Source organism: Mobula birostris, chromosome 13, assembly GCF_030028105.1.
Source record: "Mobula birostris isolate sMobBir1 chromosome 13, sMobBir1.hap1, whole genome shotgun sequence".
Classification (NCBI taxonomy): Eukaryota; Metazoa; Chordata; class Chondrichthyes; order Myliobatiformes; family Myliobatidae; genus Mobula; species Mobula birostris.
In genome coordinates, this window is record NC_092382.1 from 80,544,681 (window position 1) to 80,616,769 (window position 72,089).

Consider the following 72,089-nt stretch of genomic DNA (forward strand, 5'->3'; position numbering starts at 1 on the left):
GAGGCACTACTGCATGAGACCGAAAGTAGCTGCTGAGGATTATAAATCTTGTCAGCTCCATCTTGGGCACCAGCCTACAAATGCCCCAGGACATCATTAGGGAGCGGTGTCTCAGAAAGGCAGCGTCCATTATAAAGGACCTCTAGCACTCAGGGTATGTCCTTTTCTCACTGTTGTTGTCAAGTAGGAGATACAGAAGCCTGAAGGCACACAGTCAGCGAATCAGCAACAGCTTCTTCCCCTCTGCCATTCGATTCCTAAATGGACATTGAAAGCTTGAATACTACTTCATTTTTTTGACATAGAGTGTTTCTGTTTTTGCAATTAAAAAAAATCTATTCAATACACGTAAATAATTTACTTGTTTATTTATAATTATGTTTTATTTTATGTGTTATTATTTTTCTCTGTCTGTTGGATTATGTATTACATTGAACTGCTGCTAGTAAGTTAACAAATTTCGCGTCACATGCCAATGATAATAAACTTGATTCTGAATGCGAATATTCGGCATGACGTCAACAACTTTGACGAAATTCTATAAATGTGTAGTGGAGAGTATATTGTCTGTCTGCATCACGACCTGGTACGGAAACAGCAAGGCCTTTGAAGAAACATCTTCAAGAAACGTTAATGGATTCGGCTCTGTCCATCACGGGTCAAGCCCTGTCAAACATTTATCTAATCTACGTAAACCGGTGTCATCGGAAAGCAGCATCCATCATCAGAGATCCTCACCACCCCGGCCCTGCTCTATTGTCGCTGCTGCCGTCAGGTAGAAGGTAGAAAGTACAAGAGCCTCAGGTCTCAGTTCCGCCACCACGTTCAAGGACAGTCACTACTTATCAACTATCAGGCTTTTGATCAAACGGTGATAACTTACAATCACGTGCCTATCCATTGAATAATCCGACAACCAATGATTTCTATTTAAACACTTCTGTATATATTATTAGCTGAGTCTGTCTGGAGGAACTCAAAAGGCCAGGCAGCATCTGTGGAGAAGAGCAAAACAGTCGACATTTCGGACCGAGATACTTCACCAGGGAATTGTTTCTGAGGAAATCCGGCACCCAGAATTCGACGTACGATTGTCTGTTGTGCTGCGATATGCCGGGACAAACACACAATCTTTTCTTTCTACCATTTTTCTAATCCACACAAACAACCCACCTTTTCTTCGCAGTAATAACATCCCTCGATTGAACGTTTAAGGACAAAAGATGTCAGGAGTGGGATTCGAACCCACGCCCCCAGATGGAGACCAGAACACTCGTGCTTGTAAGAAGGACTTTCATTCCCTGAGTCTGGCGCCTTAGACCGCTCGGCCATCCTGACAACTTTCCATCACCCGCTTCACGTCCAAAACAAATGGTTGTGTTTGAGAACAGATTAAATGCCTAATTTGAGAACTGAGTTATATACACACAAACACATCCTGGGAATGAGAAATGAAAACGAGCTTGTTACAGTTTTCTCAGGTTAGGCAGTATCTGTGGAAAGAGAAGCAGTGTTAAAATTACAGATCAGAACTTGTTAGACGCGTATCAGCAGAGATTTGGGAGGGAGGTTGTAATGGTGAATGACAACGCTGGGAAGAATCGCTGTGTTCACATGGAGGGAGGTGAGGATTTGGACGTTTATAGATGGACTGAATGTGACATCCCTGGCTGGAACACAGGAGGTTCAGTTGTAACGGGGAACGCAGCTTTACTGTTGTTGTTTAAGGTTGCGGAGAGAAAGGGATTCCACGGGTAAAGAAAGAAAAATAAGATGGGAAAAAAGGGGGCTATGACGGGCACTGGTGGGTCTGATACAGACGAAAACGGTTCTGCCGTTTTCTGAGAAGCGGGGGCAAGGGCCACAGGTTTGACCCAAGCTTCAATTTGAACAGAGCGGTAGATGAGAAGTAAAGGGGATGCTGAGGCCAGCAACGCCGTCGGGATAAGCTGTAAACAGCTGTTTTGTAACTCGAAAGTAACTCACAAAATGCTGGAGGAACACAGCAGACCAGTTAGCGACAGTAGGAAAGAGTAAACTTTCGACATTTCGGGCCGACATTCTACATTAAGGCACTGATTGTGTGTGTGCTCTCTCGTATTTCGCGCAGCCGCAGATTGTTTCGTGGGCAGAGACTTTAAAGACAGGTCGCTATCGTTTCTGCGGAGTGAGGAGAAGAAGCTGTCTAATGTGAACGGTCTAATGATTCATTCAGCATTTGATTTAAATTCTGAGCTCGGATTGGCTATTGCATCACTGGCTGATAAATGCAGATATATCTGCGGAGAGACAAAGTTGTTGAAGGCTGGGAGTGTTCTCTAGGGTGAGGCCCACAGCCGCTGGGGAGGAGGAATATCAGGATCTGGCTGAGCAGACATCTGAATTTCTGGATGAATGGCACTGCTCAGATAACATGAAAATACTGAGACTGGTAGAGAGTTTAAAGGGTGCGGCGGCTGATATAGTGAGTTTCCGCAAGGCAGAAAATCCATTAGCCACATCAGCTAACTGTCTGCAAGCTCGGGAAGATGCCTTTTGCGCTGCTGAAAGTGCAGCCGATCTTTGGCGCACGTTTTAGGAAGAGGGAGCGAAGTTGCCTGCCGACATTTTCAGGCTGGCGAAGCTGCCGCATGTTTGAACGACGAAGGATGCACTCAACTGTCTTAGAGAAATTGAGGATGGAGTAAATTATTAAGGTCGGGGGGAGGGTTACAACATGATGTGATTGCTGTAGGTATACGAATGACACGAATATTCCGAGAAGTTCGCGAGGAGGAAAACACGATGGAGGAACGGGAAGCCTTCATGATCAGGGCAAAGTCCTCGGTAGTAGCCACTGTTGCTAAAGCGCCCCGAATCTCACACAACCGCGGGTGTTGCAGGCTATCGTGAAAAACCTGTGGGCCGCGGTAATTCGGATGATATCGTTTGCTGCTACACAAAGGGCCGATAGGAAGCCCGACACACGGGTGCGATGTTACTGAGCAGGACCCCTATACCAGGGAAGTGACCGATATGTTCTGTCCAAATGTGGGGAAGCGGGGGTGTGAAGGACAGGAAAACCTTCAGAAAACAATTCAGCGGTTAATCAAACAGCGACGAAAAGAGATCAAGCTGCGGAGGGACCCAGTAAAGGAACAGGCTGACGTCATGGAGAGGATTAGTGTATCAAAGGAAACAGTACTAAAGTACAAAACACTATTGCTGAAGGGCTAGTGAGACTATACTCTGGTGTATCTCTACGGACTGAAGGTGCTTATGTTAGATCCATAGTAGACACAGTTTTTCAAATTACTTTGCTTTGCAGGTCCTTTTCCGACCGGCATCGGGCGCACTTACCATTGTCGTCACTGAGTGCCCTGAGATTCCGGGGTTTAGTACTGATGAGTAGCCATACAATGGTTACGTGTTGTTGAAGCTGGTGTTTACGGAGCAGATGTTGGAGTAACTGAGATTATTGACACACTAGTCTTCCTGTACCCGGATCCGATTGAGAAGGATGGAGCTTCTATTCTTGTGGGAACAAATACTGCCGATGGGAGCACGCGAGGAGAGAAATGGGAAGAAGTTTTTGTACTCCTTGTCCATTCATCCTGCGTATAGAGCTGCTTTTGAGAAGGTGCCAGTTCCTGCTAAGTCGGATGATGAACGGAAAGGAGAAACTGTGAGGTACACCCAGTCTAAACCTATCATCTTCTGTACTGGGTGTAGGTCGAGCAACAGGAATCCCTGCATTTGCCGGAATGCTTGAGGAATAGAAAAGGCGATTAACTGAGAACATTTTGGAATGCGAAGAAACATTTTCTACCGACAGGTTTGATTTTGATTTCTCCAATAGTACCTGCCACACTATTAGAGCAACTGAGAACACGCCTTTCTGAGAGAAATCTCGCCAGCTGCTTCTAGTAAAGTTCCAAGATGCTTTTCAGCACCTGCTGAAATTGCAGGAAACCAGGTTCAGTCCTGGAGCAGGTGGACCCAAGCCGCCGGAAGACACAAGTGATAGACATGGGGAGGCAACGTCTAGTAGTCAGGAAGGGTCAAATGGGGACGTTAGTAGGGTAAACACTTAATTTTCCCGATTACCGTGAGTACAGAAACACTCCATCTTCTGAATAGCCGGGCGTAGAGGCCCAAAGCCATCATATGCTCGAGCTATCAGTCTTTCAATCCTGAATTATTTTTTTAAACCACTTTTGAAACGTGTCGATTGATAGCACATCCTTTCTAAGACAAGGGGCTCCAAACTGCTCACAATACTCACAGTAAGGCCACATCATGTACATTTTAAAGCCTCAAGATTATATTCCGGCAACTATATTCCATTCTTCCATCAATATTTGCTACCATCTCATTTGCCTTCCTGACCACTTTCGCAACCTAAAACATTCCCTCAGGGAACTCTGCACGAACAAGCTTAACTGCGTTTGCACCTCCGATTTTCCAATTTTCTCTAGGTTTAGAAAATAGCCTTTGATTTTATTTATTTTGCCGAAGTGCGGAAGCACTGTTAATCCCTGACAGTGTGTTCTATGTGCCACTTCTTTGCCTAGTATCCTGATCTGTCCAAGTTCTTTTGTAGCTTCTCTACGTCCTGCAGATTTTCTTCATCTTCACCTATTTTCATCTGGTCCTCAAACCTGCCCGTAAGATCATCAACTCCAACATCCAAATCATAAAGATATAAAGTAAAAGTATCCATCCATCAGTTATATTTCATCCTGCTGTACTAGTTTATCTTGTGCTACCTCAATTGAAATTTCCTTTTTGTTTAATCTAATATGCTTATCTTGTCCAGATTTTAATTTTTTAACTTCCGAAATTATTTTTACTAGCTGTATTAAACGTTTCAGATTTATGTGAATAATTTCAAATGGTTCATATTCGATCCTTCGTCAATGTGTTATTCATCTGGTTGTTTTGAGAAGGAGTTTATATCTAAAGAAATTCCAGTGGGCTTCGTAGTCGCCCTGGATTATTGCGTAAAATAACGATCAATATTGTTATTATCATTATTATTTCGCTTGACTTTGCACAGTTTGTTGTGTTACACACATTGAGTGTTTGACCGTCTTGTTACTACGGTCCTTCAATGATTTTATTGTGCTTCTTGGACACCCGCGGGAAAGTGAATCTCATTTTTGTATATGGTGATATATGTATACAGACTTGCTGTGATGCAAAATTTACTTTCTGTTTTTAACTTTGAACCAGTTGGGCCGAAGGCTACTTTCCGCGCTGTACGTCTTAAAACATTTACTTTGCAAAACTAAGAGTGGCCTATTAAGCCAAAGATAGGGAATATAATCCAGTCCAGAATGATCAATCCGATATTCCCAAGTGCAGAGTGGTGTTAAACGTACGATACTGAACTCGGCGGCGGATGCACAGGTATGCTTAAGAACGACGATGTAAAATGTCGTTTCAAAATAGCAACGGTCAACGTGTCTGAATGGCACCGATGTCATTCTGTCCAACAAATAGCCATGGCTGATAAGGTGACACAGACACTCTTCACCGATTCCTCTTTCTCTTCAAACTCCGCACCCTAAATCCGATGTGATGTGACCCGTTGTACTGCTCTCTGTTGTGACTAAAACAAAATCTTTATCTTTCTGGCGTCTTTCTCATCCTTCCAAGCAGACCATGTTTTAATCGCTGCAATAAAATTAGTGATTGAATTATCAAAACACCAAGTTTAAAAGACAACAGCTGTCAGGAGTGGGATTCGAACCCACGTCTCCAGGTGGAGACCATAACACTCGCGTCTATTATGAAACGACTTTCTCGGCTTAAGTCTGGCGCCTTAGACCACTCGGCCACCCTGACAACTCTCTTCAAACCCACATGAACAGCTGTGTTTTACATAATAGAGTGAATGACTACTTTGGTAAGAGAGTATACATACACAACACACACTATATCGTGGGATTTGAAATGAAAATGGGCGTGATGCCTTTTCTCAGGTTTTCCAGCATGTGAGAATTTAAAGCTCACAGCAGCACAGCACTGAAACTGGTAATGCACACAGTTTAGGCCATCTGTCACCAAAAGGATGACGAGGCTTTGGAGAGTGTGCAGAAGAGATTTAACAAGATGATACCTGATTTAGACGTTTTTTTGCGATGACCAGAGTTTCTACAAACGTTGGTTGTTTTTTTTTTCTCTGGAGCAGCAAGGCTGAGTGTGAATCTGATAGACATCTCTTAGATTTTGGGAGGCATAGATGAAGGTAGAGCACACAGAAGCTCTCTCCATCGCAGAGGTGACATGTCTTATATCATAGGGCATACATTTCAACTAAGAGGGGATTGTTTTGAAGAAGATGTGACAACACCCTATCACTCAATGTCGGCAAGACCAAGGACAGATTGTGGTCTTGAGGAGAGGGAAAACCACAGGCCCTTGAGCCAGTTTTCGTTGGAGGAAGTAATTTTAAATTGGTAGGTATTACTATATCCTCTATGTTCTTAGGGAACTGCGGGGATTCACCATGGCCTCAAAAACCTTGATGAACTTCTGCAGATGTGTAGTAGAGAATAGATTGCCTGCCTGCATCACGACTTCGTACGGAAATAGCAATACATTTGAAGGAAAATCTTCAAAAGTTTAGCGGATTGGCCCAGTCCGTCACGGGTAAAGCACTACAAAACATTCAGCACATCTGCATAACGCTGTCATCGGAAAACTGCATCCACCGCCAGAGGTTCTCACCAACCAGGAAATTTTCTTTTTACGCTGCTGCCATTAGGTAGAAGGTAAAAGAGCCTCCGGACTCGCACCGAGAGGTGCAAGAACAGTTTACACTCACGTCCCCATCCATTGAATATTCCGACAGCCAATGATTTCACTTTAAACACTATTCTATATTGATTAGATGAGTAGAAAAGAGTACACAGTCGACGTTACGGGCCGAGATCCTTCTCCATGGAATTGTTTCTGAATAAATCGCTCACACAGAAATCGGTGTGCGATTATCTGTTGTACCGTGATGAGCAGGGTCAAAAGCCACAATCTATTCTACCGTTTTCCTAATCCACACTAAGAACCTACGTTTTGTTGCAGAAATAACATCACCTGGATTGAATGTTTAACAACAAAAGATGTCAGGAGTGGGATTCGAACCCACGACCCCAGCTGGAGACCAGAACACTCGAGTTTGTCGGAAGGATTTTCATACCTTGAGTCTGGCGCCTTAGACCACTCGGCCACCCTGACTGCTGTTGTGTTTGGGAACGGAATGAATGCCTGATTTGAAGGCAAAGTTATTTACGCACAAACACACATATCATCCCGCTAATCGGAAATGAACGCGAGCTTGTTACAGTTTCGCAGGTTAGGCAGCTTCTTTGGGAAGTGAAGCAAAATAATTACAGATCGAAGACTCGTGAGACGCGTCTCAGCAAGAATTTGGGAAGGAGGTTTGCTGAGATGAATGAGAACGCTTGGAAGACTCATTATTTTTACATGTAGTGAAGCGGGGAAGAAACGTTAATTGACCGTATTGAATCTGAAAACATTGAGTGCGAGTTGATCATGACAACGTCAACAGAAACTGAACACAGTTCAATTATATCTCGCAACGCTGCTTTACAGATGGATGTTAGTAACTGAACTATAAAGCTCAATAGTCTGATGACTGTGGAAGAAAGCGAAGCTGCGATTAAGTTCACAAGAACATAAGACATCGTGCAGAAAGGCCATTCGGTCCGCTGTGTCTGTTCATCATTCTATCATGGATGAGTTATTACAGTCAGAATATTGTTCAGGCTTGTAGGTCAATGTTTACTCTGATGGAGAGGAGACAGAAGCAGGGCGTTTTGGACTGTAGAGCAGCGGCCTTTCTGACAGATGAGACGCTTAAGAGAACGTATTTCGCTCGGGTTTGCTAATCCTGAGATAAATGCACAGAAGACATTAAAGTAAGGCAGGGACAAGGGGGCGGCCATCGCCGGAGTGGAATGCTCCTCGCGGGATGTGGAAAGGCGGGGAGATTTCCATGGTTCCTGATGACAACAGCTGCGAGAAGTACACAGAGCTGCAGCTGGTAACAGTCTGCAAGGTGCAGATTCTATGAGGTGTTTGAGTTGAATCTGGATGAACCCCGGTTCATTGGGGGCCGCAGGCGGGATGGACTAGGACATATAAAGTGGTAGATACAGTCAGGGTGCAGGACACAGGAAATTGGGTGACAGTCAGGAAGGGGAAAGGGTTTAGAGAGCCAGTGCAGACTATCCCTATGGCCATCACCCTCACCAACACCTGGTTGCCGTTTGTGGTTGGATGATCTAGCAGGGGAAAGCCACAGAGGTCGGATGTCTGGCACTGTGTCTGGTTCTATGCCTCAGAAGGGAAGGGGAAGAACAGATTCCTGGATGTTATGTTGCCTCCCGGGTACCAAGGTCCGAAACAACTTGGATCAAGTCCTGAATATTCTTCAGTAGGACCGTGAGCAGCCAGCAGCTGTGGTCAATTAAGGACCAATGACATCGGTAAGAAGAGTGACGAATTTCTGCAATGGAAATTCAGAGAGTTAGGTGCTGAGATGGAGGGCAGGATCTTCGGTGTTGTGACAGCGACACGTGACGCGTCCTAATCAGGAGATAAATGGAAACATGATACATATTAACACGTGGCTAAGGGTTTGGTGTAGGAGGGAGGCCATACGAGTTATCGATCACTGATCTCTCTTCCATGGAAGTTAAGACCTTTGGATAAAGACTTTTCGTGCGTGAACTGAAAGTGTATTAATATCCTGCCGGAAGGTTAGCGAGTGCTGCATGATTAGATTTAAACTACATTTGCACGGGGGATGGGAACCAGGGTGCCAGAACAGCTGGTGAGGAGATTGCGCAGACACGTTGATAAGGTCTCAGACAACGTCAGGAATGCAATCGCTGAGTAAGGTACGACTAGTGTTCTGAGCTGCGCATACTTCAGTGGTAGAAATATCGGAGAAAAGGCCGATGACTCAGGGCTTGGATCAAAACCCGGAATCATGGTACTCTGCCGTTAAAGAGACTTGGTTGCAGTGGAGTTTAGTGTGACAGTTCAGTATTTCGGAGTTCCTTTGTTTCAGAAGCGATAGAGCGGGATGGACTAAAAGAGAAGGAGTAGCGTTAATAGATAGGGAAAATGTCACGGCTGTCTTCCGTCACGACAGATGCAGAATTCGATTATTGAGGCTCTATTGATGAAACTGAAAAAGAGGAAAGGTATGATCACGTTAATGGGGATAGATTACTGACCGCCCAATAGTCAGTGGTATTTAGACGGTCAAATTTGAGGATATATCGCTGTCTGTCGCTAGGGCATTACGGTTGTTAGAGTTGGTGCTTCTGACATTCCGCACGTTGACTGTTATTTCCACAGTTTTAAAGGACTAAATAGGTTAGAGTTAGTCCAATGTGTTCAAAAATTCTCTTCCCCTTCATCAGTGTGCAGACGTCCCAAGGAGAACGCGTGCAATACTTGATCTGCCATTATGAAATAAAAGAGACTGTGCAAGAGAAATAAATTTGATTTATCGAACACCTTGTAACTCGTGATCACAATGCCATTGATTTCAAAGTAAATATGGAAAAAAAAAGATCGTTCTAGTCCATGCATTGAGATTTTTCATTGCGGAAAGTTCAATTTTGACGGTATCAAAAACCGTTTAGCAAGTGTCTATTGGAGCCGGGATGTTTTCTGGTCAGTGGGACGCGTTCAGAAATGAATTTCGGAGCGTACAAAGCTCATATGGGCTGTCAGCATAAAAGGTAAAGATAACAAGAGGAAATAACCTTAGTTTTCAAGAGATATTGATTTCTTGCATCTCACTCCCGATGCGGGCGGAGACGGACGAGGAAACCGACTGTGATTTGGCTTCTCTTTCTACTAAAGACACGTAGGCACCTGAGGGAGAGCTTTGGGTCCATCCTGCTTTGTCACTTCTGAAACAAAGAAACTCGAAACACTCTCGCTACAAATGGAGTTTCAGAGGTCATCCTCGGAACAAGATTCCGGGGCAATAGCAGCACCCAATTTGTTAGAAATCAAATACGTTTACAAGTATTTCGAAGAGGTTTCAGTAAGAGAAAGTTCTAGACTCTTCCACCACATAGAACCTACGCCTGGGCAGTAGATCACTGTCAGGTCCATGTCCTCCGCGGGGTTGACTGTACGCGTGGAAGATGACATTCTATACACCGACAGAGCACCCCGAGTTCCTTATCACGAAAAATAATCCGTGTTGTTCACTATGCCAGAACACAATACTACATACATGCATTAAATATCAAAGTACATAATTTCAAAGGAGAGCTGTGAGAGTGGTTTTCGCAACGAATGGTGGGTATTTGGATCGACGTGGCAAACTGGCGTGAGACCATTGCTTCGGGAAAGCAGATTCGAAGATTCCGTAAGTGGGAGAGACGAAATTGATTTGGAACATGCGCGTTAAACGTTATTTTTGCAGAAATCTCTAAAATACGCGACTAAACATCTCCGGTAAGTCGAACAGGTATTCATGTACAGCCCCCTAAGTTAATAAAGTTCCAATACTAAATATTCAGTACCGCACCAGCATCCCAGTGCCCCGGAAAGGTGTAACATCTTTGCATTTGATCTCCCCTTCCGGCACTTCCTAAATCTTATCCACCAATTGTCGAATATAATCCTCCAGGTGAATTTTGCTCCTCGACTCGTCGGCAATGTAGGTCGGTGCAGCATTATTGATCGATAACAGCAAACGTGACACTTATCTGTGTGAGCACGTACTGGAAGGCCGTCGGATTCTGCGTGACACACATTCCAATTTCCACTTTTTTTTCCCCCGCCAGTACTCCAGACAACCCATTCTGCGTGGACTTCCAGTTCAAGAGTCTGTTAGTGAAGTGTAAAGCCGACTTCCTCACGGATAAAAATAAAAAAAAAAAAAAAACAACCATAAATCACACCTGTTCTTGAGAAATTTTTATTTCAATCAATAGTCCGTATCATCTCTTTTGGATTAGTTGATAGCAACGAAGGCGGTGTGGGAGAAAGCAGAGAGGCTGAGAATGCGAAACAGTCTTGCTGGTTTGGAATCCAGACCATCACCTCGGTATTTCTTCCCCCCTCCCCCAGTGCTCATTCGGTTGGAAACAAATGTGATTCGGTTCGTCTGCTATTGCACGAGCGGATGATGCTGGGACTGCTCAGCACTGTTCCTGCGGACATAAATTTGCAGGGATGAACGGACTTGGGCTACATTATGTTTAATTTTTTACCTGTGACTGTATTGCCAGCTATTTTACAGGTGCTGTAAATGTCTTCTGCTGTGTCTGTCTGTTGGCACGCTGATTTGTACCTTCGCCCTGAAGGAACGCAAAGCAGGTGGATAATAAAGAGCAAGGGTACAAAGAGATAGACTGCGCGGTCAGGAGTGCAGAATGAAAAGGTCTAAACAGACTCCGGGATTCAACTTAAAACAATATACAAGCTGATGTTCATAGAGGAGTCCTGTGTTCTCTAGCGAATGTACCGTGATCATAATTTTACATTATTCTTCTATTATTTCTTACGATTTTCACACCCTGCCCCGCATGTGTTGTGTATAGACAGACTGCAGTAAGCCCTTTGCAGTTTCAATATGCAGTATCCCTGCTTCATGCGAACCGTGCGTAGTTCTGCATTTACATTTCATGTACAATGGCGAGTTTCTGTTCTGGAGTTCCATGAAGCTCTTGGCACTTTAGTGAGTTGACCAGAGTGAACATTCGCCTATATTCTGTGGCGTGGATCGCTTGTTATAGATTTCCTCTGCCTGGTATTCTTACAGTTATATGCCCCATATTTCTCTGCTATGGTACAAGTCAATTTCCACGACTATAATTTTGCTATTGCTTACTACTGGAAAGCATCTGCTCGTTCCGGGCGACCGTCAGCGGCTGAAAACACAGAATCTGAAGCTGTTCTGTGAACCTGGTGGTTTCTGCTATCAGGCGCATGTTCATTCTGCCCAGGGGAATCGGAGGAAGACTACAGGTCTGGGGTAAGTTTGTCGATTATATTGCTGCTTCAACAAGGCAGCGGGAAGTCTAGACTGAGACTATGGAGTGGTTGTAGGTTGCCATGATGCGCTGAGCAACCGCCAAAACTATAAACAATAGAGCAATGAAGTACACGAACAGGCCCTTCAGCTCATGTAATAACCTGCCCTGAGAACATAACCTGTTTCACCTATACTGTACCATATCCTTCTGTAACACTCGCTTTGCCAAGTAGCATGATCTCGGAGTGATAACCCCCTGCCCGGCCAAACCTTAGCACTCTTGTTTGGGTGGATGCTGCATGTTGTGTCCCCTGTGTAACATCGGTAGCCCGAAATACCATTCAGTCCACAATGTGCGGTTAAACGATGAAAATTTTATACTTAAGTATGGGGTTAGTAGAGAACCAAAGAAAAGGAGAGCAAATAAAAGGCGCCAATAATCTCATAAACATGTCCAGTGCACAAAGGTTGGAGCTCACGGATTCCCTTTCGCTGATCCTCCTTCACTCATCGTCGACCCCTGTGCTCCCGCCCCGAGCCCAGGCCCAACGGGTCCGGCAACCGTCTCCCAAAGCCACGTCTTCTCTCTCCATCCTCCTCGCGCCTTCTCCCCCAGAGCCCGCGCAAACTAGCAGCTTTCACACGGTCAGAAAGAATAACATCTATCCCAATTGTTTAGCAAACGAATACAAGTCCCGTTATCACTAATTATAATCCAAACATACTGCTATAGAGAACCACTGTCTCAGCAGTTAACAGTACAGAGAAGCCATTTGATTCACCTTAGTCGTAACGTAAAAGAAACCCATACACTTCCCCCCCCCACCAAATTTAGTAATGTCCTCATGACTTCTAAATAATTCGCCAACCCTTCCTGCAGACACAAAAGCCCAATTATGTAGAAACAGTGACATTGCTCCCCAAACAAAAGACCTTACGCTCTGTTCCTCAGGCGCTACCAAGGCCTCTGGGAGTTTCCTAATCCTTCGATACTTCCGTACCCCATCACCTAAACCCTTTAGGTTCGGACACCACTGGAGATACCGCGGGTCTGCTTGCGAAATCCTCTCTCAGTCTCTTACTCATGCCCACACTGCAACTCGGAGCCCCTTGTCCCGAGTCCATGGCCCCGCTGCTTTTCCTTCAGGGTCCTGCTGTAACCCAGGCTGCCCACAGATAACCCTCCTCACTACCCCTGACTCAGTGGGAGAAGGGCCTAAAGTCTCTTCATCCAACAAGGGGAAGTTTGCGAAAGGCAGCATGTACCACACATTCAGCACATCATCCTTCGAATCCGTATTCTTCCCCATTTCCTCGATTGGTAGCTGCTGTTTGATTTTCTCCAAACAGAAGCACTTAGCCTGGGCTGCCTCTGCAGCCTCTTCAGCCTCCTGGAATCGAGACGTCAGCTTCTTCTTTGACTCGTCTGCCTCCAGCCGTAGTCGCAGCAGTTCGGACTCACGCTTCCTGTTCATCTCCACCTGGAATGCAATTACACCACCAGCTTCTTCCAATCTGTTCTGGATCGATTTCTTCAATTTCTGCTGTTCCTTGTGAAGGTTGGTCATTGCTTCGTCTCTCTGGATTAATTCATCAGTAAATGACTGCATTTTCGGTTCGGAATACTGTTTCCCCATCTCCACTTTGATGAGCGTGGACTCCCATTCTTCAATGGTTGTCCCAAAATTACAGCACTCAGTCTCCAGCCTGCATTTCTGAGCGTTCAGTTCAGCGGTGTAAATTTCCTCACTCAGAAGCTGCGTTCTTCTCCAGACCAAAGAAAGTTTTACTTCGTTCATCCTTAGTCGCCCGAGGTCCCTCACTGGCCTCGCTTCATAGTTTTCCAAGGCGAATCCCAATGGTAGGAGATCATCCAAATACACTAAAACTCCAAACACCTCCTCATCTCCCATGGTCTTCCCCATGCCCCGCTGAAAGGTTTCAGGGGCTCCGGATACGCCATGTGGCATCTTTTCGGATCGGAATAATTCTAGGGAACCAATAACAGCCATCTTCTCCTTATCGGCCTCACTCATCGGGATCTAGCAACATCTGCTGCTCAGATCCAGCACATTAAACCACGTCGCCCCACTCAGACAAACCATCGCGTCTTCGGCCCTCAGGACCGTATACTGGTCAATGACAGTGCGTCTGTTCAGAGTCCTATAATCCACACATGCTGCCTACGTCTTTGACCGCTGCAGGGGCCAGTCGCCGCGACATCTCGCTCACCGAGGTGTCTTCAGCGGTCAACTACCCTCCCTTGTGGCATTTCGAGCGTCTACTAAGAGGGTCTTACCCTCAGATACTTCCCCCGGCCGTACCACAATAGGCTTTCGTTTCAATTCGGTACCGGCCGAAAGCTGCTACACACGTCCTCACAAGCAGCTCGAAACACAGGGTGCACAGACAATGCCCCCATGAACTCCATTTTCACTGAATAATAATAGTCCTCCGGATAGCCACTGGCACTGGTACCCCAAATCTCCAGTGCCCTTAATGTTGTCAAGGGTAAATGCTTCAAAACCGGTTGTAAAACGAACTGTACAACAACTTGACCTGCGCCCCGGTGTCGAGAATGGCTTTAGCATAGCTTCCATCTATCCGTAACGACACCCGATGGCGTGGTCCCTCTGAGCCTTCAGGAATAGGGTCTATTCCTTTCGGGAGTTCCTTGGTACATTGCTGAGAACGTACTCCCCCAGACACGCCAGGCCGTTCCCCCACTGGGCCTCCACTAAGTTTCTCGACACCTCTCTGATCAGCTGAACATCTAAGGGAGGGGTTGGTTAGCCTAAATTATCCCCCTGGTACTGCAAGCAATTTAGCTGCCCCCCCCCAGCTTGAGAAGATGCACTGAAAGCTTCCCCCCCCCCGCCTTTCAGATAACTGGCAGCTGTCACTACGGTGTAATTGAACCTGACAGTTCTAACACCGTCACCAGCCCGCCTACTCAAACTTTCAACCAATCCCTGTCGCTCTCCCTCAACCGAGCACTGACACTCATCTAACAACTGAGAGATCCGCTCCGCCCACGTCTCGCACACCTCCGCCCCTTTAGACATAGACATTATCCCAAAAACTAGGCGGAGCCTGGCATAGCTGGAACATTTATTCGCAGACACTACCTCCGAATCAGACCTCTCGTTCCTCTGTCTCCTAACAGTATGGACAGACGATGGCCTCACCTCACTCCGGGCACCAATAGACACTGGCAGTCCCACCACCAACTCGTCAGCGCTAGTCTGAACTCGAACAAAGACGTCCGGGGTACCAACAGCCACCCCACTCAACACGACTGCAATAATAACCAGCAATCCCACAGAGGCAGACCAGCCCTCCGCCCCCGCAGCATGCATAACTTAAAGAGGGAGATCACACAGCTTCCCAAAGACGTCATCTTTTAGGAATGTTGAAGAATAATTTGCGGACCATACATAACTTTCAGCGGCACTTTGCTTTTGTTGTATGATTCTAATCATAGATCATTAAAATTTCTGCCATAGATTAAAGTGTGTATCCATTGAGAATGTAAAATATTGCACGAGGACTGGACATTAGAGATCAGTTGAAAGAGAAACAGAGGTAATGCGTGCGAGAATGAAGGGAAGGCATTCCTGTGATTTTTAGCAAGATGTTTGAATTAATCTTTTCATTCACAAGAGGATCTCACTGTCTGCAAATGTCTGCTTTATTGGTTGAAATAAATTTGCAGGAACATGTAAATATCAGAGACTGCTTCTTTTTCCGAAATTGTATAAAGTCTTAGTGTATGGGGACCGCAATCACCCACATCTGGTTTCACTTTGTTATTTGGAATATTTGATAAGGATTTTCACTCTAAGAATTAACTGTTTATTCTATATACGCCAGTTACTAGTGACAGTTTTAAAGGAAGAAACGTTTGAGTTTAGATTTCTGTTCTGCCTTCCTACGTATTTCGATTGCATTCTTGTGATTGTTTGCTTTGGCATTGATTTCAGAGGTAGACACGGATTCCACACTGGCCATATGAAATCAAGGTTAAATAGACAGAGATATGAGTGTTTTTATTCCGGGTACGATAAACCCGCTGTTCAAAGGTAAATTGACATGAGACAAACTCATGTGTTTGAATTGGGAATTTGAAATTCGCTTTCTGGGAGGCTGGTTCATTTGGAAAGCAACAAAGGATGCTGTGGAATATTTTGAAATGCTGATCTTGAGTTGCAGGATTCCACTGGAAGAAAAATGTTTTGATGCAATCGTAGCATCTGCCCTGTAATAAGTAAACGTGATTTCAGTTTAGATAGGGTGCAGTTTCAGTCCGAATTCAGTAGTCTGATTTCAAACTCAGCCATAACTCAATAAATGACCCAAGTCCTGCAGGATGGTCAAATTAAAGTTTGTCTCTCAGGACACTATAATAGCAGAGTCGAGATATAGTTGTCAGGCTACTAAAGATTATACCTTCCATGAGGAACATCACTGGCCACTGTCCACCAGGCAGAATACACTCGATCCACTACCTCATCGGCTTTCCCTTGTTTAGCCAGTTCTGAATCTACGCAGCCGGGTTTCACCAGATCCCAGGCCACCTGACTTTCTGAAGGTGTGCACCATAGGGAACGTTCAAGAGCTTGCAGAGTTAATATACCCCACATTGAGTCTACTGCTTCATCTGCCCTATTTTTCACTTATTCATGGAATTTATTTTGGCGCATAAGGGACACATTCCATGCTGACTATCCCCAAACAGAATACGTTTCTTCGTAAATTCCGTCTCTAAGAAGTCTCTCCAATACCTTTCCCACGAATGACCGAGGACTCACTGGCCTGTAATTCTCAAGACTATCCATATTACATTTCTTGAACAAAAAAAAAAATAGCGTTTCCTATTCTCCAATCCTCCCTTACTACTTCCGTGGCCAGTGATGACGCAAATGTCATGTCCAAATGAGCGGCAATATCTTCGCTCACTTTCTCTAATTACCCGGATTGCATCCCTTCTAGCGCCGCGGAATGGTTGATTTTCATGTTTTCCCACTTTCCAGCTCGTAATTCTGAGCATCTGCATGCCTCAGCACACTTGCCTTTTTCTTCGCTGTATCTACATTTATCAAGGTCTCACTCACTGGGAAATACCGAAGCAATGTATCATAAAGGGATTTCACTGCCTGATTGCATTCCAGACACATATTTCCTCTTTTACCTCTTATCTCTCCTACTCTCTCTCTCGACGTCATCCTGTTTTTCACCTATTTTAATGCAGCTCTCCCATGCTTTTTCATGTCCCCTTTTAATCTTTCTAAGTCCATTATTAAATTCCTCCTGGCAACATTATGCCTTTACATAGCCCTGCCTAATCCTTTCTTACAACACCGTAAGCATATTTCTTTCTTCCTCTTGATGAGGTGTTCCGTATCTCTTATCAACCAGGATTACTTTACGGGGCCATCCGATCCCCGCCTCAATGAAACAAGCCAACGTTGAACCCTAATCAAGTGCTCCATTAACAATCTCCATATTTCTCTTGTGCATTTGAAGGAACAAATCGTTTCCCTAATTCGGCTCCCACGTTCCTACCCAATAGTATCAATTGAGTACATTCCATATAGTCTGCTGCTATCCCGGTGTAAGGTATGTCGAATAGCTGTGCTCTATCGTTCTGAAATGCTGACACGCGGAGAGATCAGTTACCTGACCCATTTCACTTTCTAGTTTTAGCACAAGATCGACTGTTCACAAATCCGCCTGCCCGCTACTTGTACCAGGTCTCCTTTCTGTACACAACTGAGAAATTCTGTCACATCTAAACCTTTTAAACAGAGGAATTGCCGATGAATATCAGTGAAGTTTAAGTTGCCTGTGGCAACAGCCGTGTTAATATGGCACCTGTGCAAAATCTATCTCCTGATCTGTCACTGTCTCTGTGTGTTGTTTTCGTTTTGGTAATGGGAGCTCTGTACAGAATACTCTCAAACGAGTGTTTGTTCCCTTCCTACTTCTGAGTTCCACTCACAGTCTATGAACATACAATCCCACCGCAGTGTCCTCCCTTTCCGCAGCTATGATACTATCACACTCTCCCTGTGTTTAAAAGGCTTTCTCTTTACTCTCTTTTACCCGACTATGAGCATTTTGAAACATCTGAACCCCGAAAAGTCCGGAAGTCATTCCTCCCCTTGTGATTGAATTGACTATATTTCCTACATCCTTCACATACATGAGGAATAAAACTCTTTACGTTACTTCTCCATCTGAATGTGAAATGTGCAATCATAGTACTTTATAATAATTTATAATAAATAGAACAGTCAATGTAACATAGAAAAACACTCAAATCAACGTGAGTTAATCAGTTTGATGGTCTGGTGGATGAAGCTGGCCCGGAGGCTGCTGGTCCTGCCTTTTATGCTGCGGTAACGTTTCCCGGAGGATTGCAAGTCTCTGCAATAGTATGGAATTAATTCATTTCAGGATGACCGGGCAGATGATTGTTTGAGTTTATCACAGATTTGTCAAACCTAATGATTTATTCGAACTATTTTATTCTAAAACTCCGCTGAATTGCTGTTGGAGTTGACGTTATCTGCACAGATGGCCACTTAACGTAAACACATACTTCATTCCATCCTTCAGCTCTTGTCTGAATTTCCTCTGGATCAGTGTACAGATATAAGTATTGGTGCACACGCTGAGAGATTGCAACATCAACCCAAATTGCTGCAGTATATATACCGGGGAACTCAAATATCTGTCCTGATAACAGTAATTTTCCGCTTGCTATTTCAGGGAAGGAACTACACAGGGAATCCAAAGTAATATGAAATTAGCAGAAATTGCAAACAATAATATCATCGATTTTCTGTGGTTTTCCACTTCGGTATCTTTCTGTTTATAGCTGCTCTTCCGAAGCCCTCTGCGGACTCTATTTGCCGCTATTATATGTCTTACTGTTAACCCATTGAAGAGAAGAATTATGCAGATTGGTAGCAACGGTGTTAAAATACTGTCCAGCAATTCGTATCCTTTCCACACAGGTAAAGTAGCGTATTCATATGAGAAGGCGCAATGCCATGGCACGTTGTCAATAATGACGTAAGGTTCAATGGTAAAATAAAACGGGACACTTCTCCCGCAACTCACTATAACCACCGTCACCATAACCACCGTTGCTGTTCTCTCAGTGCAGTATCGTTCCCCGAGTTTTCGACAACATATTGCGATGAAACGATCGTAGGTAAAATTGACCGTAAACCAAACAGAATAGTCCCTCGTCACAACAAATAATACAAGTGTCAGAGCGCACACAGGAGTAATGAGCAGGGATTTAGAATAAATGTAGATATTGTTAGCCTGTTCCACTAAAGCATGAACGATAACCACCATCAGATCCGCTGTTGCCATTCCAACCAGGTAACGGGTGATGCATTTAGAGAGACCACATTTCCCCCGAGATAGGATCACAATCGCCGTTAAATTAACTACAAGAAATTTGGAGAATGAAAAATAAACAACACAGAATTATCGTTAGCTGCAAATGTCTGAATGCCCAGCATTTTTCCAATGGTATGTTTTTTTTTGAAGTGAAAAACAGAAATTCAATTTGTGCAGACTCTGACCATGCACACCGGCTAGACAGTAATGGAGAGAATTAGAAGTGGCTTGCCGACTTTCCGACAGATTAGAACCGGGCATCTGATTTCCACGTCTTGTACCGCTGATGGTCGATAGCTCCATAAACAACAATATTTGCATTGTTTGAGGTGAGATAGCTGAAGGGTTTATTTGAAGTGAAATCATGAGATTTAATGCATAAGTTATGTTTTAGCGTTTTATGGAAGAACAGACATCAGTGTCGAAATTCGACTGGCCAGTCAGTTGAAAAAGGTTCTGATCTGGACATGCGACCACTGTCGGTTCAGAAAGCCGAGCAAGATGAAACTATGGAATTATGGAAATATCGGCACCAGGTAATTGACAAAAGAAATCAGATGCATCACATAGAAACAATATGGCAGCTGAATAACAAAACTATCAGATGCTTGTATCCTCAATTCTGGAAACATATATCAGACGAAGTCAGCACCTGTGCTCAGTAAAAGTCCAAACAGTGCAGCGGAACAAAATCAAGATGACGACGGCACCGTACGTAGAGTGACCAGCTCCAGTATCTTACCAGGGATACCGATCGCTACAATTGCAGGATAGAAAATGCCCGCGGTGTAGTAAATCGCTGGATATCCCATATTCCGTCAGCGGCAGCGTTCAGTTGTACGGAACGTTCGAACCGCTTATATGGCCTGGTGGAAGGTGTTACAGAGTTATATGCAATTCAGAGTAATTCCACTGAGGCAGTTAGTGTGGTTACGCCATCAGTCGCATGAGGGACAATTAGCTGCACAGTTACATTAAAATGTTTTCCTCACTCTGTAACCGTGCCATGAATTCGTATCCCCAAGGGATGTTACAACTTGTTAACTTTTGAACAAAACGTAGTACGAACGTTCCTAATGTACTTTCCCAGACATCTGAAGTCAGCTGCTGAAACGGGACATTTTTTGAACACTGTTGTTTCTGAGATAGACAATCATCCCGATCAATCAACATGGACAATCAACTTTAAACAGATTTATTTTGTCACATTCAGCAGAGCACATTCGCTTCTGGCATTGCGGGTGGGGCATTAGCTCGACAGGTGAAATAGGGCACAATTTATTGAGGGGGAAGACAGGATCATTTTTTTCTGTCGTTTCTTTTAGTCATTTCGAGTCATTTGAATGACGAAAGTCACAGTAACAGCTGATGGCATGTATCACAATAAAACGTGTTGTACGTATGTTCTCCTGAGTATATAAAAGAGATGGAGAGAAATATTCCAGGGAACTTTGATAATAATAAAATAAGCTCGGCTCCCACACGAATTTAGCTGCGGCTTGTGGACGGATTGATGAGCGGTCTTTTCTCGATTAGCAGAGAGTGGATGGTTGATTCTTTCACTCTGACAAGTGTAGTGCAGGTGTTAGGCCCGCTGTTCTTTTTTTTTATCATGAATGTTAATGACTCAGATGTTGATGTAGAAAACCGGATGAGAAGAATTGCGGATGACTCCTAGGTTGGAGACGTTGTTCCTGCCAGGAACTCGATCCAGGCTTGTAGCTTGATGTTGACTGGCCAGGAAATGACTGAAAAATGGCAGATGGCATTTAGTACAGACAAAAGCGAGATGATCTGCGTTGTGAGGAAAGATAGAACAGTTTTCGACGCACATATTGAATATGTGAACTTTAGTATACAGTATTTAAAAAGAGACCTGTCGATACAGATCGATAATTCCAGGAAATCGGCGTCACGGGCAGACCGGCTAGTACTGAACTCTGATCACACTGGCCTTTACAATCAGATCACGGAGTACACGACTTGGGACGTTATGTTGAAGCTATACAACATGTTGGTGAGGCCGTAGATAGAATATCGTGGGCTGTTATGGTCACCGACTTAGAGTTTTAAAATATCAATAAGCTTCAGAATGTCCAGTGATAATTTGAAAGGAAGAGTTGGGGAAATGAACAGGGTGAATGCAGGCATATTTTCCCCATCCAGGATCTATACTATAGACACTATAGAGAGGGCGCGTGGATACTAGAGAAGGAGTGCAGAGGAAATTTACAAGGGTGTTGCCTGGAATGGATGTCGTACGTTAGGAGGACAGGGCCTTTTCTCCTTGCAGTGACGGAGGATGAGAGGTGATAGAGGTGTATAAGATGAAGGGAGTCATTGAACGCTTGTATTGACAGAGGTTTCTTCCCCCAGGGCCAAAATGGCTAACACTAGAGGGGATAGTTTTAAAGCGCTTGGAAACTGGGACAGAGGGGATACCGGGGTAGTTGTTGTTGTTTTTTTTTTCACACAGAGAGGGGTCTGTGCCGGCGGCTGCGGTGGAAGAGATGCAATAGGGTCTTTTAAGAGTCTTTCAGACAGGTAGATGGAACTTAGAAAAATAAAGCGTTATGCGCTCGGGGAAGTCCAGGGAGTTTGTAGAGTTGGTTACATATTTGGCACAACATTGTGGACCGAAGAGCCCACAATATACTGTAGATTTCTATCTTCTATGTTCTATCTTTTGAAAGTATCTACAACCAGTGTGCATTGGCTTGGGGAGAAAGTTGAAATATACAATCAGTGTATGTAGTAGAAGTTATTCACTCAGAAGTTCGTGCGATTGTGGAAGGAATTGCAACGTAACTGGTAGATGCGGACTCAATTGTATAATTTCTGTGAAGGTTGTGTTGGTACGTGGATGAGAGTGGGGCAGAGGGTGCGGATATATGGGGCGGATGATCACAGAGCGATGACCGAGATGAACGGAAGAGCCTATTTCTCTTTCGTAATAATCTGTGACGTCACGACTGTGTCCCGTATCCCCATGCAGTGTCTTCTCATTTTCGTCACCAATCTAAGTATGTCAAGCACAGAGGTGTGTTCAAGCTCAGTTCCTTCTGCTTTTGTAGTACAAACTACTCCGTGCCGATTGTAGAATTCGTACCGATGAGTGGCGCTCGGCTTACTGGGGGAAAAACGAAGTCTTACCATCCTCCATCCAGTGTAGAACTTGTACCAATGTGCAGCGCTCAGTTGACTAGAGAGAGTCTGATGTCTGTATCTATCTTGCAACTGGTATTGATGTGCGAATCAGGTGTCACTGGAGGGCGACTCGCCTCTCTGCATCCATTGTGGAGCTGGCATCAATTTGAGATATGCGGGACTGGTATCAATTGCTCCTCCGAAGGCAATGATTAACTTCTCTTTTATAGGATTTCAGCCTTTCCAGTAGCGAATGGGAAGAGATAAAGAATAACTGTGATGGACGGCGATATATTTCTCGGCAAAGCAGGCTTCTGACTCACACGGGGACTCTGAGACGGCGAGTTCCTCTGCAGCTGTGGTCATTGCTCCAGACGCTGGAGGTGCTGCCTGGACGAGCGCTGAACACGGTACACACTGCAGAATGAAATGTGAACAAGCGGGGTCCTTTGCTGGGTGGCAACTTGCTGAAGATTTAAGTGTGGAATGTTCCATCATACTCCTGTTCCGTGTCATCTGTGGACAAAAGGTAGGATATTTTAAAAGGCGAGTTACAGAGCAAGTCTCCAACGTGATTCTATGCATCCTGCTGCAAGACAGTTTGAAATTCATTTTGCCAAACTACCTGGGAATCACTGGGCTCCGTTCGTATAGACCGGCCGTATATCCATCTAGGTAGGAACACCGGGGAATGTTCACACGTTAATTCGCTAACGCAAAACACATGAACTTTAGTGGGTGACTGCAAAGCGATAGTATTCCACAATGCGGTACCGGAATCTATATTGGGTCTCACATTGCAATGAGGGAGGACGTGTAGATGTAGGCAGGGCACTTGTAACGATTGCAGTGATAAGTGCCAGGAAGGAGATTAGTAAGCAGGGATATTGGACAAAAGAGTTAGTGATACCTGCAGAAACCGCAAAGGTGCTCAGAAAGTTTATCTTCGTAAGATCGCGTTGAAGACGGAGGACGTTACGAGGAGGAATGCTGGAGGTGTGTTAGGTAGCAACATGAAGATCTGTTCCTACCCCCACCTATGACGCTGGAGGAAGGTATAAGAGTAAATACTGCAGAAGTTGAGACGTTCAATATCGAGAAATACTCACCCGTTTCAGGGTATAATATCGTTCCGTCAATCGAAGGCCAGGTGAATGCCATTAAACTCAAACAATGAACCCCGCAAATAATGACGATTACTATCTGAAGTAAATAAGAATGTAGGGAGCTGCACCAAATTTCAAGCGTGTGAGGATGGCTGTTCAGCATCTTCAATGGGAGGTTTCTAAGTACACAGCCCGACGACATATTTCCGTGCCAGAAAGTGTTCTGCCAAATCTGCTACAAAATTTCAGATGCTGTCTCTCCGGTGAATACAAATACTGTCATTGTCATCCTGACAATGCCGATTTTGTACTGGTCAAATAAATATCGTAAACATTTTTTTATGCTAAACAGCATCAAATACAACCAGCATTGAATATCTAACGGCACAGTGAAACGTGGGTCTTCCACCTTCAAGATCACATATACATTTACTTCATTTTACCCACTTAGAAACTCCCTGTCGTTAACAGAGAGCCATTGTGCTCTGCCAAAGATAAGATTTGATGCTTGCTTAGCGCACATTGTATATGCTTTGATAGTTACTAATAATTAATATTTCTCAAATTAGCAGCTCAAGTATCGTGCAAAAAAAATCTCCCAGACCCTTCATTTTAACATGTTATAAACAGTAAATTATTTGCACCTCTGGCTGCGGGCTTGTCGTACTCTACCCACTTTTAGTCCCCTCCTGACAGCCAGCTCTTACCGGTGGCTCCGAGGAGCTGTTTACATCCGACAGTGGCAAACCCTGGTACGGCGCTTCGACATGAGGGTTAAACCAGATGAGAGTAACAGATGAGGGTAGTCGGGAAACTTGAAACCTCGTGAGTTAGGGATTTGCCTACCCCAGCATGTGAAGCCAGTTCCCGGACTCGGCGGATGAGATCAACGACGAGATCCAACACCCAAGAAGGCGGTGCAGCAAAGCTTCATGGAGAGCGAAGGTCAAAACAAGACTCAGACGTCGTCACAGTGAACTGCTACAGCAGAGGAAGTCTCTGTTCTTCACGTTCTTTCCTGCCATTGGACCAAGACTTTTGAATTCATTTGAATTGAATGATCTTCGTTGTCCTCATACATAGGTACAATGAAACTCTGTTTGGCTGCCTCTCAAGCGGTAGATAAAAACAAAGCAGTAATAGAAAAACAGTATTAAATAGATAAGGAACAGAAAATAAGTAGCAGCAGCACCAGAATATCACAGTGATGTCGAGAGAGTGGAGCTGCCCCAGTGCAACGTCTTTTTCACCATGAAATTCTTCCTTCAAAAGTTACGCCATCGTTGAAAACAACGATAAACAATAATGAAAACGGAATTAGAAATAAAACAACAAACTAAATCAGCTCGGGCAGAACACCTTGATATTTTTTCAGGACTTTGCCTTGCGCGATTTGCACAATCGTTTCAAGTAGAACATCTGTATTTCAGTTACAATTCTTCATATTCCATAGAAATTGTCACCACAGCTATTTCATAGAAAAACATTTTCAGTTTATCGCCAATGGGCGCATATAAATACATAGACAGGTGCATAAATATTTAGGTAGATAGATTGGGAAGAATTACATTTACGAGACAGATAATTTGATTCCCTTTCTGGGTTGTGAGGAGAAACTGGGATTATTTCCCTCCTTCCAAGTGATCCATTACTGCAAAGAATTGCACTGTCACAGGTCGAGAGGCACATCACTGACAATATGGGTGCTATCAGTGATTATTCTGACATGTCGCCTAGCACATGGATATTGTCACTGCTTGTCTAGATCCTTCAGTTCTGCAATGCTATTATCACATCTCATTCATTCCCACGATCTCTCTCACAGAGAATATTGTTCGAGCCTGATGGGTTAGATGAAGTGGTGCGGAGGTCTCAGAGGATTAGGAAACTCCCGGATGAGTAGCGCCTGGGGAACAGGGCGTAAGGTCTACTGTTTGGGGAGCGATGTCACTGTTTTATTTTTGCCTGGATTAGGTTTTTGTGTCTACAGGAGGGGTTCCTAAGCTACTTAGACGTCATAAGGACATGACTAAATTTGGTGGGGGGAGAGTATAAGGGTTCCTTCTTTTATGTTACTTGCTAAGGCTAATAAAATGGCTTCGCTGTAGTGTTATAATAAAATGCCATCTCTGTAATGTTAACTGCTGAGGTTGAGGGTTTTCTGTGGAAGCATGCTTGGGTTATAATTAGTGATAATGGGACTTGTATTTATTTGCTAACCAATTTGGGATAGATGTTATTCTTTCTTGTGTATCTGAAAGCTGTTGTTTGCACGGGAATTGAGGCAGAACGCGCCATGGGGATGAAGAGAGAAGACGCACACGAAAAGATGCTGTGATCTGGTTAGCAGAGCGGCTCCGAGCGGGGGCTCGGGACCCGGCGGAGTTCGGAGGAGATCGAAAGTTGGAAAGGGGATATTGCGTGAGCTCCACCGAATTGTTTGTGCACATACTGAATAAAGATACAATGGCGCCGTTTTTTTTTACATTTTTTGTTCGTTACTAACCCCATAGTTCAAGTAAGAATTACAAAATTTTAATTATTCAATCGCATCCTGTGTACGGCTTGTCATTACAGGGTACGGAATTGAAACAAGGGACACATGCATCATCCATCCACACGAGATTGTTAAAGGTTGGCCGGATAGGGGAGTCGTCATCCCCGAGATCAATCCGCTAGACGAGTTACGGAGCAGCAGTGAAACGTAAAGACATTGAACCCAGGATATCGGTATCATTTTCGTACTGATTTTCGGAGTGACCTGGTGATTAAGGAGATTATTCACTCAGTGTTTTTTCGTCATGACATTGGGCCGTGTTTATATTTCGAGGCACATGCACATTTCTATTTTCGAATGTCTAAATAAAATTCGGTGTTATTTACTTGTAAGTCTTATTACACGCTTTTGTTTAGTCAGTCCGCACGGAGAAATCTGATCAAGTTCAATGGGTTCGTGGAAAAAGAACCTGAATGAGGAAAATAGGCGCAGCTTGTATTCAACAGATTCAGATAATGGAAACCACCGGGGAACATAAGATTGGCAAACCATCATCACTCACAGCTTTACACAGCCGAGTTGTTTTCCTCTGATGCCTCGTACTAGGAATAAAATAGTAAATATGATTGTCAAAATACCCCGTATGCATGTAAATATGCATTAAGTATGCTTAACTTTTGAATAAAAATGTATTTCAAATAAATGTGCATGTCTTTATTGTTTCAGGCAGACGTTGTAGAATAACATTTAAAAAAATTATTACACATCACTAGTCAGATTAATTACCGTCAAAGTGAGATGTAGTTAATCAGTTATATTTCGGCACTTGCAGAATTACGGAATATGCTCAGTGATATGTTTGTGTACAATAAGAATGAGACAGTTTTTTTAATGATTCTTAATAATTTGTAAATAATGCTTGAATGAGACAAAACATGACAAGCAGCAGAATAAAGCGGTCAGGTCTCTGCAGACGGGCAGTAATGTGAAACACAACCGGATGAATATGCCCAAACTCTGGAAGCTGAACGTTGAAACCAGGAGGAGGAGGATTTATCTTCTTGTCCGGCTCTCTCTCAATTCCCAGCTTCCGGACGCAAATTTTCATTTTTAAGACTAAACGGAATTTAGTACATTTACATTGAAGTCCTCTCACATTTATTTTTGTGACCTATTGGTCTAAATTTAAATCTGGACTCGTGCACAGATCAGTGGAAACATGATCTGAAGTTGCAAAACATGTGTCACTTGTATTCAGTGAATGGAGGTCATAGTCCCCATCTGGGAATCGAAAAGCATTTTCACTGAATCACTCACTGTGCAACACTGTGTACAGCGTTATACTGTAGAACTGAACTTTACTGCGCTTTCGAGTTATAAGAAAATTTTAAATAAGCTTTAATATATTCTGTATCCTACGAAACAGACATTTAACAGATTAAAACACCTTTTCTGAATATATTGTGAAGTATGTGTCTGCTTCGTTATTTCGACGTGGCTATGTAGAGAGACAAGAAAAGCTCGCTGTGCATCAAAGATGTGACTAATAATTCTGTAGTCGAGAAGAGATTTAGTCAACGCGCTGACCAGGTTTCGAAAGATTTTGAAATCGTATGTGAATGAGGGTTTTGCACTTTCACCAGTTCTCCACTGAGCACACGGGCCCCTATCTCTGCCACAGCTGGAAAAACGAAGCCAAGCAGGCACGAAGGACGCAAACAAATTGCAGTACGAAAACGAACACAGGAGAAACGGCGTCGCTGAAAGAGACAACTCAGTTTAACACAGAGAATAGTTTGTTTTATTTCATCAGAACGCCAGTGACAATACTAATGTCACCACTGCTTTTCCAGGATAATTGATGCATACATTGACAATGTCACTGCTGACCATGATGATAACGGCTTTGGTAATCTGGGACCATCATTGACCACACTAAAAATACAGTTGTCTCTGCAGACTTACCAGTGACAGTTTAGACAATCATGAACTAATGTACAGTGATTTCGGGTGACGAGAGAGAATTTTTAGGAAGTTGAGGGACCACTTTTGACCAATGTAGTGAGTGAGTGTATGGAAAGAGCTGCCCGTGGATCTGTTCGAAGTGTACGCTGCCACAACATTCAAACTGTAACTGAGCAGTCCATCAACAGGAATGCTCCAATGGAATAAGGGCCACAAGTGAGCTAATGAGGACAGCTTCGGCGGCACGGACCGGTTGGGCCGCCGTTCCTGCTTCCGTTCACTAAGGTTGTTTACTTTAAGAACTGGAACATTGATACCTTCTGCGATTCTGTGCCTGACTTGTGCTTCATTTCCGATTTTGTGCAGTAACGCCAGTTGGAGTTCTGTGATCTTTCATGAAGGGCAAATTGTGCAAAGTCACAGCGTTTACAGCTCAGGTTATTTTGTTTGTCAATATATACAAGGTCAGTACGAAGAACGGGACTGTACATCTAACTAAATTGTGTTCTCTCACCCGCTTTATATCCAACGGAGCAGCATCAGCTGCCGTATCTGGTGCAGTCTGTACAACTGTGGTCTGTGAACGGTTTCGGTTGTAATCAAATATTTTAAATCAGTTCCTTGTTCCTTTCTATTTCAACAGCTGAACGTATTCACAATGAAATAACCCACCGTGGAAGTGTTGATGTCCATAAAGATACCATTCTGTCAGTGGGATGTCATGAAATCTATCCAGCAGCCACTTGAGGTAGATCACAGAATGATGGTGTGTAAAGATAGTGTCCAGGAGAACGCGTGGCCTCGCTACCTGCACCACACAATATCTGGTGGACATGACATCGGTGGATTTACTGACCGGTGTCATCGAGGTCATTTTGTATAAAAAAAAATCATTCGTATTTCTTCCCGAGGAGTTTTCAGCCTGTGTGCAGTGTTATCAATGTGATGACCTTCACAGCCACAGACTGTTCTGTCTGGTTCACCGTGGCTTTAATCTTTGATCGGTTTGTCGCCATTTGCTGCCAAAAGCTGAAAACAGAATTTGCACCAGGAAAATTGTGGAGGCAATTCTAATAGCAATCGGCGTACTGTGCGGTCTGAAATAAAAAAAACATTCCCCGCTACTTCACGTGGAAGCCGGGCTGGTCACTGACAATGTGGCTCTGTACGACGATAAGGAATTTTGTCACTGACGCCGGGTGAGTAGGATATGATTGGCTCGATACGTTGTTAACTCATTCCTACCATTTGCTGTGATCTTGCTGCTCAACCCTCTGGCAGTCAGGCACATTCCAGTGTCCAGTCAGCTCCGAAAGGGGTTAAACGGTTAGAACAAGCGGGAAATCGGCAGTGACTCAGAGAAGGAGAGCAGGAGGAGGTCTGCGGTTTTACTCTTAACGCTCTCCGGCAGATCATCCTCCTGCGGATGACGTACATTATAACTTTCATATATTATCAGGTGTCAGGAAAAGGATTCGATTTAAATGATTCTGAATTGATCTTTTTCTACGTCTGGTGTTTGCTTGGAGATTTGAAATGCTACATGAATACATATATTTACGCGGTGACAGTCGAAAATCAGGGAGCAGGTGATGAGTACGATGAAATATCTTGTTACATCGCTGCCTCCGATAACGAATAAAGTCGCGTTCTGAGCTCAAGTTCAAGGAATGCACGCTGTCTTCCGTCCAGGCTCCAGCTCTACATATTCACCGCCTCATCTCACAAGTGTTACTCCTGCGCCGATTGACTGACAGCTCCGGGACACTAGAATTCAGTGTGCATGTGCGCGCGCAGCGCGCCCGCTCGTGAGCGGAGGTAAGGGAGGCAATGCACATAAACACATCATTTCCCCGACAAATGTTAGTCAATTATCATTGATCATTGAAAATATGTTTTATTTCTCACTCATTGGTCATTGGAAATATATTTTATTTCCCCGCCCCCCCAACTGACGCCCTCCAATTTCAGAGTCTAACATTCCCTGAGAACGGCGGAGATCTCGTCTGATGCTGGTTGGCTAATCAAATGTCAGTCAAACTTTTATTAGACTTCCTATTGAATGATCGGCTAACATGATGAAATAGGGCGGATTTTGAAGACGGCGGTTGACACTCTACCTTAAAGGAGTATCCCCTCCATCAAATGGATTGGAGCACTTGTGATGCATTAGGAAATACACCGTTCAGCACTTCCATTTCTAAATGAAAGCTACATTACCCCCAAAAAACACTACAGATAGCAAGCAATGGAACACAAAACTGTGAATATATTTAAGGTCACCCCATAACTGAAAAGAATGTGCTCTATTGCATCCTAACGACAGAACACACACGACACAGAGTGATGATTTCCACTGGGATATGAGGAATAATTCAGCAGAATGTACCCAAATTTCAGTCATGTCCACACATCATTCTTTGTCTCCTTGTTTTACCCCTTCTGCTACAGGACCTAGAGTTCATGTACTCTGTAAATATGTCTCCCGACATCAGACCATTACACCAAAAGACATAGAAGCAGAATAGGTTCACTCAACCAATTGAATCTACTCCGCCATTCCAACATGTCTGATCCCGGATTCCCCTGAACCCCATACACCTGCCTGCTCGCAATATCCTTTGATGCCAGGATCAGGAAACGATAAACTTCCGCGTTAAGTATACCCATCGACCTGGGTATGCTCTACGACCGCTGGACTAAGTCTGTAAAAGTAGGAGGCGACTATGTTGAAAAAATAAATGTGCCAAGTTTTCTCAAATAGATTCCTTCGACCGTAGGCCACGGACTTATCAATTACCCCTCATACATTAGGTTTGACTGCCGTTATCAGCCACGTGGAATACCCGTGGAATAGCTGTGGAATACGCCACCCACACGTCCTAGAAACTCACGCCATTGCTGTCCTGCTGTCATTCCTACAGGCACCTCCTTCCAATTTACTTTGGCCTGCTCCAGCCTCATAGCACTATAATTTCCTTTACTTCAGTGTCAGACTCTTCGTCAGACTTTACTTTCTCCCAATTAAATTTCAAGTTGAACTGAACGATCACTGCCACTCAAGGATTCTGTTGTCTTATGCTCCCTAAACACCTCCGGCTCATTACATAACACTCAATCCAGAATTGCTGATCCCTTCGTATGGGCGACGACAAACTGCCCTTTAAAGCTAACTCGCGGGCATTCAACAAGCTCTCTCTATTGGTATCCATTCAAATATGACTTCCCCAATAGACCTGCTTGCTGGAATCTGCCATGCCTGTCATTTGTACCAATATGTACCAGTACATATGGCTGCTCTCCCTCCCTCTCCAAAATATTGTTGTCGTGATCCAAAAGTCATCAAGTTAAAGAGGAAATCTTCCTTTCAACTTTTAAAGAAAGATTAGTGTATTATTTTTGTTTTGTATAATTTTAGCGTTAAATAAAGGAGCACCTTGCATATGTTTGGCTACCCCAAGAGATTTGTGCCTTCAGATAACTTTTACCAAGATCTCAGATCTTAATTAGCTAGTTCGGGCTATGGCGTGTTCACAGTCATCGTTAGGAAAGGCCAGGTGATGCAAATTTCAATGCTTTATAAATACCTGAAATCCTCAAACCTTGTCCCAACAATCAGCAGCCATGGGTCCCTCTAAGCAGCTGCCGAGCACTCTGAAAATTGAAATAAATGATGCCACCAAAGCAGGAGAAGGCAATAAGAAGATAGCAAAGCGTTTTCAGGTATCCGTTTCCTCACTTCGTAACGTAATTAAGAAATGGCAGTTAACAGGATTGGTGGAGGTCAAGTTGAGGTCTGGAAGACCAAGAACACTTTCCGAGAGAACTGCTTGTAGGATTTCTAGAAAGGCAAATCGAAACCCTCGTTCGGCTGCAAAAGACCTTCAGGAAGATTTAGCGGACTCTGGAGTGGTGGTGCACTGTTCTACTGTGCAGTGACACCTGCAAAAATATGACCTTCAGGGAAGAGTAATCAGAAGAGAATCTTTCCTGCATCCTCACCACAAAATTCAGCGTCGTAAGTTTGCAAATACTATGGGCGACATTCTGTCCTTCCAGTTCAGACAGTGATATTCATTTTCATGGTGTTGCAGCCTCTGCGTTGGTCAGGCCCACCGTAGATTGAGAAACAGAATTGTGGAACACCATCGCTTCCCATGCACCCTCTAAAATCCATGCATTCAGCATTAGTGAATAAATGTGGAAAGAATTCCCAGTATTCCTATCCTAATAGATCTGTGGACGGAATGGCTCCAGTGAATCCCAGTTTGATCGGCAAATTGAGTTTCAAACTGTCTTGTAATGGGAGGCAAAGATTCACGGTGGAGACTTGCTCTGTGACTCGCCTCTTAAAATGTCATACTTTCCGTCCACACATGACAGGGAACAAGTCTATGAAGGAATATTCCCCACTTAGCGAGGCAATAAATCTTTAGCGAGTCACAGGAATATTAACACCATCCGGAAAATGAACTCTGCCTCAACGTATTTCACTCTGCAGTGTGCACCGTGCTCAGTGCAGGTCCAGGCAGGAACTCCAGCGACTGGAGCAATGACCACAGTTGCAGTGAAACTCACCACCTCAGAGTTCCGGGGCGAAGCAGAAACCTTTTTGCCGAGAAGTAAATCTCCGTCCGTCACTGTTCTTCTCTACCTCTTTTCATTCTCCTCTTGAAAGACTGCAGTCTTACAGAAGAGAAGTTAATCATTGCCGTCTGAGGAGCAATTGGAGACGGATAATAAATGGTGCGTTGGTAACAACGCTGATATCGCAGAAATGAAAATCATTCCGAGTGTGGATTTATTAATCAATTAACCCAATGTATTGATTAATGGCGCCGTTGACAATAAAATGGCGGAGTATGAATTGAAGTGAACTGCTGTCGCAACAAATGACAACTGTTCACGACTTAGGGATAAAAGCAATTCACAAGAACAGATCAGTCAAATGGTGAGACTGGCCCAGGCAGCCTCACAAATGTATCCAAGTGTGAGAAGGTAACGCCTGTTAGCCGGGTTGAGATATTCTCACATGAGCCGAGGATCACGCATCGACATCAGCTCCACAATTGATACAGAGAGGTTAGTCATGCGACAGTGACCCGGGGCCCGCACGTCGATCCCAGTTCCAGGATAGATAAGGAAATGAGACTTGATGTAGTGAAGCAAGGGCTGTAAATTTGTAGGAGCCCCACAATGGACAAGCAGTAGTGAGACCGTTTTACCAATAAGCCGAGGGCTGCTCCTCGGGGCGAGTTTCACAATCAGAATGGCATACTGTAAGATCAGAAGGAGTGTGATGGAAATGTGAGCTTGAACACATCCTCTGGTCTGCATATATTTAAATTGGTGAAGAAATGGAAAATGAGAAGACACTGAATGGGGAAATGGGACAGAGAGAGTCATGCAGTCATAGGTTATTACTGCGGTGAAATAGGCTTTTCCGTCCATCTAGATAATCCCGCTGTGATCTTCTGCCTCCTCACATTTCACTGCACCCTCTTCCCGTCTCTCATCAACGTACCAACACAACCTTCACTGAAATGACCCTTCAGTGAATAAGTTTTACCACATACCCCTCTTGCATATTTCTCTTTTCACGCCAAACCTACGAACACTAGTTGTAGACTCACTTAGTGGATGGGGGAAATCTGCAGGCATTCACCCTGTCTATAACTCTCATAATTTTATAAACTTGTGTGAGATCTCTGCTCATTTTCCTGCTATCTGGGGAATAAATTCCTAACCTATCCAACCATTCCCTCTAATCCTTGTCCTCAGCTTCCGGACTCTTCCTTTCAAATTCCTAACCTATCCAACCGGTCCATCTAACCCTCGTCCTCATTTCCCGGACCTTTCCTTTCAAATTTTCGCTGCACCTTTTGAAGATGTTGACATTTCATAACTGTAGGTAGCTGGCGATAACAGCACATAATTTTCTATCTACGGCCTCAGCAACGTGTGGTACAGCTTCCAAATAACGTCCCAACTCCTGTACTCAGTGATCAAATTGTGAAGGACAATGTGATTAGAGCTCAATACGAGCCGAGCTGCCCGTGATGCCGCTTTCCTGGAATTATACACCTGAATTCCCATGTCTCTTTTTAAATACTGCACGCTAAATTCCACCTATTCAGTATCTGCTTCATAACTTGTTGTATCTTTCCTCACAATACAGAACACCTCACACTTCTCTGTATTAAATTCCATCTGCCACTTTTCAACTCATTTCCCAATTAGTCAACATCAAACTACAAGCTTGGATAGAGTTCCTGGTTGTAAAAAACGCCCCAATCTAGGACTCGTCCGCAATTCTTCTCACTCAGTTTTTTACATCCACATCAAAATGATAAAAACACAAAATAAATAACAACGGAGAACACCAGTCCCTGCAGTAGACTTGTCAAAGTCAAAGAATCAACCATCCACTCTCTTCTAATCCAGAAAAGAACTTTCACCATTCTGTCCACAAACCGCAGCTAAAGTCGTGTGGGCGCGTATTTTCTTTTGTTATTATCAAAGGTCCCTGGAATATTATTGTTCATCTCTTTTAGGTGCTGAGAAGGGCATACGTACAGCATGTTTCATTGTGAAACATGTTATCAGCTGTTACTGTGATTTCGACATTCAAATGACTCAAAACGACTAGAACGAGCGAAAGAAAAACATGATCCTAACTTCCCCGTCAATAATGTGTATTCCATTTCACCTGCCGAGCTGATGTGCCGCCTTCAATGTCAGAAGTGAACGTGCTCCGCCGATGTGACAAAATAAATTTATTGGATGATGATTGTTCAAGATGGTAGCCTAAGTTAGAAGCACCACTGATCAGAAAATGTCCCATTTCAGCAGCAGAAGCCAGGTGTCTTGGAAATAATGTTGGCAATGTTCATTTTTTTTTTAAATGTTAATAACTTGCAACAGCCCTTGGGGATACGACTTCATGGCATGGTGACAGAGTAGGAAAAACACTTTTCGTCAGTGTTTGTGCAGCTGGTTGTTCCCAATGCGACTCATGTGATAACCACACTAATTGCCTCAGAGGAATTGCTCTGAATTGTATATAAATCTGTAAAACCGATCACCGGTCTAGATGACCATCTGGAACGTTCTGTACACCTGAACGCTGCTTCTGACGGAATATGGGGTATCCCGCGATTTACTACATCGCGGGCATTTTCTATCCTGCAATTGTAGCGATTGGTATCCCTGGTAAGATACTGGAGCTGGTCACTATATGTACTGTGACGACCTCTTGCTTTTGCTCTGCTGCACTGCTCGGAATTTTACTGAGCACAAATGCTACCCTCGTCTGAAATGTGTTTACAGAATGGAATATTCAAGCATCTGATGGTTTTCTTTTACTCCGTTTCCATATTTTTTCGATGTGATGTTTTTATTTTATTTTGTCAATTACGTTGTGCCGATATTGCGGTAGTTTGTTTGACCTGGTTCGGCTTTCTGAAGAGACAATGGTTGCATTTCCAGATCGCAGCTTTTACAACTGTCCGGCCAGTCGAATATGGGCATGTAGGTATATTCTTCAATCATTCACTGAATTATAACTTATGCTTTAAACCTGATTAATTTCACTACAAATTATCCCTTCAGCTGTTTCACTTCTAATAATGAAAATAGCGTTGCTCATGGTGATATTTACTGGAGCGATCGACCGCTCACCGGTGGGTGAGTGGTGGAAATCAGATACCTCGCTCTACACTGTTGGCAAGTCGCTAGTCCATTATGGTCCTCCAGCCGGAGTGCACCCATGAAGCCGGCAATCGTCGAATTTCTGCTTTTCGCTTCCAAATAGCGTACCTTACATAGCATTGAAAGAATAGTGGACATTCAGACGGTTGCAGCTAACGATAATTCTGTTTTTTGTTTGTAAATTTCGTCTAGTTAATTTAACGGCGATTGTGATCCTTTCTCGGGGAAAATGCGGACTCACCAAATGCATCACCCGTTACCTGGTTGGAATGGCAACAGCGGATATGATGGTAGTTATATTTTTCGTTTTAGTGGGACAGACCAACTATATCTACATGTATTCCAGATGCCTGCTCATCACTCCTGTGTGCGCAGTGACATTTGTATTGATGGCTATGACGAGGGACCTTTCTGTTTGGTTTACGGTCAGTTTTACTTTCGATCGTTTCATCGCAATATGTTGTCGGAAGCTGCGGGAAAGATACTGCACTGAGAGAACAGCAAGGGTGGTTATAGTGACCGTGGTTATAGTGAGCTGCGGGAGAAGTGTCCCGTTTTACTTTACCGTTGAGCCTTACGTCATCATTGACAACATGCCGTGGCGTTGTGCAAGAACGTATGAATACGCTACTTCACCAGCGTGGAAAGGATACGAATTGCTGGACAGTATTTTAACACCGTTGCTACCAATTGGTTTAATTCTGGTGTTCAATGGGTTAACAGTAAGGCATATCATTGCGGCAAATACAGTCCGCAGAGGGCTTCGGAACAACAGTGATAATGAGAAGGATTCTGAGGTGGAAAAGCGCAGAAAATCGATGATTTTGTTGTTTGCTATATCAGCTAATTTCGTATTATTTTGGATGCCCTATGTAGCTCATTCTCTGAAATGGCAAACGAAAAATTTCTTTTACCTGGACAGATATTTGAGTACACCGGTATATATACTACAGCAATTCGGGTTCATGTTGCAAATGCTCAGTATGTGCACAAATACTTGTATCTATACACTGACACAGAGGAAATTCAGAGAGGAGCTGCAGAATGCAATGAAATATGTGTTTACCTTAAATGGCCATCTGTGTAGATAACGCCCAGGTCATTTTGCAACTCAGCGCAATTTTGAAATAAAACAGTTTTAAAAATGAGTAGTTTCGCAGATATGTCATAAGTTCAAACAATAATGTGCCTTGACATCCTTCAATCGTGAAATCCACGGAGGGTTGCTCACTTCATAGAGATCAGGTATGAAAAATGGCAAATAGTCAATGAGCTGGGGTAATAGATACATTATTTCAACAAATTCCAAACTATCGCAGAGACTTTATAATCACTGGGGCGGAAGGACGTCTGGTCTTTTCGGGGTTCAGGTGTTTCAAAATAGATATAGTCGGGTGAAATATTTTAAAGGGAGCACCTTTGAACAACAGAGAGATGATGATGGCGTCAAAGCTGCAGAAAGCGGGGACACTGTGGTGGAATTGTTTGGTAATACAGTAGACTGAGTAGAAATCAGAAGCAGGAAGGGAACAAACACACGTTTGAGAGTATACTGTACAGATTCCTCATCACCGAAACGAAAACAGCAGACCGAGACAGTGACAGATCGGGAGATAGATTTTGGACAGGGGCCACATTAATAGCGTTGTTGTCACAGGCAACTTAAACTTCCCGAATATCGTTTGCAGTTCTTCATGTAAAATGTTTAGATATGACAGAATTTCTGAGTTGTGTCCAGGAAGGATTCCTGGCACAATAATCGGTCGGGTGCATTAGCGTACAGTGCATACTGGATCCAGTACTAGAAAATGAAACGGATCACGTGACAGAACTCTCCGCGAGTCATCATTGCAGAACGATAGAGCTCAACACCCCGGCATTTACTATAACATTACACTGGGATAGCAGCAGACAGTTTGGAACGTATTTAATTGGAGGAGTGCGAATTATGCTGCTACCGGGCAGGAACATGGGAAGGTAAATTGGGAAATGATGTATTCATGGAAATGCGCATCAGAAACGTGGAGATAGTGTAGGGAGCACTTGTATGGAGTTCAGTTTAGAGTTGCCTCATTAAGAAGCGGATGGGATGGAGGCCTAAAATAACTATGGTTGAGAAGTGATATGTAAAACCTCGTCAAGAGGAAGAAGGAAAGATTCTAAAGGATCAGTAAGTAGGCATTGGGCAGTGCTATGGAAAGTCACAATGTAGTCAGGAAGGATTTTAGCAATGGACTCAGAAGAGTGAGAATGGAAGGCCTTGGAGAGTCTCATTGATTACGTGAAGAACGGGGGATGTGACGGAAGAGTTTGGGGCAGATCAACTATAAAAGAGGGCACATGTGTCTTGAGTTCGAGGAGGCAGTGAAGGTCCTCAATGATACTTTTCTTAGGTATTCACCAGCGAGCGCGACCTTCATCAATTTGGATATATCGTAAAAAGACAGACGTGATGGCACGTGTGACGCTAAGAAGGAAGTTGCGCTGGAAACTTTGAAAATATGAAAATGCATAATTCCCCGGTACGGGAAGGGATGTACTACAGGTAATTGGAGAATGCAAACAAAAGTATTGATGCGCTTTTGTACATGGGTATTTGCCTCTTCGATAAACATAGGATTACGATGTGAAGATTGGAGGATGGCAAACTTTCCAACCCGCCTTTTTGTCGAGGAAATGCAATAGCGTTAACGAATAATCTCTTTCAGGCGATAATTGGTATCGCTTTTAAATGGCATTTCGATGGCAAACTTTGTCGTCAACATCAGGGATGATCCCTGGGCATGTCTAGTCTGAACTGCATTCATACCACCCTGTCGCCGTCTCTCATGATTGGTTAGTCTTCATCCAATTAGTTTCCGCTGTCCCAACTTGTTTACAATATAATTCCAGTTCTTACCTAAAGGCAGAGATTCGTCTTTGTTAAAATTATTTTTCTCAAGTTTTATTTCAGCAGGCGGTCCCAATAGTCATTGGCGCGGCACAGTAGTTTTGCGCTGTCGTACTCAATCCCATGACCACGGCGAATGCAATGTTCGGCTGCCGCCGATTTCTCCGGGTAAACTAAAAGGAAGCACATTTTGTGCTCATTGATGCGGGTTTTCACGGTGGACTCGTCTGCCTGAAATACGCTGCTACGCGTTCACAGGGAATCCAGTAAACGCCAGCCGCTCACGAGTCCCAGATTATCCGGGACCCGAATACACTGTGCTTTGTGCTTCCTTACGTGTTTGTGGATAGTTATGAGTTACAGGCCAGTATGTCTCCCGTCAGTAGTTGTTCCGCAAGAAAGATATGAACTTCTGTAGACTTTACAACGATATCTCGACTCTGCTCTTATAGTGTTCTGAGAGACAGACTTTAATTTGACTATCCTGCAGCACTTGGATAATTTATTGCTTAAATAGCGAAATACTTCTTTTCTGATTGGAACTGCACGCTATCTAAATTGAACTCCCGTTTAGATATTAAAGGGCAGATGCTACTACTACATGAAAACAAAATTTTCCAGTGGAGCCCTGCAACTCATAATCAACATTTCAAAGACCTCAGCAGCATCCTTTGGTGCTCCCCAAATGAAACAGCCTCCCAATATGCCAATTTCAAATTCGTTATTCAACTACACACGAATTATCTTAATGTAAGTTTATCTTCGAACAGTGGGTTCATCGTGCTGGGAGTGGATACACTCATATTTCCATCCCTTTAACCTTTATTTCACATAGCCAGTGTGGAATACACGTCTCCCTCTGAAATAAATAGCAATGCAAACAAACATGTAGCACAATCTAAATACGCAGGTAAGACAAAACAAAAATCTCAGCTTGGACCTTGCTTCATTCAAAACTGTCGCAGGTAACTGGCGTACACCGAATAAACTGTGAATTCTCAAATTGAAAATCCTTATCAAATATTCTAAAGAACAAAGGTAAACTAGGTGTTGGTGGTTGCGGTCCCCATGCACTAAGACTTTGTACAGTTTTGAAAATAAAAGTAGCCTCTGAAATTCACATCAGTTCCTGCAAATTTATTTCACTCAAGGAAGAAGACATTTGCAGACAGTGAGGTCATATTGTGAGCAAAAGGATTAATTCAAACATTGTTTCAACACGAACTTAACGATCACATGACTGCCTTCCGCTCATTCACACACGAATTACCTGTCTTTCTCTTTCACGTGAACTCACAAATGTTCAGTACTTGTGAAATATTGTATATTCTCAATGCATGCACACTTTTAAGATATCGCAGTACACGTCATACTTTTAAGTGTAGAATTTCACAATAAATCTATAATTAGAAACATACATTTATGAAATCCTTTCGAGACTAAAGTAAAGGGACGCTGTTCGTGATGTCTCGTCCGCAAGTTGATATTCAACAATTTAAAACATGACGTCACCACGTCACGAAATCTCCACATACTTACACGCTTTCTGACCTTCCATCTCTAACCAAGGATATAATATCAGGTTTAATAATCCCCATTACCACCGTTGAAATAACAGATTTGAACGCTGAACTGGGACCTTTGCATATCAACCTTCAGTCCGAAACTATTGTCTTTACTGATGGAGTGAAGGTATATTTCTTTATCGTGATACATCCCTTTAAAATATCACACCTGAACTTTGAAGCAATGAATGCTATAACCATTCATTTTACTATGTATTTGTGCTTCGCTTTGTGTAAGAACAGTCTAATCAATTCCGTTTTCCCTGCGGTACCTAGACCGTGTAATAATCTCTGGTGATTAGTTCCTGGTAACAGCTCACTATGATCGTCCACAGGCACGTATGTCCCAGAATACTGAACAATATGTCTCAGATGCTGAAGCACAAAGGAAATAGTGCAGATTATATTCTTGCCTCAGTTCCATGCCCCTGTTTCGTTACCTTGCGATTTCTCACTGGTGGCAAATGGGGTAGAGATGGGAGGTTTGACGCAGACAGTAATACTGGGTTCTTCCCTTTGTATGCTGGCAGGAGAAGGTTGGAAGTTGGTTGCCTATTATCGTCGTAACCCAATGGAGATGCGTCACTACGACCATCACTAACGTCCCCTCCTATTTCAGATCCAAAAACCCATATTGTTTCCCTCTGAGTAGGCAACTTGGCCTGCAGCTTTTATATCTGCGTTAGATGCTTCGTGTTATCTCTAGTGTTACGTTTCTGTTTCTGATAATGATTTCAGTATTACATTCATAATGTGTTGAAATCAGCATACATTTTCCCCAATCCTTTCACTTCGTTACAAGCTAACGTACTTCTTATCAGTCACCCTTGTGTTTGACAAGCTCTCGAAAACTGATACAAGTGTTTCATTTCCACGCCCCTTGCTCCAACCCTCCTCGTAAATAAGTTGCCTTCTCCTTAAGGTGGACACCTTTTCTTTCAAGACTGGTCACCACATCAGGGAATGCTTGATTGCTTCTTGTAATCAGTCTCGCTCTCCATTCGCTTGCCGCGGACATTCTATTCAATCCTGAATTAAGCACCCTTCTGCTCCGACTTCGTTTAAATTCTGTGTCTGACATCTTCCCATGGGTAATCACCTCAATCTTTATCACAGCGTTTTTCACTTTCCTCTATACCTCTATGAGCAGCTCAGTCTCTACGTTGAAGACAATTACTTATTACGTACTTCTTAATCAGGGCATGACTTAAGAATTGAAGGGCGCCCATTCAGAACAGAAATGCGAAGAAATGTTTTTTAGCCAGAGGGTGGTGAATCTATGGAATTTGTTGCCACGGGCTGCAGTGAAGGCCAAGACAGTGGGTGTATTTAAGGCAGAGATTGATAGGTATCTGAGTAGCCAGGGCATCAAAGGTTATGGTGAGAAGGCGGGGGAGTGGAACTAAATGGAAGAATGGATGAGCTCATGAATTAATGGCTGAGCAGACTCGATGGCTCGAATGGCTGACCTCTACTCCTTTGTCTTATGGTCTTATGGTCTTATAGAATATTAAAAAGGCAAGTTCTGAGTATGATATTATAGTTATAGTTGATATTAATTTTCCACATACTAAGTGAGAGAACCAAGCGACTCATTAATTACAGGAAAGTGAATTTACTGAGTTATCGTATGCTTGTATTTTTGACCCAGCATGCAAATTCACCAACGAGAGGGGAGGCCTGCCTTGATTTGATACTCTCCAATGACCAGGATAGAATTTGAGTAGGAAAGTTGTTCAGACTTTAGAAACAAGTGATCATAACATTGTTAGTCACGAAGATTTTGCTCGGTAGAGTATACTAGTAAACGCCAAAACAATTAAATTGAATTTCAGAAAGGCAAATTTTGTGCATATGCGGCAAAAACTTTAGAAAGTAAACTGGAAGGAACTGCTTGACGTTGAGTCAGTTGAGACACAATTTGGTCTATGTAAAGAGGTACTGCAGACAGTGCCGGAAACATTCATACTCAAGGTCGGGAGAAATAATAAAAGCAGTAGATCATACTGCAAATTTCAAATTGAAATTTATTAACAGAGTACATACATGGCACTAAAATGCAGATATATAAGGAATACTGAAAAAGTAGTAATGATGTTAACTGTAGGGCATATGAAAGTATGAGAGCTGGAGTGAACAGGAAAATTCGGTTTGCCAAACAGGCAGACTGAGAAGGATATTGCCAATAATGCTAAGATTGACCCCAAGGCAATGATTTCAATAATTTAATATCAAAAGAAAAGTAATGGAGGATCTTAAAGTGCTTTAGGAATAATAGCGAGGTGTTAAATTATGCTGAGAAGGACATAGTGGATACAGTTAACTCACATTTTGCGGACATATTCACCTGCGAAGATGTTAGAATATGCCAATTAGTGAAAATATCATTGCTTAATGTGACATCAAGGTATTAGAAAGTGAGGTCCTGCTTTAGCTGAAAATGTGAAAAGTTAATAAATCTCCAGGACAGAAGTGTATATCCAAGGGTACTGAAACAGTTCTGTGATTATATATACAAACCCCAAATATGCATTTTTCAAAAGTGATAGACGACTGGGGAATATTTACGAACTAGAAAGAGGCTAAAGTTGTCACTGTATATTGAAAAAGGTGTCCGTAATGACCCTGACAACGATAGACCAGGAAGCTTACCGTGTATCGTAGTTAAGAGAATGGAAACAATAATAAAAGAATGAGGTGTAAAAGCTGCTGATAAAAACCAGCCTGTCGCAAAAAGTCAGAAATGGTTCATATAGCGGAAACCATATTTTACCAATATGCTGAAATTGTATGAAGTGGCATTTTTTATATAACATTAGAGCTGTTGATCTTATCTACTTACATTTTCAGATGAGGATAATAATCAAATGACAGGAGGTTGGGAATCGGATTAAAGCGTGCGAATGGCTGGAGAATTGGATCAAAAGCATAAAACAATGAGTTACGGTGGGAGGGTCATTTTCACACTTCGAGATATTAAAAGTGGGGTTCCACAGGGTTCGGTTTTGGGACGGCTGCTGTTTTTAATTTACATTAATAATTTGGACAGTCACATTGCAAATAAACTAGTAACGCTTGCCGATGTCGCAAAATTAAAAGTACTGGCTGATAACAGTCAGGCAACCGAATCAAAACAGCCAGATCCAAACAAAATCCAGATGTGTGCAGATAAATGTCAGAACACAATGTAAGTAAATTATTTAGGGAGTAGAAGTATTAAATATAAATATACATAGGGGGTCTTGAGTTATGGACAGCATAGTATGAGAAGGATTTGAGAGTCGTGGTATAGTCTTCACTATCAACATCTGGACAATGCAGAGAAACAATTAGGAAGACAAATAGAATCGTGGGCTATATAATGCACTCAGTGAAGTTCAAATCTAGAGATGTTTACCATGAGGTGCGTAATGCGATTGTGAGGTGTATACAATCATTATCTCCATCTTGTGTCAGGGACATGAAGGCACTGGAGACCGTTCAGAGGAGGCCGACTCGAAACATTCCATGTCTGTAGGAAACGAGCTATGAAGAAAGATTGAAATAATTAAATATTTTAGCCTAGGTAGATGTATAATGAAAGTATACATGATAGACGTTATCAAAATCATTAAAGGCACAAGCGATGTGGACGCCAGCTGCTACTTTAAAATTAATCCGTCATCAAGGACACCGGGTCATAGGTAAAGACTGGCTAAAGGGAGAGTTCATACAAACATCAGTTAGCACTTCACGTAGGGTCTGTACAAACAAAACGGAGTGAATGATTCTCCTCCGTGAAATATGAGGAAATACACAAATTCTATTTGCAAAGTAGATGGGAAGGATTTGTTTGGGCAAAGAGATTTCGAATAGAGTTTGGACATTTTACAAACCATATGTTTGGTGATAAGATGACAGAAACAGGGAAGGTGGAGAATGGGGAAAAGGGAAAAGAGATGTGAAATGCAAGCCAGGGCTGTTGTAGAAAATCAAAACCATTTGGAATGCCGGAAATATTAGGAGATTAGCTGTGACAAAGCAGTTTATTGCGCTCGTTGCTTGCAGTCTGGAATTCTGCTGCTATAAAACAGAAAGTAATACTGCATCAACGATTTGACTCCCAGTTTTCACTTGTTTCTTTCGTTCAATCCCCATCCGAAGGGTGACTGCACTAACAATGTGAGGCAGAGAGGGCCAAAGAGTGACCAGACTAATGTGGAACGGAGAGAGGGACAAAGGGAGACCAGACTGATAGTGGAACAGAGATTCATTAAGCATGAACTTTTGTTATTATTATGGCAATGACGTCATGAATGACTAGCCGATTGCGTGGAAAATATCTCACCGTAATTTATTTTTATCATCATCATTGGCCATGTTTACACTTCGACAGTGTCGGGAACGCTAAAGTTCTCTTACATATTTTTATTTCCGATGATACAAAATAAATTTGGTGACAAAGTTCCACGAGTTCTCACATTCACTTCGGCGCTCTATTGTTCAACATTAAATCAGGATACTATTTCTTGCTATAGTAGATAACGAGTCTCAAATGTGATGTAAGTGTAGTTTGGTTCCAGTGCTTCGGACGTAGTGGAGGTCTGAAGACCTCATAATGAGGAAACATAATCTCATATAAATCTGTCCTATTCTGATGTCTCATCCCGGGGTTTACATTTTACACACCTCAAAAAGTATGATGTGTACGACTACACAGGCATTTAACATGCTGAACAAGTTGTGATTGACGCTCCGAATACAAATGCCTACTTTTATTTATTCTTTTCGAAAAAGCTGCAAACAGCCACAAGAAAAACGAATATTGGAAACCGGACATGAGATTGTTTACAGTCAAGAAGGGTTGTAGTTAACCCGTTGCGGTTCGGAATTTGCAAGGTGGCAGAATAAACCTTGCTATCAGTTTGTACAAAATAAAAATAAAACTATACAGATATGATTCCCGATATTGTTCGAATGAGAGAATAGTTTACAAAGTACAAATGCGCACAGGAAGTTCATTATCAGAGTGTCAGTATCTTGCCATTTACTAGCTTGAGTGCCATTGTTTTACTCTCAAGAACAAGAAAAAGAGGAAATGCATTTTTAAAAATTACCGGATAAACAAAGTAGACTGCCGAACAACTGATGTGCAAAAGAAAACAAATTATGCTAGTAAAAAATAACTGAGAACATGAGCTGTAAAGTGTTCGTCAACATTTGTAATTTCCAAGGAACCGAAAAAAAGGAAGATTTGTCGAAGGAGAAGGATGTGAACCACGGCCTGCTGGATCCGCTGAACTCTCCAATCGGAAGACTGACCCTCATCTCTGCGACATCCTCCAGCGCTATTACCGCGATTGACAAAGATAACAGACGTAAACACAGCAAGGAATGCAATGCTGGAGACCGAGAGACTTCACAGGCATATTTTCTACCGTCATTGAGATAATTCATATCAATAAATAGAATTCCGATCTTCACTGGTTTCCCAATCCCTATCCTCATCGCACTCTGAATGGTTGCATGGTTCTAGCGAGATTTAAACTGAAACTGCGTAATAGAATTCGATCTTCCGCCTGCGCGGAGCATACAATTACTGTGAGGTGTTTTTCAGAAAATCAGAAAACCCTGGCTGTTTGTCCGGTTATATTTCCCTCTCAAACCTCAGACTCTTCTGCAGTCTATCTGTTTCTGTGTATGTGTCTCTGGTCTGCGGCTGCCTGCATACCACCTTTCTCTCAAACTCCCCTCTCTTCCTCTCTCTCTCCTCTCTCTCTCTCTCTCTCTCTCTCTCTCTCCCTCTCTCTCTCTCTCTCCTCTCCACCCCCACTCACTATGTCCCATCTCCGTTTATCTATATCTCCCCCATAATCTCCCAAATACAGTGTTATGCGCCCCCTCTATCACGATAAATAACACCTGGTCTAAAGCTTTGAAGATTTATTGCAGCGTATTCCTAAGGAGTTGTTTCGAAACGGAAAGTTAAGACATTTTCCTTGCACGAATTCTGCCGGACATGTCCGACTTTGCAGAAACCTCGCTTTTCTTTGTTCTTTTTTCTTTGGAGGGAGGCGTGGGAAGTCGAGAGATCGGGGGTGAGGAGAGATATTTGGGAAGGGGATAGAGATCGGTGTGAGGAGGAAGAATGGAAGAGAACTCGGAAGCGCAGACCCCGAGCCGGGTGGTGGGGGGCGGTGGTTGTTGGGGGCGGGGGGTAGGGACAGCAACTCGTGTGAGAGAGAGGTGGGTGGGAGAGACCGGAATTGGGGAGTGAAACGATGGAGGGAGAGGCGGGATTAGATACTGGTGGCGGGAGGTGTTGGAGAGATGGGTGAATACAGAGAGACGGGAGTAAATGAAGGAGGGAAATAGACACTAGATGTAGAGAGAGAGAGAGAGAGAGGGAGGGAGGGAGAGAGAGAGAGAGAGAGAGAGAGAGAGAGAGAGAGAGAGAGAGCGCGAGCGACTGGGATGAGTGAATCAGAGAATATTGTCCATAAATGCATTGAGCGATTAGAGGACGCATTGAGCGATTAGAGGACGTTCCTTCCTGCAGGGCATTCTGGGATTACAGTGTTTCCATTCTAAAGTCTCTCTAAAATAAGCAACCCGTGTCATCTCGCTAACTTCTCTCACCCCGCCTGCCTGACCCCACTCCTTCCCACACCTTATCTGCGATCTCCCTTTCCTCAACCGGACTTCGCGATCTTCACCCTCCTCCCCCGTCTCTGTGCCCACACCCATTGGCTCCTGTTACGAACGCGCAAAGTAGTACGATGGAACACTGACACTGAGTCATATTTGCAATGGGGCACTCGGGCAATTTACAGTGTGGGACCGAACCGAACCCACCCGAGACGATAAACATACACTGGAAAGTCTGCGATGAGACAGCGCCTCATACGCGCAAGAAGTCCAATCGATACACACCGCGTCATCAAACAGCCGCATGCGCACCTGCCACATGGTCGCAATTGATCTGATGGATACGTTCGCATCCTTCCACTGCACTTCTTCCCATTTCCACAACACCTTCACTTTCCTCCGACCTGACCTTCTTTCCCTCGCGTCACAGGGATAACCTTCCCTTCATCCGAACCCTGCGCTTCTCGGACAGCACTGTCTCCCCGCCTATCGGCGGGAGACAAAGGTTCTCCAGGAGGATCACGCCGGGGACATCGCCAGCATCTTGTCCAGTCTGGAGTCGCAGATGGTGCTCAGTGCACCCTGGAGTCGGCACAGAATGGAGCTCTGGGAGAGTCCCTTGACGAGGATCTGGCCTGGATCGTGGTCGAACTTACCCCGGAGCACTCCAACCCCTTCCGTTCCCATCGACCTCTCATGGATATGGAGACCCGCCGGTGCTTAACCTCATTCCTGGTCCAAAACACCCCAGCCTCCTGTATGGCCTCTCGGAGCTACCGCAGGCTTCTGTCTCAGGCGCTGAGGGAGCGGGAGGAGGGGACACGTCACAGGAATGCGTACAGAGAGGCCTCGCAACACTTTCGGGCTCAAGAGGGGTAGGCGGCGAGTTTCGGGTATTCATCTCGGCTTCAGCTTCCAGGGACATGGTGGAGGCTTTTACCGGACGGTGTACGACCACCTAGACGGCGGGAAGAGTCATTGCAGGCTCTTGCTCAAGCAGGAGGGAGAAGCTGATAGCCCTTATGAAGTCATTCCTGGTTGATAGGGTCATAAGGCCGGCGGTGTCGAACGAAAGGGATAGAATTTTGGAGATTTATCTGACCTCCGAGGGGCTGATTCATGGAGCCAGCAGCGGCAGGGGAAGTGGGGGTGAGATGGGGAATCCCGGATTCCCGGCACTTGTGGGGTGGGCGGTGCTCCCGGGCTCGGGATTCCGTGGTCCTGAGCTCAAAGGAAGTGTGGAATGAGAGCGCGAGAATGCGGCATTGGACCGTGAGGGGGAGCTCCTCGGTGGAGAGGAAGGAGTTCGCTATGTGGTCTTAATTTAGCTCGATAGGTGACTTTAACTATATATGGAATAACACAAACAGAGGACTTGTGTAAATATAATAATATTATTTTTTTTGTGATTAACTCTGTTCCAGCAACCTCCATTCATAAACAGGGAACATACATTAATCCCAGAGCCCTACGTCAATCCTAAAAAATAATTCCACAGACACGTGTCAGACCCAAAGTAATCACCCTGCACCACAATTTCCCCACAACCTCGTGTTGGTCTCCAAACTAACAACACTGCCCATCTCGTTACCCACAGACTTGTCAGTCGCCAAATTAATCACATTATCCCACCCTCTCCCCACAGCCCGGGTCAGTCCATGAACTAATTACATTGTCAGACTCTCCCCACAGCCCCTGTCAGTCCCCAAATTAATCACACTATCCCACTCTCTCCTCACATCCCGTGTTCCCAAACTAATCACTCTGCCCCACTCTATCCCCCACAGCCCGTGTCAGTCTTCAAAGAAATCGCACTGTCACACACTCTCTCTCTCCCAGAGTCCATGATAGTCCCTCGACGAATGCCACTGCCGTACTCTCTCCCTACAGCCAGTTTCAATCCCTAGATTAATCCCGAGGTTCCGTTCTCTTCCCACTGGCTCACGTCTGTCCTAAACTAATTCCACTGCCCCTCTCTCTCCACCCATCCCCGCCTTGTCAGTCTCCAAACTAATCACACTGTCCCACGACCTCCTCTCAACCCGTGTCAGACCTCGAATCATACCGTCCCACTATCTCCCCGCAGCTCTGTTTGATTTCCGAAAGTAATTAGTTGTGCGATGCTATAAACCTTGAAACGGACTTTAAATCGGGAACAGATGTACTCTGCGAAATACACAACGGAAATATGGAGGATATTTAGGCAGCACTTGCAAGGGGTTCTGGATAGGTTTGTCCAACTGAGGCAGGGAAAGGATGGTAAAGTGAAGGAACCATGGGTGACAAGAGATGTGGATCATCTCGTCAAGAGAAAAACGAAGCTGATTTAAGGCCTCTGGAGCAAAGATCAGACAGTTCTGTAGCGAGTTACAATTTAGCCAAAGACGAACTGAAAAATGGAATTAAGAGAGCATAAAAGGTCTTTAGAAGGACTTAGCAAAGAGGATTAAGGAAAGCCCCAAGGCATTCTCGGTTTATGTGAAGAAGAAGAGGATGCCTGGACTGAAGGTAGGACCGGTCAGCGATAGAAGATGAAACGTGCGCCTGCAGTCGCGGAGGTGGGGCAGACAGGCCGACTACAGACTGCACATGCCAAACAATCCTTCCACCCCACTCTATCCTTTCTGCTTTATTTCACTGTCTATGCAGGGGTTAACTGCACCTGCTCATGTATTGGGATTAATTAAATGAACATCCACGTGGTCTGATTGCGTCATCGGAGTGTGCTTCTTTAGTACAAATAGGGGTTTCCTACAATGATTGTCAGTACGAGCAACGCCTCCGGGAATGACATTGTTCAACAGACCTGGGAATCGGAGTTCCGACCCACCGATCCTGGAGAGTAGAGCGGGACAGTTCAAGAATGGGTCGGAATCTGGAATCAGTTCAGTGGAAAGTTACGGCAATGGATCAGAACATTTCAATGGGGATGCTTACTTCAAAACTCATTCAATTGAACTAACATTATCACAGCGGATCCAAATTGCGCTCTTGGAATTTGCGCCGATTTACTATCCAATTCTTGCTGTGGTTGCCATCCCTGGTAAGTCAAAGTCTCACGTTGAAACTTTTTCGAGCGGTAGCTGTACCATGGTCTTATCATCACACACAACACGCATGTGACATCCACTCCTCCCCATGTTACCCACAAATGCACATTGTCCTTTTTGTTTGCTTGATATATTATTCGTAACTCCACGTTCGTTAAGTGTTGAAAACGGCCGTGTCAAACTCACGACTTATTTTCTTTTCCGACAGTTAGGGATGCTGTCAAATCTTTGTATTCAATTTCTGTTTTATTTGCTCAAGAGCCGTGAATTCCTCAAGCTGACCCGACATTGTATTGTCCATCCGTACCTCTCTTAGAGAACGGGCGTGTCAGTTGTCTTGTGGAGCAGCTGATGTACTTGAGGACTCGGTATCCCACATGGCTGTTGGGGAGACAGTACCAGGGTCCTGACTCAGAGACTGTAAGGGGATTGCGATATTCTTTTCCGCGTTAGAATGCCGTATTTTAGAGGGAAATGTCCAGGCAGCGGAATCCCCATGCTGTGCTGCTCCTGAACTTCCAGATGGTCGCAGTCGTAGGTTAGGAATTTGTCAATGAGCCTTGCTGAGTTGCTCCAGTGTATAGTGCAGACGGCACCAATTATCGCAGGTATTCAAAGATACGCGCCGTACTCTTTTCTTGTGTTTCTTTTTACTTATTGAAAATGTAAACTTACCTTTTCGCCGATTCAAAAATCCGTCCCTGTCCGCTGCACTAACCTTCCATAAATATCACACGCAGCTGCAATGGACGTCTTCATCCGTCTGTTTGTTTTTGACTCTGAGCACAGTAGAAGCCTCTGTCCTCTCCATTACTCAATAATTAAACTAAACCTCACAAATCAGCTCCTCATGTTGACAATCGACGTCCTTCGTCTGATAAAGGCTTTGATTCTCTCTGTCACCGACATGATGAACCCATAATTCCCTATTAAATTCCCGGCTTCGGAGAGAGTGGGAAATCTCATCCACACTCTGTCCCCCTCCCGAAGCTCTAAACAATTTCTGTGCAGCACTTCAAACCCTGTTCTTCACGAAGACTTAGGCCATGTCTGACTTTCTCGCTGAAGGCCGGTCAGACACGCAATGTATTCAGCGCGGACCAAATAGTGATACGTGAAGAATAAAAAAAAAAATCCTTACGCATTTCTATGGATTGTTAGTCCAAAACACGGATTGCAAACTCTGATAGGGTTAAAGCAACACACAGTACATGGCATCTGCACCGCTGACAGACAGTCGGACATTTTCTATCCGCAGAAATAGTAACTGTGGAACAAATCAGGAAGATTAGTATATACGGATTAATGACCTTAGCGAAAGAAGTAAAATGGCCCAGAAATAATAGCTCTATCAGTCCGGGGGTGTGTGGGGTGGGTGGTTAGAGCGTTTGAGATATTACGGTCGGATCTGGAACTGAATGCAAGACGACAGTGAGTGAGACTGAAAATCTGTGGGTTTAGAATTAATGAAAACTTGAAGACCATCTATTCAGTGTCTGCATCCCGCCCTCTTAAAATTCCTGCTTGTTGGTTCACTGATGTTGTCAAGACAACTTCTTGCCTTGACCCGGCGGCTTTGAGAAAATTGAAATAGACCACCCCAGCCATTCACAATGCGTTCACTGCATGTTGAATCTACCCGTATCTCAGTTACTGTTGGTCACGTTGCCTTCCTCACTCCGCTGGATCTCTACCTGACTATTTCATTTTACACTTTGGGTTGACCTAAATATTCTTGTTTATGCTCATGCCACCACTTTCGATTCCCTGCAGCCTTCTCACACTCTCGTTGTGTCCCCGTGTGTTCATTGGGTATTAATGCTTTCCATCACTCTCCATATATACTCCACCTGTGATTTAATGGCGGAGGCGCTCAATGAGCGTCCGACAGTTTCCGCAGGAACTGTATCCGGGCGTTTCTCAGCATTACTCCCATCTGAAACATCACACTGCAGTACTCTTCCGTTTCCAGCTTTTCTATGCACCCGATCACTGCCTTTTCAAAGGGACCGAGGAGTCGGTCAATTATAATATACTGATCAGATCCGTGCCTTTTGGTGAGATGTTTGATTTGATAACGCAGGAGCAAAAGCAGTAGAAGATGCAAAGGCTTAGCATTTACCCGAACCATGTCCAGCTGAAATGTTATGAATTTCATTGACCCCGGTACCATTTTGTATGCAGCCACGGTGTTCGATCAAAAAGTACAACCTCTGCCTTATTGACTTTGGCCGTTTGTTACCATGATGTACGGAGATCGGTGATACTGCACTGAACCGGGGCAAATATCAGCTCGAATTGTTCGACTGAATTTGGCTCATTGTTCAACTTAGTATTTGCTGCTTCTCTCAGATTGTATATTTTATTTGGGAAGAGAAATGACGCAAACGAATTCCGCTTATTTTTGTCCTCCCTCAGATATCGGATTTCAAAGCGTCTTCTGTCCAGTGGGTGACGTCACGTTCACTAATTAGCATTCCTATTGAATATTAATCCTTGACTGACCCAAAATCCGTCTCCAATCAGCGATACCTTCTTCTACCTCTGAATCGTGCAAGTGTCTGATTTTGTTCTTAGTAAATTTTACAATGATGCTCTCAGTTTGATGTGTAATTTCTGTACTTCTGCTTTTCACAGTGAACGTGGTGACGATTGTCATACTGTCACGGGGAAAGTGCGGACTCTCTAAAACCGTCACCCGCTATCTGTTGGCCATGTCAGCGGCAGACCTGACGGTGGTTTTCCTGGACGTTATATTGATGAAAATTCCGAAAGCTTTTCCGGATGACTTTTCCTTCTTGTTTTACGTCCGCGTGTGTAGAACCCACGTCTTCTTACTGCAGGCCGCCACAGATTGCTCTGTTTGGTTCACCGTCGCCTTCACCTTTGATCGATTTGTGGCCATTTGCTTCCAGGATCTAAACATTATCTATTGCACTGGGAGAACGGCGGCTGTGGTTCTGAGCACAGTGACTGCACTGAGTTGTTTAAAGAACGTTTTCTGGTTCTTCATGGTCCAAGATATATATACTTCCTCTAACAGTTGGTGGCCTTGCATGCAGAGATGGGAATTACTAGGGTCACTATTCTGGATAGCAATCGATGTCGCTCGTTCTGTTTTTTCAACTGTGATCCCATTCCTCGTTGTTATCCTGATCAATGCTTTCACCATAACAAACGTTTTACTGGCCAGCAGAGCTCGCGGCAGACTCCGGACTTCCAGCCGTGGTCAGAGTTCCAGAGACCCGGAGATGCAGAGCCGCAGAAAATCCCTCGTTTTACTGCTAGTCATCTCGGGAAATTTCATTCTGTTATGGGGATTGTATGGGGTGACGGCTATCTGGAACAGAATGGCTTCTGTAGTGAACACCTGGTATTGGGTGACGACGCCTTCATTTTTCAATGAACTGTGCTACATGCTGCAACTTCTCAGCTGCTGCACAAACACCGCTCTTTACGCTGTCAGCCAGACTAAGTTCAGGCAGCAGCTGCAGCAGGTGCTGAATTCTCCTCTCACTCTCATTTGGAAACGGATTCGAAACTGAGGGTTCATGTGACCAGCATCCGTCTCTTCTACTTTCAAGAAGAGAAAGAGCTTGGAATGCTGTCCATTGATGCTCCGTGTCGCTCCAGATTCTCCCTGGATGGACGGACACAACTCTCTGATTCAACACTCCCTGACACTGACGCTGCCCTGATACAGTCTCATCTGTTGTCATCTGCAACTTTGTTGATTTGTTTCAATACCTTAAGCAGCCCAATTGTTTCAAGCAGGTGCTGCCTTTCCTTTCCGAGTCACAACTCTGAGCCGCAAGACTTACAAGTAAATTGAACACTGTCTTCCTGTAATGTAATTTTAGACAAATGACCATCTCAAAATCACATAGTGAGAACAATGACAACCTGGTGCTCATGAGAGTAACTAGTTCCAAATTGTTGTAGCTGCAAGGATGGAAAGTATTCGGCCTCTGAAACACCTTATATGAGTGTAAGTTTCCATGGTCATTAATTAACCTGAACATTATGGAGAACCGATTTTTAAAGCAAGTTCAACATTGAACTACAGCGAAGCATCACGGGCTCGAAGAGAACATTGCAATAACGCATTTGAACCGGATGTTCCGGCACGATATCACACCACCCAATATTAAAAGCAGCACACTCAAAATGCTGGAGGTACTCGGCAGGTTAGATAGCATCCACGGAAGTGAAAAAGATAACAGTTGGCGGTTCTGTCCAAGGTACTTCTTGAGAATTGGAAAGGAAGGGTGAGGACGGCAGAATGGAAAAGCTGGAGGAGGGGAAGGGGAATAGCAAGAAGGTGATAGGTGAAGCCAGCCGGACAGGAAAGCTGAAGCGCTGGAGAGGAAGGTCTCGGATCGGAGAGAGGAATGCATCATAGGAGAAAGGGAAAGAGGAGGGGTCCACGAGCGGGTGATAGGCAAGCGAGAAGACGCCAGTGTAGACAACAGAACAAGAGCGGAGAGACAGCATTATTACCGGTAGGAGCCCCGATATTCACGTCATTAGGTTGGAATGAAAATTAAAAAGCGTTGTGCCTAAACCGTGCGGAAAGCGGAGGGTTGGGGGTGTGGGAGAGGTAAACATACGTTTCTTGGTAGGATGGTGGAAATTGCAGTATAGAATATGTTGAATGCGAGGTGATATTCGGTGGTATGCAAGGACAAGAGAAACTCTGTCGCTGTTAAGGCGGCGGGAAGATTAGGTGAGCGCGGATAGGCCGACCATATTTTTAAAGGGATACCTCAAACAAACATATCTCCACCTCCCATCCCTATCACTCCGTTTTCGGCAGGGATCACTCCCTCCGTGATTCCCTTTGTCACCTGTCCTCACGACTGATCTCCCTCACGGTACTTTGCCCTGCAAGCGGCCAACCTACCAAACCTGCCATTCACCTCCTCCATTCTGGTTGCCAATCCCGACCTGATATTTTCGGTCCATGGGTTATCCTTGTGCCACGGTGAAGATACACTCAAGCCGTAGGTGCAACAACCTGATGCGATGAATGTCAGTTAAATTAATCCATCCACCCTCCTCCCGTCTAATTCTACTCACCACTCCGGCCTTATGTTTATTCTCACCCGCCTATCAGCTCACACATCGTCCCCGTCCTACTTCTTTTCCCTATGCTCCTCTGTCCTCTCCTACCAGATTCCTTCCGCTCCAGCGCTTTATCGTTTATACCTCATTTATCACCTTTTCCCTCCCCACGTCACTTATTCTGGCGTCTCGCCGCTTACTTATCAGAACTGAAGAAAGGTCTTGGGTAGATGATGGAATGAATGTCAACTGCTTATTCATGTCCAGATATACTGCTTGACCTGTTGAGTTCCTCCAGCATTTTGTGTGTTGCTTCGGATTCCATCATGTGCAGAATTTCAAATGTTTAGAATATTAAAATATATGTATTTTGAAGATTCGAAATGGATGGAGACGCACGAAAGACAGAATCATTCCCAAATACTTCCCACTGCACGTGATTTCGGAGTTTAACTTGTCGGAGAAAATGTGAAAGGAAGAAATTGAGGCAGGAATAAATTTCAGCACAAAAATAAACAAAATATATCCCGAATGATTTTCTGCTGTTAATCGTGATGGAATTTATCCGAACGGCAAAGCACCCTATAGTAATACAAGACCTCACACCGGTGGTGTACCTCAAAATAATACTTAGACGGTCATACTTTATCTTTTAGAAAAAAAAGAAATCATAGAAAACATACAACACAATACAGGCCCTTCGGCCCACAAAGCTGTGCCGAACAGGTCCCTACCTTAGAACTACCAAGGCTTTACCCATAACCCTCTATTTTATAAGCTACATTTACCAGTCCAAAAGTCTCTTTAAAGACTCTATTGTATCCGCCTCCACCACGGTTGACGGCAGCTCATTCCACGCACTCACCACTCTCTGCGTAAAAATAAAAAAACTTACCCCTGACATCTCCTCTGTACCTACTTCCAAGCACCTTAAAACTATGCCCTCTCATGCTAGCCATTTCAACCCTGGGGAAAAACCTCTGACTATCCACACGATCAATGCCTCTCATCATCTTATACACCTCCATCAGGTCGCCTCTCATCCTCTGTCGCTCCAAGGAGAAAAGGCCGATTTCACTCAACCTATTCTCATAAGGCATGCTTCCCAAATCCAGGCAACATCCTTGTAAATCTCCTTTGCACCCTTTCTGTGGTTTCAACATCCTTCCTGTAGTGAGGGACCAGAATTGAGCACAGCACTCCAAGTGGGGTCTGACCGGGTCCTAAATAGCCGCAACATTACCACTTGGATCCTAAACCCAATCCCACGACTGATCAAGGCCAGTGCACCGTATTCAGGTAACCCAGCTTCTGAGGTCGTAAGTAAATACATATAAACGGTTGTAAATATGTGAAAACCAGGGAAATTCAGAATCACACTGCCACAGGTCATCATCATCAGATCCAATTGCAAACTGATGGAGACAAGGTCAAATTCGAATCAGCGATGCACCCCGACAAAGAAATTGCGACTGTGCAGAGCAATGCGGAAACCGCTTTCAGCATCTTCAGCTGAAATCACGCCTCCAGCACCGCGGGCCGATAAAGCGTCTATATTGCAGTTTAGCATTGACCACGGCAATAATAAATGTTGTCGGAACATGGAACAAATAAAGCAAGGCTCAGATGGAACACGTTAGTTGAAATTGTACAACTGTTCAGGCCAAATAGGGCATGAAAATCACACAGCACAGCATTATTAGTGATCTCCCCGGATTAGACAGTGACACTTGTATCGTAATATACAGAACATACTTCAATCTGAATTGAAGTCTAACAATGTACGAGACTCAGAATAAAACTCAAACTTTCAAAATACATATTCTAACACATCAGGTAGGCCATTCTCCAAATAAATACAATATCTCAGGGCACACACACAAAATGCTGGTGAACGCAGCGGGCCAGGCAGCAGCTATAGGAAGAGGTACAGTCGACGTTTCTGGCAGAGACCCTTCGTCAGAAGTAACCTGAAAAAAGAGATAATAAGAGATTTGAAAGTGGGAGGGTGAGCGGGAGTTGCGAAATGATAGGAGAAGACAGGAGGGGGAGGGATGAAGCTAAGAGCTGGAAGGTTGATTGACGAAAGGGAGACAGAACTGGAGAAGGGGGGAGATCAATGAACGGAAGGCCTAGTGAGAAAGAAAGTCCCAGGGAGGGGAGCTCAGAGGAAGATGAAGAGCAGGCAAGGAGTGATTGTGGGAGGGACAGAGAGAAAAAAAAAGTGAGAGAAAAAAGGGGGAATAATGATTAAGTAAGTAAGTAAGGAAGGAAATAAATAAATAAATAAGGGATATGGTAAGGGGGGGGGCATTAATGGAAGTTAGAGAAGTCAATGTTCATGCCATCAGGTTGGAGGCTACGCAGACGGAATATAAGGTGTTGTTCCTCCAACCTGAGTGTGACGTCATCTTTAAAGTAGAGGAGGCCGTGGATAGACATGTCAGAATGGGAATGGGATGTGGAATTAAAATATGTGGCCACTAGAAAATCCTGCTTTCTCTGGCGGACAGAGCGTAGGTGTTCAGCGAAACTGTCTCCCAGTCTGCGTAGGGTCTCGCCAATATATAGAAGGCCACATCGGGAGCACCGGACGCAGTATATCACCCCAGCCGACTCACTGGTGAAGTGTCGCCTCACCTGGAAGAACTGTCTGGGGTCCTGAATGGTAGTGAGGGAGGAAGTGTAAGGGCATGTGTAGCACTTGTTTTGCTGACAAGGATAAGTGCCGGGAGGGAGATCGGATGAGGTGGACGAATGGACAAGGGAGTCGCGTAGGGAGCGATCCCTGCGGAAAGCGGGAGCGGGGGGCGGGGGAGGGAAAGATGTACATAGTGATGGTATCCCGTTAGAGGTGGTGGAAGTTACGGAGAATAATCTATTGGACCTGGAGGCTGGTGGGGTGGTAGGTGAGGACAAGGGAACCCTATTCCTAGTGGAGTGGCGGGTGGATGGGGTGAGAGCAGATGTGCGTGAAACGGGAGAGATGCGTTTGAGAGCAGAGTTGATGGTGGAGGAATGGAATCCCCATTTCTTAAAAAAAGGAAGACATCTCCTTCGTCCTGGAATGAAAAACCTCATCCAGAGAGCAGATGCGGCTGATACGGAGAAATTTCGAGAAGGGGATGGCATTTTTGCAGAGACAGTGTGGGAAGAGGGATAGTCCCGGTAGCTGTGAGAATCCGTAGGCTTATATCAGACATCAATATACAGACATCAGCTGTCTCCAGAGATAGAGACTGAAAGATCAAGATCAGGGCCTTGCCCCATTTTACATGTAACACCACACAAAGCTGCTTTAGCATACTGATGCAGACTCTTGCTCAGCAGTGTAATGACAGTCTTTATTTTCTTTCAGTACGGTATGCAAAATCCGATACAATCTTAAAACCGGCAAAAATACTAAATAAGCAAACAGAAAATCCCCTTAAAAGAGCAAACCGCACAGGAGCATGACTCAGATAAATAGCGGGTCAGGTGCAGTTTTAAACTCCTACAAAGTGATACATTTCCTCACAATGATGACACGCTGGTGGTAATTTCATAGCGCTCAACCGCAATTCTCAACACGGCACGCATCCTGGTAACTCATCAAACAGTAGAAAAAAATATGTCAGCAAACTATCTGAAATTCAAAACCACAGCTTTATAAATCGGGATGACTGGATGAAATCTTAAACGTCCAAACTATTGAATATAAATTTAATATTGATACTTCTACCCGAGAAAAATCTCTGCAGTAACAAAATGCCGAACGCTGATAGTCTATCTGTGAAAATTATCCGAAGGATTGAACCGTACAATGCCAAAAACAGCTTCTTTGTGTAAAGTAATCTCCCGATACGTCCACATAATTCAGCCTTCTGTCCCTGGAATAAGCTAGGAACAACACATCTCAACATTTCCAGATGAGTTCAGATACTGGATCTGCCTGATCTATACAGACCAATGAAAGAGGGAATTCTCCCAATGTAGCAGAAGAGGACAGGAATAAATGAGAATAAAGAGAACCTTCCGATATTGCAGCGAATATATTGAAGCATCCACAATTACCTCAAATCCTCGGACTGATTGACCTGAGCAAACATACCGAGTGTTACGAGACAGGAATTCTAACCAAGCAAAAGAATTAGTCATACAGAATAAATCCTGGTCATAACATAAATCTTCAGAACGCTATCCCGGACTCAAACCCCTCCAGGAAAGGTAACATCTGACATGCATGAAGTACATGGAATCATACACTGCGCTGAGGTCCTCAAGGGTAAATGGAATATCTACTCCAAATGTAAATTAATTCCAAACCATTTTAAGAGACTCCTAGATAGGTATTTAGAGCTTAGAATAATAGAGCTATGGGTCACCCGGGGTAATTTCACAGCATTGCGGGCCGAAGGGTCTGTATTGTGCTGTAGGTTTTCTGTCTTCCAGTGTTTCTATTTTCCACAGTCAAGCCGCATCATACATATCCCCATCCTTCACTGCGAATGTGTTCCATATCCCGTTACAGCTCCCTTGGTTAACACGGAAAGTACACCCTGATGCTGTCATAAGAAAATCGAAATGAATATTATATTATTTATGAACGAGACATTGCTCGAATAAATTAATTTCAATATTTTGTTTATTTTCAGTCAACATTTAAGAAGTTGTGTTGCCAAGTCATATAAAGTTTTAGAGCAGGCGCTGCTCAATTGGCTGTATGTGGTTAAGCAAAGAATAGCCTGCAGAATGAACTCGGGCCGAACGGTCTGTTATCATATGACTCCATTGTACAGGATGTACTGTTGCATAAAACGTCATCATTCATAAGTGAACTGTCCATCTCACAATTTTAACATAACCAACTGCAGAAGACTCTTCTTCTTAAAAACAGCTCTGGGAATATAGAATATATTTTTACCAGATTTACTATATTTAATTGACTTGAGGAAGAGCGAAAACGATGAAAAAATATACTCCCACTCACACTGAATCAGAGGTTCGCAGGTACTGGAGAGACACGACACACTTTCTGCCCGAACAGAGCCTGACTAACACAAAATGAAGCCCACGCTCTCGCACCGCAGCAGAGACTGACAGATGCAGAATGAACCCCACGCTCTCGCCCAGGAGCGGAGACAGAGAGACGCAGAAATAAACCACCGCCCGGCACCTCAGCAGACAGTGTTTTTTTTACAGAATGAATTCACTGAACCAGAGAGTGGCACCTATAGAACACCACTCTCTCAGTCTATACCAGGGGCTTATATAAACAAAATGAACCACAAACCCTCACGTAGCACCGGAGACCGGTGGGTACAGAATGAACAACCCTATTCACGCTCTTCTCACGACAAGCACGTGGAGATTGAAACGCACACTCTCAATTTATAGAACATAGACTAGTACAGCAATGTACAGGACATTCGTTGTGCCCACCCTCAAACCCTGCCTCCCATATAAGCCCCCATCTTAAATTCCTCCATATACCTGTCGATTAGCCTCTTAAACTTCACTAGTGTATCTGTCTCCACCACTGACTCAGGCAGTGCATTCCACGCACCAACCACTCTCTGAGTAAAAAACCTTCTTCTAATATCCCCTTGAATTTCCCACCCCCTTACCTTAAATTCATGTCCTCTTGTATTGAGCAGTGGTGCCCTGGGGAAGAGGCGCTGGCTATCCACTCTATCTATTCCTCTTATTATCTTGTAAACCTCTATCATGTCTCCTCTCATCCTCCTTCTCTCCAAAGAGTAAAGCCCTAGCTCCCTTAATCTCTGATCATAATGCATACTTTCTAAACCAGGCAGCACCCTGGTAAATCTCCTCTGTACCCTTTCCAATGCTTCCACATCCTTCCTATAGTGAGGTGACCAGAACTGGACGCAGTACTCCAAGTGTGGCCTAACCACAGTTTTATAGAGCTGCATCGTTATATCGCGACTCTTAAACTCTATCCCTGGACTTATGAAACTAACACCCCATAAGCTTTCTTAACTACCCTATCCACCTGTGAGGCGACTTTCAGGGATCTGTGGACATGTACCCCCAGATCCCTCTGCTCCTCCACACTACCAAATGTTCTGCCATTTACTTTGTACTCTGCCTTGGAGTTTGTCCTTCCAAAGTGTACCACCTCACACTTCTCCGGGTTTAACTCCATCTGCCACTTCTCAGCCCACTTCTGCATCCTATCAATTTCTCTCGGCAATCTTTGACAATCCTCTACAGTACCTACAACACCACCAGCCTTTGTGTCGTCTGCAAATTTGCCAACCCACCTTTCTACCCCAACATCCAGGTCGTTAATCAAAATCACGAAAAGTAGAGCTTCCAGAACAGATCCTTGTGGGACATCACTAGTCACAATCCTCCAATCTGAATGTTCTCCCTCCACCATCACCCTCTGCCTTCTGCAGGCAAGCCAATTCTGAATCCACCTGGTCAAATTTCACTGGATCTCCATGTCTTCTGACTTTCTAAATAAGCCTACTGTGTGGAACCTTGTCAAATGCCTTACTAAAATCCATATAGATCACATCCACTGAACTACCCTCATCTTTATGCCTGGTTACCTCCTCATATAACTCTATCAGGCTTGTTAGACACGATCTGCCCTTCACAAAGCCATGCTGACTGTCCCTGATCAGTCCATGATTCTCTAAATGCCAATAATTCTATCTCTAAGAATCTTTTCCAGCAGCTTTCCCACCACAGACGTAAGGCTCACTGGTCTATAACTACCCGGACTATCCTTACTACCTTTTTTGAACAAAGGGAGAACATTTGCCTCCCTCCAATCCTCCGGTACCATTCCCGTGGACAACGTGGACATAAAGATCCTAGTCAGAGGTTCAGTAATCTCTTCTTTCGCCTCGTGGAGCAGCCGGGGGAATATTCCTTCAGGCCCCGGGGACCTATCTGTCCTAATGTATTTTAACAACTCCAACACCTCTTCTCTCTTAATATCAACATGCTCCAGAACATCAACCTCACTCATATTGTCCTCACTATCATCAGGTTCCCTCTCATTGGTGAATACTGAAGAGAAGTATTCACTGAGGACCTCGCTCTCTTCCACAGCCTCCAGGCACATCTTCCCACCTTTATCTCTAATCGGTCCTACCTTCACTCCTGTCATCCTTTGTTTCTTCACATAATTGAAGAATGCCTTGTGGTTTTCCTTCACCCTACTCGCCAAGGCCTTCTCATGCCCCCTTCTTGCTCTTCTCAGCCCCTTCTTAAGCTCCTTTCTTGCTTCCCTATATTCCTCAATAGACCCATCTGATCCTTGCTTCCTAAACCTCATGTATGCTTCCTTCTTCCACCTGACTAGATTTTCCACCTCACTTGTCACCCATGGTTCCTTCACCCTACCATTCTTTATCTTCCTCACCGGGATAAATTTATCCCTAACTTCCCGCAGGAGATCCCTAAACATCGACCACGTGTCCATAGTGCATTTCCCTGCAAAAAAAAAACATAATCCCAAATCACACCCTCAAGTTCTAGCCTTATAGCCTCATAATTTGCCTTTCCCCAATTAAAAATTATCCTGTCCTCTCTGATTCTATCCTTTTCCATGATAATGCTAAAGGCCAGGAAACGGTGTCACTGTCCCCCAGATGCTCACCCACTGAGAGATCTGTGACCTGACCCAGTTCATTACCTAGTACTAGATCTAGTACGGCATTCCCCCGGTCGGCCTTTCCACATACTGTGACAGGGATCCGTCCTGGACACACTTGACAAACTCTGCCCCATCTAAACCCGTGGAACTAATCAGGTGCAAATCAATATTAGGGAAGTTAACGTCACCCATGATAACAACCCTGTTATTTTTGCACCTTTCCAAAATCTGCCTCCCAATCTGCTCCTCTGTATCTCTGCTGCTACCAGGGGGCCTATAGAATACCCCCAGTAAAGTAACTGCTCCCTTCCTGTTCCTGGCTTCCACCCATATTGACTCAAAAGAGGATCCTGCTACATTACCCACCCTTTCTGTAGCTGTAATAGTATCCCTGACCAGTAATGCCACCCCTTCTCCCCCTTTTACGCCCTCTCTATCCCTTTCAAAGCACTGAAATCTAGGAATATCGAGAATCCATTCCTGCCATGGTGCCAACCGAGTCTCTGTAATGGCCACTACGTCATAATTCCATGTACGTGTCCAAGCTCTCAGTTCATCACCTTTTTTCCTGGTGCTTCTTGCATTGAGGTGCACACACTTCAGCCCTTCTGCCTTACTGTCTTTACACCGTTTATTCTGCTTCTCTTACCTCAAAGCCTCTCTGTGTGTAATCTCTGGCTTTACTGCATGCACTTCTTTCACTGCTCTATCGCTCTGGGTCCCATCCCCCTCGCAAATTCGTTTAATCCCTCCTGAACCAGCTAGCAAACCTACCTGCAAGGATATTGCTCCCCCTCGAGTTCAGGTGCAACCCATCCAATCTTTACAGGTCCCACCTTTCCCAATGATCTAAAAATCTAAAACCCTGCTCCCTGCACCAACTCCTCAGCCACGCATTCAACTGCCATCTCCTCCAATTCTTACCATCTCTGTCACGTAGCACTGTCAGCAATCCTGAGAACGTCACCCTTGAGGTCCTGTTCTTCAGCCTTCTGCATAGTTCCCGAAACTCACACTTCAGGACCTCATCCCTCTTCCTGCCTATGTCGTTGGTCTCAACATGTATCACGACTTCTGACTTATCCGACTGAACGTCTCCCATTTGTTGATTGTTTCTGCACTGCTGTTGTTCTCTACCACTAACCTGTTTTTTATGTGAATTGCAAATCAACCTCCTCTTCAGTTTCGGATTGAAACGTAATGTCTGTTCCCCCAACTCACCTTTTTTTTCATTCATGTTGCTACCATTGCATTCTTTCTACAACATGGCCCTGCGACCGTTTCAATGTTGTTTCGGGTTTGTTTTCTGTCTCTTAATCGATTTGCAGACTCAACCGTAAAATATCTCGTTTAGTGTCTTCAGTGTCGGGAGAGAAAGACATGAACAGGGACATTTGCAAATAGTTTATTGAGTGAACTGGCAAGAGATCGAGCACGTGAGGGAGAGAGAAAGGGGGTGGGGAGAGAGAGAAAGAGAGAGAGACACAGAGAGAGAGCGAGAGAGAGAGATGGAGGAAGAGAGTACCTGTGAGTTGTAGAGAGAGAGAGTTAGTGAGAGAAAGAGGGAGATGAAGGAAGTGAGTGTGTGTGAGTTTGAGTGAGTGAGAGTGTGTGTGTGTGTGTGTGTGTGTGTGTGTGTGTGTGTGTGTGTGTGTGTGTGTGTGTGTGTGTGTTGTGTGTCCGTGGTGATAATGTTTTTTCTAATTTCATCTTATTTCGTGTGTGACCTGGTTTGGCTGTCCAGCGTCTATTTACACCAGGGCAGTGCGGAGATAATACCACTGCATCCGTATTTTATGATAAAGCAGGAGATGAAGACATCTGTTTACGGAATTGAGCCTCTAAATGACAGAATATATCATGCCAGTATTTACACCCGAGACAATCATGTTGATGGTTGTGCTCGGAACCCACAGGACAGTGAATGATAGCCTTATCAGCCCATTGTATTCCTATAGACAATTGAACGCCTCAGTATTTCAGGATCAAACTGTTCCTCAGGTGGATTCAACAGCCGCTCTCTCCGTTAACTTACCGTTTCAAAATCCACGGCAGGAATCGGAAAATTTATTCATATGCTATAAAAAATATATAAGCGGTACGACTACACACAAACACTCATATAGTCACACATATACGCATAGCTATATATATATATATATATATATACAATTAAACACACACATACAGACACACACACCAACACTCATCCACCCACCCCACACACACACACACACACACACACACGCGCGCACACACACACACACACATCCACCCACCCCCCCCACACACACACAAACGCTCACACATACACACACAGTTTACACACAAACACACTCACACATACACACACACACACACACACGCGCGCGCGCGCGCGTACACACCCATTCTCTCTCACACACACACACACACACACACACAGATTTCACACAAACTCACTCACACATACACACCCACACCCATCTACCCACACACACACACAAACACACTCACACACTCACACACACATACAGGTGCTACAGATGCGGAGAAGATAGCTTAAGCGATGAAAGAAACTGTCGACAGCTCTGGAATTCATGGTATCAAAAATAAATATACAGGGGAGACTAATCAAAATGACTTCAACATCGATGTCGTCCAGGGCTGACGAAGGACTGGGCAGTGTGTGTACTCACAGCGGGTATGTTTTATATCTAGTGGCACATAGTGTGAAGGGTGGGTTGTGTTTGGTGACTGAGCGGCCAATGTGGAGCTGCTGAATTAATAAAAAGTGAAAGATGTTAAACTAAAGTCTGCAGGAGAAGACTGAGAGGGGTTTTCATGTGTCCCTGGATCCAGAGCGCACTGAGGGGAAACCGGATCTATTTGTAGATGAAACAGCAGGCGTGTCAGTGGAAAGTGCCGAAAATGCTGGAAACATCGATTCCGGATTGTTTGTGAAAACAGAACCACCGTGAAAATTTCAGGTTTAAAAATGGGAACAATCGTGACGGCTGCCAATACACTGTGGAAAAGTTGTAAATACAGCCGCTCATTGTCTGTTCACTGGTCTCATTGCACATTTTGTTCGAATTACACAGAGGAATCGAAATATGGTAATTGACGTATTGGTGTTACATCCCCACAACATTTTCACCGGAGACACTGCTGGTGATGTAATGTGTTTGTTCAATAACAATGGTCAGAGGTGGGGCCTCGTCACTGGAGACTGATCCCCTGTATAAATCAGATCCTGTTGCAGTACGTCAACCCAGAGTGTCTTGCCGAGCTGTGGAATTCAGAGCAATAGCGTTCACTGCGTCACTCAAATGGGATATCCAGTAATCTGGCGGATAGAAGACATTTACTACCCAGTTATTTCAGCCGTTGGAATTCCCGGTAAGCCGCTGTCACGCCTGCAATCGGCAGGAACTGATAGTTAATTCCGATGTTCTGAAGTGTTTCTCTCGCTACTTGTTTCCACAACCACCTGCCCGGTCCCTGCATTTCAGTCATAGGCGGATGCGCTGACAATATTCATCTCATTGCTTTCGTAGCAGGCAGAGTTCCATATTGGAGCTGAGATGCTGCCTTTGACTGAAATCCTCTCCGCCGTCTCGATATCATGTAATAATAGTGAATTGAAATGACTGCACAGGAGGACACCGGGTGACACTGCATCCGTGAGAGCCAGCAGACCTTCTGTTTTGTCCGTATGAATCGTCCGTGAATTGCGCGACTGCGTGATCCAACAGCGCGAATGGTGGCTCATTTATGTTAGAAATATGAGCAGAGAGAACTGCCGATATGGATTGCATTTCATTCCTGTGCGGCTCTGAGCAGTTATGTTGGTATTTAATACTCATTCCTTACTGCTGCCGAGGAAGCATTTTACCAGCTGTCGTCTCGTCGGTTTGGAAATTCGCCCAGATTTAACTCATTTACAAATCTAGCGGCATTTCCCCGTCACGCAGATATTGCACACTGTCAGTAGCTTCATATGTCCGTGGCCCGGTTTCCACCATTTGAAGCAGAAAAAAAAACACAAGATCAAGTCTAATGCTACTATATTTTTTCTCTGTTGCCCTGACAGGTCAGTAATTCCACTGCTTCTTTCCCTCCCTTTTGCAGTTAACCTGGTGGCGATTGTTATCCTGTCCCGATGAAAGTGCGGTCTCTCCAAATGTATTACTCTCTACCTGTTCGGAATGGCAGCGGCCGATCTCCTGGTCGTGATCTCTGACCCTCTGCTGAAGTGGACTGTTTACATATACTTTAGATTTCCTTCCTCCATAGGACTCCCGTTTGCAGGGTCGTTCATTGCCTGCATGTAGCAAGCACCGGGGTCTCTGTGTGGCTGACAGTCGCGTTCACCTGTGACAGGTTTATGGCCATTTGTTGTGAAAAGCTAAAGACAAAATATTGCACTGAAAGAATGGCAGCTGTGGTGATCGGGTCAGTGAGTGTTTTGGGCTGTTCAGAAAGTGTTATTTTCTACTTTACATTGGGGCCTTTGGCGATAATTAATGGAGTTTCCTATGGCTGTTTGACCAAAGAGAACTTCTGTACGTCCCACTCGTGGGCCGCACTTCTGATGATTCATCGTATTTTAATGCCTTGTCTCCCGTTTGTTCTGATTTTATTGTTCAATTCTCTGATAGTTAGACGGATTTTTTCCGCCAGTAAAGTCCGGATGGGGCTCCGGGGCCGCAGTAACGGAAAGAAAGACAAGGACCCGGAGATGGAGAACCGACGAAACTCCGTCGTTATACTATTCAGTGTAACCGGTAGTTTTATATTTCTGTGGTTAACACGGCTGTTTTTTGACATCTACGTACTGATTGCAAGCATCCCTCATTTTTCGGACCCTGGTCCGATTTATATCGCAGACTCCACGGCGACAATGCTGCAGATCCTCAGCTCCTGCACCAACACATGTATTTACGCCGTGACTCAGAGCAAGTTCAGAGAGGAGCTGAAGAACGCGGTGATATACCCACTGAAACTGTTAACCAAATTCCTTAAATCATAGAGCGACTTGTTGCTTTCTGCCGGAGATGTAAGTCAAACACCATGTTTCCTTCATAATCTATCTACTTGCCGATGTGTTGAACCACGGGTAACAACTGAGCGCTTTGAAATACGCGTGAATTTTGCGATGATATATTTCACTCGCTGTTTACGCCGTATAGGTGAAATGTGTCCTTCATCAAATATGTAATATGTCATGGTCACCTCAGCTGTAATTCACCCCGATGGAGGGTCTATAGTCCGGTCCGCCCGTTTTATTTTAATGATCTCTATTACATCCGACAGCGTTTTGCTCTGGGTTGGTTCAGTTAGTAAGAATCTGCTCCCTTTACTCGCTGTCCTCGCTTGCTCCTTCCCCCACACCGGTGAGGAAAACGTTAACAGACTGCAAAATAGCGGAGTCATGCTTGTGTGTGTGTGTGTGTGTGTGTGTGTGTGTGTGTGTTTCTTTCCTTGTCCAACTCCTTTTCTATCTCCAGACTGCTCCGCTTTGTCCTTTCATATCTGCCACTTCATCTCCGTTCACATTCTGAGGTCCTGTGAAAATCTTTCTCCCTGTCCACACGTCCGGTTCCGTCCTGAACAAAATTTAATCTCATTGCAGACTGGCGAGTTTAACCGTGAGGGAAACATGATCGCGCTGAAACATAGCGTGTTTTTTCTTTCCCTTCTTTTTTCAACTCCATCTGCATCTCCGACCTGCTCCCTCGTAGTCCCTGCATATCTCCGGCTTTATCTGTATTCACGTCCTGAGGCCTCGTGACAAGTTCTTTCTTTCCTTCTCCGTCCTCTCTCCGTTTCTCTCTGAGCACACCTTCTGTCCGGTACTGAACAAAGTAAATCTCATTGCATGGAACATATATTTTTATTGATAATAAATGTACTCTGAAATTTAATAAACTTCCAGAGCAACAGGAAAAAGTCATTTTTTTTCTCTCTCTCTCGAACTAACTGAGTTCTACTTGGAAGGTTTATCAATGTTTGAAAAATAAAAGACTGATACTGGAAATCGGAATTAAAATTACTTTAAATGATGTTGTACCGCTTTCTGACGGAACGTTACTCACCCTGCTGGATTTCCAGTTCCGTCTCGCTGATGTCTTCCCTGCCACCGCTCAGCGTTATACAACACCGGTGATTCTCCTCGCCCGGGGTTGACGGAAGTAAGAGTTGACAGGACCGATATCTTTTCGAGCGCACGATAAATTTATGCTCTTCGCGTCTGTTATTACTAGCTAAACGATTTACCATAAATAATGTTTCCAGTGATACGTAAGGATTATGTCCCATTTCCGACCACCGTGAACACAAAGGCAGCGTGAGTCCCAAGCGACTTCATTCTAGTCTTGGCCAATTTAACTCCCAATCAGATTGAGTGCCTTAAAGACTGCAACAAAATTGCTTGGCAAGATTAAATGACAAGACCATCGCGTTCCGGAGTTGGTATTGACTGGGGTTAATTTTGTCTCCTGTCTACAGCGCAGGCTCTTACGTTATCGACTTTGTCCAAGTCCAGTCGCAAAGAAGAGAACATCTGCAGAAGCTGGAAACTAAAATAATTCCCACACAGTCCCAAGGAACTCAGCAAGTCAGGTAGAATTGATGCAAAAGAGTAAACAGTCAATGTTTCAGGCCTACACTCTTCATCAGGGATATCTAATTTAATAGGATTGAAACTTTCTACCGTTACTATATGTATAAGATGATGAGGGACATTGATCACGTGGATTACGAGAGGCTTCTTTCCCAGGGACGAAATAGCTAACACGTGAGGAATACTTTTAAACTGCTTGGAAATAGGTACCGAGAGAATGTCAGAGTTAAGTTTTCAAAAAGAGAGTGTTGGGTGCGTGGAATACACTGCCGGCGGCGGTGATGAAAGCGAATGCAATAGGGTCTTTTAAGAGCCTCTTAGATAGGTACATGGGACTAGGAAAACTAGAGGTTTATGCGCTAGGGAAATACAAGGCAGTTTTTAGAGTAGGTTACATGCTGGGCACAACTTTATGGGCCGAAGGGCCTGTAATGTGCTGTAGATTTATACGTTCTATGTTTTTTTTTAAAATTGTAGTGTCGGCGACAGGTGTTGGACAACCAGGCATCCTATTAAAACTGCTGGTAGTCGTGCAGAACACTTTGCAATGGGTTGTCTGCGGCCCCATGTCGTTCTGTTAAATTGCCGTTCCTGAACCCTTGAGATGGTATCTTGCTAATCGCCCTTAAGTATTGTAAAAAAATAAAAAGTCACTTACTATCACGACCTGGTTTCGGAACTGGTGAAATAAGAGAATTACAGGGATTACAGGTTGATACAAAGCCTTCCTGATCGAAAAGTGCGTTTATGACAGGTTCCATGCCTTCCATTGCCTCCAGTGACAAATCACATTGCCGTATCATATAGAGGGTAGAATAGCATCGGTCTCCGTATGGTGGGGCGGAATGTACAAGTATCCTTGATTTTTTGTTTATCGCCCACAGGGAAAGGAAAAGCAGGGGGAACAAACAGGCCAACCTTATTTTAACGATGAAGAAGGAAATATTATACATCCAGCCTGATAGGAATGACGTTGTAAAGAAGCATTACTATTAGGCAAAGTTATACACTGTGTGCGGTTTAACTCGAGTAAAGCAGTGGTCCCCAGCCACCGGGTCGCACAGCATGTGCTACCGGGCCGCGATGAAACGATATGATTTGGCGATATGAGTCAGCTGCACCTTCCCTCATTCCCTGTCAGGCCCTGTTGAACTTGACATGTGGTCGATGTTTAGAGATCTCTTGCAGGATGTTAGGGATACATTTGTCCCGGTGAGGAAGATAAAGAATGGTAGGGTGAAGGAACCATGGGTGACAAGTGAGGTGGAAAATCTAGTCAGGTGGAAGAAGTCAGCACACATGAGGTTTAGGAAGCACTGATCAGGTGGGCCTATTGAGGAATGGAGGTAAGCAAGAAAGGAGCTTAAGCAGGATCTGAGAAGAGCAAGAAGGGGGCATGAGGAGGCCTTGGCAAATACGGTAAAGGAAAACCCCAAGGCATTCTTCAATTATGGGAAGAGCAAAAGGATGACAGGAGTGAAGGTAGGACAGATTAGAGATAAAGGTGGGAAGATGTGCCTGGAGGCTGTGGAAGTGAGCGAGGTCCTCAATGAATACTTCTCCTCGGTATTCACCAATGAGAGGGAACGTGATGATGTTGGGGATAATATGAGTGAGGTTGATCTTCTGGAGCATGTTGATACTAAGGGAGAGGAGGTGTTGGAGATGTTAAAATACATTAGGACAGATAAGTCCCCGGGGCCTGACGGAATATTTCCCAGGATGCTCCACGAGGAGACGGAAGAGATTGCTGAGCCTCTGGCTAGGATCATTATGTCCTGCTTGTCCACGGGAATGGTACCGGAGGATTGGAGGAAGGCGAATGTTGTCCCCTTGTTCAAAAAAGGTAGTAGGGATAGTCCGGGTCATTATAGACCAGTGAGCCTTACGTCTGTGGTGGGAAAGCTGTTGGAAAAGATTCTTAGAGATAGGATCTCTGGGCATTTAGAGAATCATGGTCTGATCTGGGACAGTCAGCATGGCTTTGTGAAGGGCAGATCGTGTCTAACAAGTCTGATACAGTTCTTTGAGGAGGTGACCAGGCATATAGATGAGGGTAGTGCAGTAGATGTGATCTACATGGATTTTAGTAAGGCATTTGACAAGGTTCCACGCGGTAGGCTTATTCAGAAGTTCAGAAGGCATGGGATCCAAGGAAATTTGGCCAGGTGGATTAAAAATTGGCTTGCCTGCAGAAGGCAGAGGGTCGTGGTGGAGGGAGTACATTTGGATTGGAGGATTGTGACTAGTGGTGTCCCACAAGGATCTGCTCTGGGCCCTCTACTTTTCGTGACTTTTATTAACGACCTGGATGTGGAGGTAGAAAGAGTGGGTTGACAAGTTGGCAGACGACACAAAGGTTGGTGGTGTTGTAGATAGTGTAGAAGATTGTCAAAGATTGCAGAGGGACATTGATAGGATGCAGAAGTGGGCTGAGAAGTGGCAGATGGAGTTCAACCCGGAGAAGTGTGAGGTGGTACACTTTGGCAGGACAAACTCCAAGGCAGAGTACAAAGTAAGTGGCAGGATACTTGGTAGTGTGGGGGAGCAGAGGTATCTACTGTTACATGCCCACAGATCCCTGGAAGTTGCCACAAAGGTGGATCGGGTAATTAACAAAGCTTATGGGGTGTTAGCTTTCATAAGTCGTGGGATAGAGTTTAACGGTCGTAATGATGCAGCTCCATAAAACTCTGGTTAGGCCACACTTCGAGTACTGTGTCCATTTCTGGTCGCCTCACTATAGGAAGGATGCGGAAGCATTGGAAAGAGTACAGAGGAGATTTACCAGAATGCTGCCTGGTTTAGAGA

At 44.3% G+C, this 72,089-nt stretch overlaps 3 non-coding genes across 3 annotated transcripts; all 3 read right to left on the reverse strand.

Annotated features, from left to right (window-relative positions):
* Nucleotides 1-1,224: 1,224 nt before the first annotated feature.
* On the reverse strand, nucleotides 1,225-1,338 carry trnal-cag (transfer RNA leucine (anticodon CAG)). Its single transcript has 2 exons — nucleotides 1,301-1,338; nucleotides 1,225-1,259 (listed from the first exon to the last, which is right to left on the reverse strand). It is a non-coding gene; the product is annotated as a tRNA-Leu (tRNA).
* A 4,375-nt stretch (nucleotides 1,339-5,713) lies between these two features.
* On the reverse strand, nucleotides 5,714-5,829 carry trnal-uaa (transfer RNA leucine (anticodon UAA)). The gene is made up of 2 exons: nucleotides 5,792-5,829; nucleotides 5,714-5,748 (listed from the first exon to the last, which is right to left on the reverse strand). It is a non-coding gene; the product is annotated as a tRNA-Leu (tRNA).
* A 1,275-nt stretch (nucleotides 5,830-7,104) lies between these two features.
* On the reverse strand, nucleotides 7,105-7,218 carry trnal-caa (transfer RNA leucine (anticodon CAA)). Its single transcript has 2 exons — nucleotides 7,181-7,218; nucleotides 7,105-7,150 (listed from the first exon to the last, which is right to left on the reverse strand). It is a non-coding gene; the product is annotated as a tRNA-Leu (tRNA).
* Nucleotides 7,219-72,089: the final 64,871 nt, after the last annotated feature.